This window comes from Salvelinus alpinus, unplaced genomic scaffold (genome assembly GCF_045679555.1).
Source record: "Salvelinus alpinus unplaced genomic scaffold, SLU_Salpinus.1 scaffold_40, whole genome shotgun sequence".
NCBI lineage: Eukaryota > Metazoa > Chordata > Actinopteri > Salmoniformes > Salmonidae > Salvelinus > Salvelinus alpinus.
This window is the reverse complement of record NW_027255981.1, coordinates 566,293-638,381: the sequence shown is the minus strand read 5'-3', so window position 1 is coordinate 638,381 and position 72,089 is coordinate 566,293. Positions and strand designations below refer to the sequence as shown.

Genomic DNA, 72,089 nt, shown 5'->3' with positions numbered 1-72,089 from the left:
CCTGTTTTTGCTTTGTCATTATGTGGTATTGTGTGTAGATTGATAAAGGGAACAAAAATGATTTAATCATTTTTAGAATAAGGCTGTAAAGTAACAAAATGTGGAAAAAGTAAAGGGGTCTGAATACTTTCGGAATCCACTGTATCTGTAAAGTCCCTCAGTCGAGCAAGGACTTTTGAGCACAGATTCAACCAGAAAGACCATGGAAGTTTTCCAATGGTTTGCAAAGAAGGGCACCTATTGGTAGATGGGTAAAAAAAAAGAAGCGGACATTGAATATCCCTTTGAGCATAGTGAAGTTATTAATTACACTTTGGATGGTGTGTCAATGCACAAAGTCACTATAAAGATACAGGCGCCCTTCCTAACTCTGTTGCCAGAGATAAAGGACACTGCTCAGGGATTTAACCAAATCAAATCAAATCAAATTTTATTAGTCACATACACATGGTTAGCAGATGTTAATGCGAGTGTAGCGAAATGCTTGTGCTTCTAGTTCCGACAATGCAGTAATAACCAACAGTAATCTAACCTAACAATTCCACACTACTACCTTACACACACACACAAGTGTAAGGGATAAAGAATATGTACATAAAGATATATGGATGAGTGGTGGTACAGAACGGCATGGCAGATGCAGTAGATGGTATAGAGTACGGTATATACATATGAGATGAGTACTGTAGGGTATGTAAACATAAAGTGGCATAGTTTAAAGTGGCTAGTGGTACATGTATTGCATAAAGATGGCAAGATGCAGTAGATGATATAGAGTACAGTATATATACATATGAGATGGGTAATGTAGGGTATGTAAACATTGTATTAAGTGGCATTGCTTAAAGTGGCTAGTGGTACATTTTTACATAATTTCCATCAATTCCCATTTTTAAAGTGGCTGGAGTTGAGTCAGTATGTTGGCAGCGGCCGCTAAATGTTAGTGGTGGCTGTTTAACAGTCTGATGGCCTTGAGAAGAAGCTGTTTTTCAGTCTCTCGGTCCCTGCTTTGATGCACCTGTACTGACCTCGCCTTCTGGATGATAGCGGGGTGAACAGGCAGTGGCTTGGGTGGTTGTTGTCCTTGATGATCTTTATGGCCTTCCTGTGACATCGGGTGGTGTAGGTGTCCTGGAGGGCAGGTAGTTTGCCCCTGGTGATGCGTTCTGCAGACCTCACTACCCTCTGGAGAGCCTTACGGTTGTGGGCGGAGCAGTTGCCGTACCAGGCGGTGATACAGCCCGACAGGATGCTCTCGATTGTGCATCTGTAGAAGTTTGTGAGTGCTTTTGGTGACAAGCCGAATTTCTTCAGCCTCCTGAGGTTGAAGAGGCGCTGCTGCGCCTTCTTCACAACGCTGTCTGTGTGGGTGGACCAGTTCAGTTTGTCCGTGATGTGTACACCGAGGAACTTAAAACTTTCCACCTTCTCCACTACTGACCCGTCGATGTGGATAGGGGGGTGCTCCCTCTGCTGTTTCCTGAAGTCCACAATCATCTCCTTTGTTTTGTTGACGTTGAGTATGAGGTTATTTTCCTGACACCACACTCCGAGGGCCCTCACCTCCTCCCTGTAGGCCGTCTCGTCGTTGTTGGTGATCAAGCCTACCACTGTAGTGTCATCCGCAAACTTGATGATTGAGTTGGAGGCGTGCATGGCCACGCAGTCGTGGGTGAACAGGGAGTACAGGAGAGGGCTCAGAACGCACCCTTGTGGGGCCCCAGTGTTGAGGATCAGCGGGGTGGAGATGTTGTTACCTACCCTCACCACCTGGGGGCGGCCCGTCAGGAAGTCCAGGACCCAGTTGCACAGGGCGGGGTCGAGACCCAGGGTCTCGAGCTTGATGACGAGTTTGGAGGGTACTATGGTGTTAAATGCTGAGCTGTAATCGATGAACAGCATTCTCACATGGGTATTCCTCTTGTCCAGATGGGTTAGGGCAGTGTGCAGTGTGGTTGCGATTGCGTCGTCTGTGGACCTATTGGGTCGGTAAGCAAATTGGAGTGGGTCTAGGGTGTCCGGTAGGGTGGAGGTGATATGGTCCTTGACTAGTCTCTCAAAGCACTTCATGATGACGGAAGTGAGTGCTACGGGGCGGTAGTCGTTTAGCTCAGTTACCTTAGCTTTCTTGGGAACAGGAACAATGGTGGCCCTCTTGAAGCATGTGGGAACAGCAGACTGGGATAAGGATTGATTGAATATGTCCGTAAACACACCAGCCAGCTGGTCTGCGCATGCTCTGAGGACGCGGCTGGGAATGCCGTCTGGGCCTGCAGCCTTGCGAGGGTTAACACGTTTAAATGTTTTACTCACCTCGGCTGCAGTGAAGGAGAGCCCGCAGGTTTTGGTAGGGGGCCGTGTCAGTGGCACTGTATTGTCCTCAAAGCGGGCAAAAAAGTTGTTTAGCCTGTCTGGGAGCAAGACATCCTGGTCCTCGACGGGGCTGGTTTTCTTTTTGTAATCCGTGATTGACTGTAGACCCTGCCACATACCTCTTGTGTCTGAGCTGTTGAATTTCGACTCGATTTTGTCTCTGTACTGAGACTTGGCCTGTTTGATTGCCTTGCGGAGAGAATAGCTACACTGTTTGTATTCGGTCATGCTTCCGGTCACCTTGCCCTGGTTAAAAGCAGTGGTTCGCGCTTTCAGTTTCACGCGAATGCTGCCGTCAATCCACGGTTTCTGGTTTGGGAATGTTTTTATCGTTGCTGTGGGTACGACATCGTCAATGCACTTCCTAATGAACTCGCTCACCGAATCAGCATATTCGTCAATATTGTTGTTGGACGCGATGCGGAACATATTCCAATCTGCGTGATCGAAGCAGTCTTGAAGCGTGGATTCAGATTGGTCGGACCAGCGTTGAACAGACCTGAGCGCGGGAGCTTGTTGTTTGAGTTTTTGTTTGTAGGCTGGAATCAACAAAATGGAGTCGTGGTCAGCTTTTCCGAAAGGGGGGCGGGGGAGGGCCTTATAAGCGTCGCGGAAATTAGTGTAACAATGGTCTAGTGTTTTTCCAGCCCTGGTAGCACAATCGATATGCTGATAGAATTTAGGGAGTTTTGTTTTTAGATTAGCCTTGTTAAAATCCCCAGCTACGATGAATGCAGCCTCAGGGTGTGTGGTTTCCAGTTTACAAAGAGTCAGATAAAGTTCGTTCAGGGCCATCGATGTGTCTGCTTGGGGGGGAATGTATACGGCTGTGATTATGATTGACGAGAATTCCCTTGGTAGATAATGCGGTCGACATTTGATTGTGAGGAGTTCTAGATCAGGTGAACAGAACGACTTGAGTTCTTGTGTGTTGTTATGATGATCACACCACTTCTCGTTAATCATAAGGCATACCCCCCCGCCCCTCTTCTTACCGGAAAGATGTTTGTTTCTGTCGGCGCGATGCATGGAGAAACCAGCTGGCTGCACCGACTCCGTTAGCGTCCCTTGAGTTAGCCATGTTTCCGTGAAGCAGAGCACGTTGCAATCCCTGATGTCTCTCTGGAATGCTACCCGTGCTCGGATTTCATCAACCTTATTGTCAAGAGACTGGACATTGGCGAGTAGTATGCTAGGGAGTGGAGCGCGATGTGCCCGTCTCCGAAGCCTGACCACGAGACCGCCACGTTTTCCCCTTTTTCGGCGTCGCACAGGGTCGCCGGCTGGGATCAGATCCATTGTATTGTGTGGAAGGCAAGACACTGGATCCGTTTCGGGAAAGTCATATTCCTGGTAGGAACGACGATGAGGTGACGTTAATCGTATATTCAGTAGTTCCTCCCGACTGTATGTAATGAAACCTAAGATTACCCGGGGTACCGATGTAAGAAATAACACGTAAAAAAACAAAATACTGCATATTTTCCAAGGAACGCGAAGCGAGGCAGCCATCTCTTTCCGGCGCCGGAGGCCAATGGTGACTTTAAAACACTTGCAAAGTTTAATGGCTGTGATAGAAGAAAACTGAGGATGGATCAACAACATTGTAGTTACTCCACAATACGAACATAAATGACAGACTCATACGAAGGAAGACTGTACATAATTCAAATATTCCAAAACATACATCCTGTTTGCAATAAGGCACCTAATGATTACTGCAAAAAATGTGGCAAAGAAATTTACTTTTTGTCCTGAATACAAAGCGTTATGATTGGGGCAAATCCAACACAACACATAACTAAGTATCACTCTTCATATTTTCAAGCATGGTGGTGGTTGAATCATTTTATGGGTTTGCTTGTCATCAGATAAAAGTAAACAGAATAATGCTGAGTATAGGCAAAATCTTAGAGGAACATTTGGTTCAGTTTGCTTTCAGCAGGACAATTGCCTAAAACACAAGGCCAAATATACACTGGAGTTGCTTACCAAGATGACATTGCATGTTCCTGAGTGGCCTAGCTACAGTTTCGACTTAAATTGGCTTGAAAATATATGGCAAGACTTGAAAATGGCTATCTAGCAATGATCAACAACCAACTTGAAGAATTGAAAATATAATAATGGGCAAATATTGTACAATCCAGGTGTGCAAAGCTCTTAGAGACTTACCCAGAAAGACTCACAGCTGTAAATGCTGCCAAAGGTGATTTTAACATGTATTAACTCAGGGGGTAGAATACTTATCTAGTCAAGTGTTTTATTTAGTTTGACATTTTTTATTTATGTTAGAATTTTTTATCCACTTTGACATTACAGTATTTTGTGTAGATCATTGACAAAAAATGACAATTAAATTAATTTGAATCCTACTTTGTAACACAACGAAATGTGGAAAAAGTCAAAGGGTATGAATACTTTCGGAAGGCACTGTACACCATGTCCATCCATGATGTCAACCAGCATGTCTGTGTCGATCTGTACGGGGAAGACCAGTATGAGTCTGTCGGGGGCCTGGGTGAGAAGGTCCAGTCCCAGGCCTGTCAACTGCTGCCCCAACATCTCCTACTTGCTCACCATCAGCAGGTCAGGGGTAGTCTGCCGTGCTCAAGTCTGAACTGCTGGGTGGCCAAGGTGCGAAGATAGTCTGCAGGGTAGGGGCTGCCCCGGGTCATCCTTCAGGCCTTCGGCCTTCATGTACTCTTTAGTTTACTGCTCCTTGAGGATCATCTTCTTATTCTGCAGCTGGGTCTTCTCTATGGCTGAGATTCTCTATGGCTGAGATCAGCTTGCACTCTGTCTCTTTCACAATGCACTCCAAGGGCTGGTACGGGTGGAAGGGGGGCAGCATGTCTGTCTGAACCGTCTGCCATGACAGGGTTATCCTGTAGGGGGCACGCTCTCTGCTTGGAGCCACCTGAGACAGCCACACAGGACAACACAACCAGTTAGTTACAAGGTTGTACCAACCAATATTACAGTAATCATTATAACGCTTTGATGCCTTGTGTAGTCAACTGGTGTCTAGTTGTCTTCTTGGTCAACTGATGTTAGACCTATATTTACTGTTGGACTGACCTTTTGTGATGACGGGTGGAGCTGTTGTAATGTTGGAGGGTACTCTGTCTGGCTCCACCATGGCCAGAGCTTGGAACTCATAAGATCTAAGGAGATATAACAAAAGTATATTTGGTATCAATATTTGGTATCAACTTGGTGTCAATACAACTCCCTCCAGACATGTTTGTAGAGGTACAGTAGTTGTTTGTCTGTTAGTAAACTAGCGGTCAATCAACCAACCAATCAAATGTATTTACAAAGCCCTTCTTACATCAGCTGCTGTCACAAAGTGCTGTACAGAAACCCAACCTAAAACCCCAAACAGCAAGCAATGCAGGTGTAGAAGCACGGTGGCTAGGAAAAACTCCCTAGAAAGGCCGGAACCTAGGAAGAAATTAGAGAGGAACCAGGCTATGAGGGGTGGCCAGTCCTCTTCTGGCTGTGCCGGGTGGAGATTAAAATAGAACATGGCCAAGATGTGCAAACGTTCATAGATGACCAGCAGGGTCAAATAATAATAATCACAGTGATTGTAGAGGGTGCAACAGGTCAGCACCTCAGGAGTAAATATCAGTTGGCTTTTCATAGCCGATCATTGAGAGTATCTCTACTGCTCCTGCTGTCTCTAGAGAGTTGAAAACAGCAGGTCTGGGACAAGGTAGCACGTTTGGTGAACAGGTCAGGGTTCCATAGCCGCAGGCAGAACAGTTGAAACTGGAGTAGCAGCACGACCAGGTGGACTGGGGACAGCAAGGAGTTATCAGGCCAGGTAGTCCTGAGGCATGGTCCTGGGGCTCAGGTCCTCAGAGAGAGAGAGAATTAGAGAGAGCATACTTAAATTCATACAGGACACCGGATAAGACAGGATAAATACTCCAGATATAACAGACTGACCCTAGCCCCCCGCCACAAACTATTGCAGCATAAATACTGCAGGCTGAGACAGGAGGGGTCGGGATACACTGTGTCCGACGATACCCCCGGACAGGGCCAAACAGGCAGGATATAACCACACCCACTTTGCCAAAGCACAGCCCCCACACCACTAGAGGGATACCTTCAACCACCAACTTACTATCCTGAGACAAGGCCGAGTATAGCCCACGAAAATCTCTCCCACGGCACGAACCCAAGGGGGGGGATCCCGGACAGGAAGATCACGTCAGTGACTCAACCCACTCAAGTGATGCACCCCTCCTAGGGATCCCCCCCTCCTCGAGCACCAGTACGTTAGTGACTTAGCCCATGTAATAGGGTTTGAGGCAGAGAATCCCAGTGGAGAGAGGGGAACCGGCCAGGCAGAGACAGCAAGGGCGGTTCGTTGCTCCAGTGCCTTTCCATTCACCTTCACACTCTTGGGCAAGACTACACTCAATCATAGGACCTACTGAAGAGATGAGTCTTCAGTAAAGACTTAAAGGTCGAGACCGAGTCTGCGTCTCTTTAATGAATAGGCAGACCATTCCATAAAAATGGAGCTCTATAGGAGAAAGTTCTGCCTCCAGCTGTTTGCTTAGAAATTCTAGGAACAGTAAGGAGGCCTGTGTCTTGTGACCGTAGCGTACATGTAGGTATGTACGGCAGGACCAAATCGGAAAGATAGGTAGGAGCAAGCCCATGTAATGCTTTGTAGGTTAGCAGTAAAACCTTGAAATCAGCCCTAGCCTTAACAGGAAGCCAGTGTAGAGAGGCTAGCACTGGAGTAATATGATCAAATTTTGGGGTTCTAGTCAAGATTCTAGCAGCCGTGTTTAGCACTAACTGAAGTTTATTTAGTACTTTATCCGTGTAGCCGGAAAGTAGAGCATTGCAGTAGTCTAACCTAGAAGTGACAAAAGCATGGATAAATTTTTCTGCATCATTTATGTTCGTCAAAAGAGAGATCAGGTCCCAGGGTAACGCCGAGGTCCTTCACAGTTTTATTTGAGAGGTGTCATAGGAGAGGGGTGTGAGCTGAGATAGGTCTTGTGCGGGGACCGACAGGATATTGTTGGGGTAGTTGAGGAGGTAGGACACCACAATGGTGTGACCACCCTTACCACCTCCTTCTCCTCTCCTTCCGTGTCCTCCTCGTCGCTGCTGGACGATTCTAAGATCTTGTTCATGTCCGTCTTCCAACTGTCAGGGACCACCTTGATTTTGAGGAAATGCACTGCTCTATTCAACAAGAGTTACAGATCAATTTAATCTCAATTCAGTTGAATAAGACATTTGATTTCTCCAGAAGAATGGCCATTCAGTCCCTGAACTAAAGGGAATTGTGAGTATGGAGCTCCATAGGTGAGCCCTCCTTGGCTTTACTCGACAGGAACTCAGGCTTAGCGATGCTGTCCATGTTAACTTCATGGACCTCCTTTCATGCCACAGTGCAACTGACAAAAAACAACACACAAAAACATCAATTGTAAGACTGTATTAGTAAAAAATACATGCATATTTACATTGGCTTTGGCTAGAACAGGGCAAAAATCAAACAAGACAATATTTGTTAACTGACCACAATTTCCTTATAACTATTTGGTTCTGTCGCCCTCCGACTCATGTTTCCGCAAGGCAAAGAGAAAAACAGGAGTGAAACGGACACATGGAAACACATGAGCGTATTCAAGCAGTCATGCATCTAAACAACACCCAGGCTGAGTCCTAAATGGCACCCTATTCCCTATAACAGGGGTGTCAAACTCAATCAGCGCATTGGCCATATTGAAAAAAGACAACAAATTTGCGGGCCAGACCATAGCCTATTATGTTTGTTTTTACAAAAAAACATGCGACCCAAACTGGCCAATGTTTATTAGAAAAAAATATAGCCCTTTGTAATGTCTACTTATGTACATAGGATGCTGAATATAGCAATTTAGCATATTAAAACAAAAGAAGAGATAAATAATGTGTCCAGCCTTTGCTGCTAGCTGTGCATAATATGCTCCGACCTGAATCAAAACTCCAAATAACAAAAACGTAGCCAGGTTGTTGAAACATTTAAACATAAGACATGTTTATTATTATTTTTTGCATTGCATGAATGTCAGAGCATCTCGTATTATTCTGGGTGTAAAATCTGGAATACTTATTCACAGATGCGAGCGCATCAGGCTGTAATTGAATTGAAGTAGAAGACTCAACTGGTGACGCCCTTTAGTAGTAATTTATACCCATGTGTGAATCCTCTATCTTATAATTTGTTGACGAGCAAGATTACATTTTCTGTAGGCTACAGCAATGACCCTTTAAGAGCGAAACCTGGCATGGACATTAAGAATTCAACACTTTAAACTTTCGATCCGGCAGAAGATTTAGTCAGTGCCATTAGTGATTATATGATACACCGCACTGGCTGGCTCTAGTGTGTGTGTGTGTGGGTCTGGGAGGAAGGGTGTGTGGCAATGCACTGCTGTTTGGCGTGCATCACGTTGGCAGTGCTTGCTGTGACTCGTAGTGCAGCGCATCGCGGGGCGGTATGGAACAGGGCCAAAATGGATTGACAAGCCAAATCATTGTGCGGGCCGGATAGAAATGTGTCACAGGCGGATTTGGCCCGCAGGCCTTGTGTTTGACACATGTGCCCTCTAAAGTGCACTACTTTTGACCAGAGCCCAGAGTGCCCTGGTAAAAATTAGTGCACTATGAAGGGAAGATGGTGCCATTCGGGAAGCACACCCAGACTTATGCAAACGTGTGAACAACTCATGCAAAAACACTGCGTATTGACATGAACTGTGTTTCCTAGGCCTCACCAGGTCAGCCCCCATCTGCAGCAGCAACTCAGTCACATCTGTTATCACAGGCGTACGTCAGAGCCGTATATCCTGTCGCCGTTGTGGCATGGACATTGGCTCTTGAGGACAAGAGCACATGTTATTAATTACACATAGAAGGTTGTGTGTGGGATCAGGATAACAAAGCAAAACTTTGGAGGAAATGTTGGTTTTGGTGACAGACAAGTGAATTTCGATAATGGCTGAATTGAGGATTAAAAAATATATATATATTTCACCTTTATTTAGCCAGGTAGGCAAGTTAAGAACAAGTTCTCATTTACAACTGTGACCTGGCCAAGATAAAGCAAAGCAGTGCGACAAAAACACAGAGTTACACATGGGATAAACAAACGTACAGTCAATAACACAATAGAAAAATCTGTATACAGTGTGTGCAAATGAAGTAAGGAGGTAAGGCAATAAATAGGCCAATAGTGGCGAAGTAATTACAATTTAGCAATTTACACTGGAGTGATAGATGTGCAGATGAGGATGTGCAAGTAGAAATACTGGTGTGCAAAAGAGCAGAAAAACAAATATGGGGATGAGGTAGGTAGGTGGTTGGATGGGCTATTTACAGATGGGCTGTGTACAGCTGCAGCGATCGGTAAGCTGTTCTGACAGCTGACGCTTAAAGTTAGTGATGAGAGAATCTCAAATAGAGATTGGTAGTTTGGTTTGAGAGAGCCAAACAGAGAGACAGTCCAGTTAGGAGAGGTTCTGCTCACCTGCAGCCAGCAGGTATTCAGCTCAAGGTGTTGAGCAGCCCAGCTCGATGCCGGCCCCAGCAGTTGATGTTGGCAGCTGCAGAAAACAGACACAACAGAGGGAGGATTCAAGATTGTTTTGCTGGGAACACCCTTTTAAGGAGTACTAATCTATTCCCACTGTTGGCTACAGAAAAATGATTTCAATTTGTGTTGGAAATGCCAGCTTGTCTCTTTTGCATCAACTCAATAAGATCATGAGCTTAAAACGGTATCTGAATATAACCATATCACTTGAGAATTTTGTTTCCGAACGAGGGGTTTTGTATTTTGCCTCAACACTGAGCTTGGACATGGTACAGTAGGTAAAATCTCTAAACAGAAGCACTCGCTTAATTCCCAGAGAGAAAGAGAGGGAGAGAGAGAGAGAAGCCCATACCTTGTGCCAAAAGCAGCGCCACCATCTCCTCGTGGCCCTCTCGTGCAGCCTCTATGAGTGGAGTGTATCCCTCATCGTTGACCTCCTCCAGTTTGGCGCCCCTCTTGATCAGCAGGGCAGCCAGCTCTGTGTCCTCCACAGGGCTCCAGCAGAGACTCAAACGAGTCAGCAGGCATGTTGACCTGCGCCCTGCTGTCCAATAGCAACTGTGCAACCTTCACATGCAGTCCTGAAAAGGAGCAGATGAACATGCATAACAGGGGTCACCATCATAGCCATACTGCAGCTTGTTCAATTTAAAGGGATACTTCAGGATTTTGGCAATGCAAATCACTACGGAATCTGTGCAGATCTGGTTACACTTCCACATCCCTTCTAGCCATGACCCTGCAAGATGGACCGTATAGCGCACCTGGACAGCCTCGCCAGGTGGAGCCCTTGAGTGTAATGTTGAACTGAATGCGGAAGTTGAACGAGAAAGTTATGTCCCAGGGCTCCAAGATGGACTGGATGGCCCCGCCAGGGGAAGCCCTCGAGTGGATGTTGAAAGAGTGAGACATCCGCATCTACCTCAGAGTTATAGCTGCCTCTCACATGTTGCTAGCAATGCCTAAATTATGATTTGGTCAAATAGAAAACTTGTTAGCTGTTATAGCAATTGGATTTGTGTTATTGCAATGTGCATAGGGAAGTTCTTTCAAGTGAACAAACTACTCACACTGACAAGTTTCTCACACTGATGAGACATACATTAATTGTGCGCTGAGAGTCGGGAAGCAAGTTAAGGGAGTGACGTGTTTTAATAAATAAACACAACATAATACAAACTAAGAAACACGAACAACGCACAGATATAACACAGGAACAGAAACAATTACGCCTGGGGAAGGAACCAAAGGGAGTGACATGTATAGGGAAGGTAATCAGGGAGGTGATGGAGTCCAGGTGAGTCTGATGACGAGCAGGTGAGCGTAACAATGGTGACAGGTGTGCGCCATAACGAGCAGTCTGGTGACCTAGAGGCGAGGAGGAGAGGGAGCACACGTTACATGTCTACATTTGTTTTTGACAAGTATATTTGATTACAGTCTACTTCATGCATACTTTTAAATTATATTAATTGAACTGAACATTATTACATTTTTATTTATTTATTTATTTATTTTCAGCAAACTTAACTTCTTATGGCTGCAGGGGCAGTATTGAGTAGCTTGGATGAAAGGTGCACAGAGGTGCCCATGGTAAACTGCCTGCTCCTCAGTCCCAGTTGCTAATATATGCATATTATTATTCGTATTGGATATAAAACACTCTGAAGTTTCTAAAACTGTTTGAATGATGTCTGTGAGTATAACAGAACTCATATGGCAGGCGAAAACCTGAGAAGAATCCAAACAGGGAGTGGGAATTCTGAGGTTGGTCGATTTTCAACACAGCCCCTACAGAACACACAGTGGGATATGGATGAGTTTGCACTTCCTACGGCTTCCACTAGATGTCAACAGTCTGTAGAACCTTGTCTGATGCCTCTACTGTGTAGTGGGGCCGAAGGAGACAGGAAATAGTCAGTTCTACCATGACCTGGCCATGCTCTGACCATGCGCGTTCACATGAGAGGGAGCTCTGTTCCATCGCACATCTGAAGTCAATGTAATTCTCCGGTTGGAACATTACTGAAGATTTATGTTAAAAACATTCTAAAGATTGATTCAATACACGGTTTGACATGTTTCTACTGACTGTTACGGAACTTTTTGACATTTCGTCAGCTTTTAGTGAACGCACTTTCTGACTTTGGATTTGTTTACCAAACACGCTAACAAAAAAGCTATTTGGACATAAACGATGGACATTACCGAACAAAACAAACATTTCTTGTGGAAGTGGGAGTCATGGGAGTGCATTCCGACAAAGATCAGCAAAGGTAAGTGAAGATTTAGAATGCTTTTTATGAGTTTTGTTGACTGCACAATTTGGCAGGTAACTGTATGGCTTCCTTTTGTGGCTGAACGCTGTTCTCAGATGATTAAATATTGTGCTTTTGCCGTAAAGCTTTTTGAAATCTTACACAGCGGTTGCATTAAGAACAAGTGTATCTTTAATTCTATGTAAAACATGTATCTTTCATCAAAGTTTATGATGAGTATTTATGTTATTTGATGTGGTTCTCTGCAATTTCTCTGGATATTTGGAGGCATTTCTGAACATGGCGCCAATGTAAACTGAGGTTTTTGGATATAAATATGAGCTTTATCGAACAAAACATATATGTATTGTGTAAAATTAAGTCCTATCATCAAAGGTTAGTGATTAATTTTATCTCTATTTCTACTTTTTGTGACTCCTGTCTTTGGCTGGGAAAATGACTGTGTTTTTCTGTGATTTTGCGGTGACCTAACATAATAGTTTGTGGTGCTTTCGCTGTAAAGCCTATTTGAAATCGGACACTTTGGTGGAATTAACAACAAGATTACCTTTAAAATGGTATAAGATACATGTATGTTTGAGGAATTTTAATTATGAGATTTCTGTTGTTTGAATTTGGCGCCCTGCACTTTCACTGACTTTTGTCATATCATCCCGTTAACGGGATTGCTGCCATAAGAAGTTTTAACATGTGTAAATATTTGTATGAACATAACAAGATTCAACAACTGAGCCATAAACTGAACAAGTTCCACAGACATGTGACTAACAGAAATTGAATAGTGTGTCCCTGAACAAAGGGGGGGTCAAAATCAAAAGTAACAGTCAGTATCTGGTGTGGCCACCAGCAGCATTAAGTACTGCAGTGCATCTCCTCCTCATGGACTGCACAAGATTTTCCAGTTCTTGCTGTGAGATGTTACCCCACTCTTCCACCAAGGCACCTGCAAGTTCCCGGACATTTCTGGGGGAATGGTCCTAGCCCTCACCCTCCGATCCAACAGCCCCAGACGTGCTCAATGGGATTGAGATCCGGGCTTTTCGCTGGCCATGGCAGAGCACTAACATTCCTGTCTTGCAGGAAATCACACACAGAACGAGTAGTATGGCTAGTGGCATTGTCATGCTGGAGGGTCATGTCTGGAGGAGCTTGCAGGAAGGGTACCACATGAGGGAGGAGGATTTCTTCCCTGTAACGCACAGCGTTGAGATTGCCTGCAATGACAACAAGCTTAGTCCAATGATGCTGTGACACACTGCCCCAGACCATGACGGACCCTCCACCTCCAAATCGATCCCGCTCCAGAGTGCAGGCCTTGGTGTAACGTTCATTCCTTCGACGATAAACCCGAATCTGACCATCACACCTGGTGAGACAAAATCGCAACTCGTCAGTGAAGAGCACTTTTTGCCAGTCCTGTCTGGTCCAGCAATGGTGGGTTTGTGCCCATAGGCAACGTTGTTGCCGGTGACGTCTAGTGAGGACCTGCCTTACAACAGGCCTACAAGCCCTCAGTCCAGCCGCTCTCAGCCTATTGCGGACAGTCTGAGCACTGATGGAGGGATTGTGCGTTCCTGGTGTAACTCGGGCAGTTGTTGTTGCCATCCTGTACCTGTCCCGCAGGTGGGATGTTCGGATGTACTGATGCTGTGCAGGTGTTGTTACACGTGGTCTGCCACTGTGAGGACGATCAGCTGTCTGTCCTGTCTCCCTGTAGTGCTGTCTTACAGTACAGACATTGTAATTTATTGCCCTGGCCACATCTGCAGTCCTCATGCCTCCTTGCAGCATGCCTAAGGCACGTTCACGCAGATAAGCAGGGACCCTGGGCATCTTTCTTTTTGTCTTTTTCAGAGTCAGTAGAAAGTCCTCTTTAGTGTCCTAAGTTGTCATAACTGTGACCTTAATTGCCTACCGTCTGTAAGCTGTTAGTGTCTTAACGACCTTTCCACAGGTGCATGTTCATTAATTGTTTATGATTCATTGAACAAGCATAGGAAACAGTGTTTTTTAAACCCTTTACAATGAAGATCTGTGAAGTTATTTGGATTTATATGGCAGGTAGCCTAGTGGTTAGAGTGTTGGACCAGTAACCGAAAGGTTGCTAGATCGAATCCCTGAGCTGACAATGGAAAAATCTGTCGTCCTGCCCCTGAACAAGGCAGTTCAGTGTTCCAAGGTCATCATTGTAAATAAGAATGTGTTCTTAAGTGACTTGCCTAGTTAAATAAAGGTTCAATAAAATAAAATAAATATCCTGAAAAAGGGATGTTTCTTTTTTGCTGAGTTTATATATTAAACATATTCCTTAAAATATATATTTTTGAATTAAGTAATATTACTGTCCCCACTACAACAAATAAATACATGTCATTTTGTCCTTTTATTGAAATTCAGTAGAATTCCATTCATTCCTATGGAGGACAGCACTTTCTTGGGATTGCCAATATGGTGGCCGGTGGCGTCAAAGCCTCTTATTTGTCATTACATAGCATCGGAAATCAAGGGTTTATGCACATCATTGGACGGACAGTGCATATAGAAAGTCTACACCACCTTGAACTTCTTTCAAAAATGTGTTGCGTTACAAAATGTATTTAATTGTAATTTTTTGTCAACGATCTACACAAAATACTATGTAATGTCAAAGTGGAAGACAAATTCTATATATTTTTAAAGATGAATAAAACATAAAACACTAATATAGCTTGAATAGAAAAGTATTCACCCCCTCAGTCAATACATGTTAGAAACACCTTTTGGCAGCGATTACAGCTGTGAGTCTTCTTGGCTAAGTCTCAGAAGTGCTTTACACACCTGTATTGTGCAATATTTGTCCATTATTATTTTCAATTTTTAAAAAACTCTGTCAAGGTGTTGGGGATTATGAATAGACAGCAATTTTTAAGTCTTGCCATAGATTTACAAGCAGATTTGTGTTGTAGGTTATTGCCCTGCTGAAAGGTGAATTCCTCTCCCAGTGTCTGGTGTAAAGCAGACTGAAGCAGGTTTTCCTCCAGGATTTTGCCTGTATTTGTATTTGTATTTATTATGGATCCCTGTACTCTTCCTGGGTCCAGCAAAATTAAGGCAGTTATACAATTTAAAAACATTACAAAACATTCACAGATTTCACAACACTGTGCTTAGATCCATCCTGAAAAACTCCCCAGTCTTTGCCTATGTCAAGCATACCCATACCATGATGCAGCCACCACCATGCTTGAAAATAAGGAGACAGTTACTCAGTGACGTGTTGTGTTGTATTTTCCCCAAACAGGCTTTGCATTTAGGCCAAAAAGTGTATTACTTTGACATGTTTTTTCTTGTTGTTGCAGTAGTACTTTAGTGCCTTGTTGCATACATGACTCTCTGAGGTCATTAAAGATCCCATGGCACTTATCGTAAGAGTAGGGGTGTTAACCCCGGTGTCCTGGCTAAATTCCCAAACCGGCCCTAAATCCATCACGGTCACCTAATAATCCCCAGTTTACAATTGGCTCATTCATCCCCCTCCTCTCCCCTGTAACTATTCCCCAGGTCGTTGCTGTAAATGAGAATGTGTTCTCAGTCAACTTACTTGGTAAAATAACGGATAAATAAATAAAATACAAGGGCTCCCGAGTGGCGCAGCGGTCTAACTCAGTGCTAGAGGTGTCACTACAGACCCTGGTTTGATTCCAGGCTGTATCACAACCGGCTGTGATTGGGAGTCCCATAGGGCGGCGCACAATTGGCCCAGCGTCGTCCCGGTTAGGGTTTGGCTGGGGAAGGCTGTCATTGTAAATAATAATTTGTTCTTAACTGACTTGCCTGGTTAAATAAAGGTACTTTTTTTTGTTTTTGTTTATCGAAGTATATGGAAATGAGGCTTGTGCCCTAGCTTATTAATGCTTCTCCAAAGCTAACATCAGGTGGAAGCCTATAGACAAAATGTTGTTTTTTCTGCCTCATTTATGTTGTTTTTAGTGTTGTTAACCATGGTAAATGTCATGCGGAGATAGGCACACTTATTGAAGCAGATTGTCTGAGAATTTCATTTATTTACTTCACCTTTATTTAACCAGGTAGGCCAGTTGAGAACAAGTTCTCATTTACAACTGCGACCTGGCCAAGATAAAGCAAAGCAGTGTGACAAAAACAACAACACAGAGTTACACATAAACAAACGGACAGTCAATAACACAATAGAAAAATCTATGTACAGTGTGTGCAAATGCAAAAGAGTAGGGATGTAGGCAATAAATAGGCCATAGAGGTGAAATAATTACAATTTAGCATTAACACTGGAGTGTTAGATGTGGAGATGATGATGTACAAGTAGAGATACTGGGGTACAAAAGAGCAAGAGGGTAAGTAATTATATGGGGATGAGGTAGTTGGGTGTGCTATTTACAGATTGGCTGTGTACAGGTACAGTGATCGGTAAGCTGCTCTGACAGCTGATGCTTAAAGTTAGAGAGGGAGATATAAGACTCCAGATTCAGTGATTTTTGCAATTTGTTCCAGTCATTGGCAGCAGAGAACTGGAAGGAAAGGCGGCCAAAGTAAGTGTTGGCTTTGGGGATGACCAATGAAATATACCTGCTGGAGCGCGTGCTACGGGTGGGGGTTGCTATGGTGACCAGTGAGCTGAGATAAGGCGGGGCTTTACCTAGAAAAGACTTGCAGTGGTGGGTAGTATATGGGGCTTTGGTGACAAAACGGATGGCACTGTGATAGACTACATCCAGTTTGCTGAGTAGAGTGTTGGAGGCTATTTTGTAAATGACATCGCCGAAGTCAAGGATCGGTAGGATAGTCAGTTTTACGAGGGTATGTTTGGCAGCATAAGTGAAGGAGGCTTTGTTGCGAAATAGGAATCCGATTCTAAATTTAATTTTGGATTGGAGATGCTTAATGTGAGTCTGGAAGGAGAGTTTACAGTCTAACCAGACACCTAGGTATTTGTAGTTGTCCACATATTCTAGGTCAGAGCCGTCCAGATTAGTGATGCTAGTCGGGCGGGAGGGTGCGGGCAGCAATCGGTTGGAGAACATGCACTTAGTTTTACTAGCATTTAAGAGCAGTTGGAGTCCATGGAAGGAGTGTTGTATGGCGTTGAAGCTCGTTTGGAGGTTTGTTAACACAGTGTCCAAAGAAAGGCCAGATGTATACAGAATGGTGTCGTCTGCGTAGAGGTGGATCAGAGAATCACCAGCAGCAAGAGCATTAATACATCAACCACAGAATAATTATTAACTTGACCATGCTTAAAAATATATTCAACATCTGATTTGTTATTGTTACCCATCTACCAATCACCGCCCTTCTTTATGAGGCTTTCGAAAAGCTCCCTATTCTTTGTAGTAGAATCTGTGCTTAAAATTCAATACTTGACTGAGGGACCTTACAGATGTTGTATGTGGGACAGAGGAATGGGTAGTCATTCAAAAATCATGTCAACCCCTGTTATTTTACACAAAGTGAGTGCATATAACTTCTGTGATTTGTTAAGGCCAAATTTTCTTCTGAACTAATTTAGGCTTGCCTAAACAATGGGGGTGAATACTTATGTAAAAACTAGATTTTAGTTGTAATGTTTTAATTAATTTGTTTAAAAAAAATTGAATTTTCTTTTCACTTTGACATTATAGAGTATTTTGTGTAGATCAATGACAAACAATTACAATTAAATCTATTTAAACAAAATTATTTAAACAAGAGGGTGTAGACTTTCTATAGGTACTGTAACTGGCTAACCACACACACTACAGTGCAGTAGTGATTTTTATTTTATTTTTTTAAAGCTTTGGGGTTTCTTTGATCCATTAGTTGGTTGAAAATTACCCTTGGTTTACTACAAACCATAAAAAGATACTGTGTGTCTTCCTTGTTTAGGCATATAATGAGTGGATCGTCGAGAAAAGGATCAGATGTTTCGGACTATGGGATAAACTTTGTATTTATACTGAATAAAAATATGAACGCAACATGTAAAGTGTTGATCCCATGTTACATGAGCTGAAATAAAATATTCCATAAATGTTCCATATGCACAAACAGTTTAGGTCTCTCAAAATTTGTGTCCAAATTTATTTACATCCCTGTTAGTGAGCATCAAGAAGTTCAAGAAGTTAATTAAACACTATGATCATTACACAGGTTCACCTTGTGCTGGGGACAATAAAAGGCCACTCTAAAATGTGCAGTTTTATCACACAATACAATGCCACAGATGTCACAAGTTTTGAAGGAGCGTGTAATTGGTATGCTGACTGCAGGACTGTCCACCAGAGCTGTTGCCAGATAATTGAATGTTAATGTCTCTACCATAAGCCACCTCCAATGTCATTTTAGAGAATTTGGCAGTACGTCCAACCGGACTCACAACCGAAGTCCATGTTTAACCACGCCAGGCCAGGACCTCCACATCCGGGTTCTTCACCTGCGGGATCATCAGAGACCAGCCACTCGGGCAGCTGATGAAACTGTGGGTTTGCACAAAAACTGTCAGAAATCGTCTCAGGGAAGCTCATCTGTGTGCTCCTCGTCCTCACCGGGGTGTTGACCTGACTGCAGTTCGACGTCGTAACCAACTTCAGTGTGCAAATGCTCACCTTCGATGGCCACTGGCACGCTGGAGGAGTGTGCTCTTCACGGAAGAATCCCGGTTTCAACTGTACCGGGTGGCAGGCATTGTGTTGGCGAGCAGTTTGCTGATGTAAACGTTGTGAACAGAGTGCCCCAGTAGGGTTATGGTATGGTCAGGCATAAGCTAAGGACAACAAACACATTAGCATTTTATCAATGGCAAGATCCTGAGGACCATCGTCTTGCCATTCATCCGCCGACATCACCTCATGTTTCATCATGATAATGCACGGCCCCATGTCGCAAGGATCTGTACACATTTCCTGTAATCTGAAAATGTCCCAGTTCTTCCATTGCCTGCACACTCACCAGACATGTCACCCATTGAGCATGTTTGGGATGCTCTAGATCGACGTGTACAACAGTGTGTTCCAATTCCCACCAATATCAGGCCACAATCAACAGCCTGATCAACTCTATGTCGAATGAGATGTGTTGCGCTGCATTAGGCAAATGGTGGTCACACCAGATACTAACTGGTTTTCTGATCGACACCCCTACCTTTTCTAAGGTATCTGTGACTATCTGTATTCCCAGTCATGTGAAATCTGTAGATTAGGACATAATTAATTAGTTTAAATTGACTGATTTCCTTATATGAACTGAAACTCAGTAAAATCTTTGAAATTGTTGCTTTTATATTTTTAGTGTAGATATTGGCCGGGTCGTTTTTGAATAGCGGTGGCATTTGCGTCCCTTTGCACCCATTAAAAACACTTAAAAAATACATAATTACATATCATACATGTTTTTGTTGATATTGAACTGTTTATCAATGCAAAAATGTATTGTTTATGCATTGTTTAAAGTACTTGGGGTAAGCAAATTGGCTGTCCCAGTAATGACGTGTATAGTTGTAGTGACATGTTTTGGGGATTTAAAGATATACGGTACCATTCAAAAGTTTGAATACAACTACTCACTCAAGGGTTTTTCTTTATTTGTACTATTCTCTACATTGTAGAATAATAATGAAGACATCAAAACTATGAAATAACACATATGGAATCATGTAGTAACCAAAAAAGTGTTAAACAAATATATTTATATTTGAGATTTTTCAAAGTAGCCACCCTTGCCTTGATGACAGCTTTGCACAATCTTGGCATTCTCTCAACCAACTTTACCTGGAATGCTTTACCAACAGTCTTGAAGGAGTTCCCACATATGCTGGGCACTGCTTTTCCTTCACTCTGCGGTCCAACTCATCCCAAACCATCTCAATTGGGTTGAGGTCGGGTGATTGTGGAGGCCAGGTCATCTGATGGATTTTTAATGGAATATCTACATAGGCGTACAGAGGCCCATAATCAGCAACCATCACTCCTGTGTTCCAATGGCACGTTGTGTTAGCTAATCCAAGTTTATAATTTTAAAAGGCTAATTGATCATTAAAAAACCCTTTTGCAATTATGTTAGCACAGCTGAAAACTGTTGTTCTGATTAAAGAAGCAAAAAAATTGCCTTCTTTAGACTAGTTGAGTATCTGGAGCATCAGCATTTGTGGGTTCGATTACAGGCTCAAAATGGCCATCAACAAAGACATTTCTTCCGAAACTCGTCAGTCTATTCTTGTTCTGAGAAATGAAGGCTATTCCATGCGAGAAATTGCCAAGAAACTGAAGATCTCGTACAACGCTGTGTGGCCCGGGCCGCCAACCACGTTGCTTCCGCCGACCCTATGACTGCGGGATTGACCTTCTCCCTAGCACCACGTCGCCCAGGGGATGTCTGTACTCTCTGTCGGGACCAGAGACCAAGGCTATGGATACCTGCATTGGGGACTCCCTAGCTGCTGGATTTATCCGTCCCTCTTCCTCTCCCGCCGGCGCAGGGTTCTTTGTGGAGAAAAAGAACAAGAACCTGCGCTCGTGCATTGACTACCGGGGACCCACTCATCTTCTCTGCCTTCGAGCCGTTCCAGGGGGCCACTGTGTTTTCCAAGCTGGATTTACGGAATGCCTACCACCTGGCGCGGATACGAGAGCGGGACGAGTGGAAGACCGCCTTCAACACAGCCAGTGGAATCTACGAGTATCTGGTCATGCCCTTTGGCCTCACCAACGCTCTGCTGTGTTTCAGGCTCTGGTGAATGATGTCATCCGCGACATGTTGAACCGGTTCACCTTCATCTACATTGATGACATCCTCATCTTCTCCCGCTCCCCTCAAGAACACATGCGCCACGTCCGGCAGGTCCTTCAACGCCTTCTGGAGAATCAGCTGTTTGTGAAGGCCGAGAAGTGCGAGTTCCATCACACCAGCATCCTTTTTCTTGGTTACATCATCTCTGCTGGGAGTGTCCAGATGGATCCTGGGAAGGTGAGAGCAGTGATGGATTGGCCTCAGCCTACATCCAGGGTGCAGCTGCAACGTTACCTGGGGTTCGCCAACTTCTATCACCACTTTATCCGGGGTTACAGCACCCTGGCTTCCCCCCTGTCAGCACTCACCTCGCCCAAGGTTCCGTTCACGTTGTCTCCAGCTGCTGACCGGGCGTTCCGGGACCTCAAACATCGCTTCACCACAGCTCCCATTCTGGTTCATCCTGACCCATCTCGTCAGTTCGTGGTGGAGGCTGATGCTTCAGATGTCGGAGTGGGGGCTGTCAGTTCTCGTCCCAGTTCTGGAAGGCGTTCTGCACCCTCATTGGGTCGTCGGCCAGCCTGTCCTCCAGGTTCCACCCCCAGTCCAACGGCCTGGTCTCCACCAACCCCACCACCTGGAGCCAGCAGCTTGTGTGGGTCAAATACGCCCGCAACACCCTTCTCTGCTCTGCCACGGGCCTATCTCCCTTTGAGTGTTCCCTGGGCTTTCAGCCCCCGCTCTTCCCTGAGCAGGAAAAGGAGGTTGGCATACTTTCTGCCCAGATGTTTGTCCGCCGCTGTCGTCGTACCTAGAGGAGAGCCCGGTCGGCCCTCAAGACCATCTCCAGGTATCGACGACAAGCGGTTCGCCATCGGACCCTGGCTCCCCGGTATTGTCTCGGGCAGAAGGTATGGCTGTCCACCCGGGATCTGCCCCTCTGGGTGGAGTCTTGCAAACTGTCCCCCCGGTTTATCGGCCCAAGATCATTAGCCCCTCTGCTGTCCGCCTTCTGTTGCCACGTACCATTCGTATTCATCCTACATTCCATGTGTCTATAATTCAGCCCATGTCTCACAGCCCTTTGTCTTCTATTTCCAGGCCCACCCCTCCTCCCCGTGTCGTCGATGGCAATCCGACGTACACGGTGAGACGCCTCCTGAGGGTTTGACCACGGGGCAGGTGTTTCCAGTACCTGGTTTACTGGGAGGGTTACGGCCTGGAGAAGAGGTGCTGGGTCCCTAGAGACATCCTGGACCTAGCCCTCATCGCCAACTTCCACCGCCGGTCAACCAGGTATGCGCCCAGGTAGGACGCCAGGTGGCGCCCCTAGAGGGGGAGGGGGGGTGTACTGTCACACCCTGATCTGTTTCACCTGTCTTTGTGATCGTCTCCACCCCCTTCCAGGTGTCGCCCATCTTCCCCATTATCCCCTGTGTATTTATACCTGTGTTCTCTGTTTGTCTGTTGCCAGTTCGTCTTGTTTGTCAAGCCAACCAACATTTTTGTGTCAGCTTCTGATTTTTCCCAGTCTCTCTTTTCCCGTCCTCCTGGTTTTTGACCCTTGTCTGTTCTGACCCTGTACCCACCCGCCTGACCACTCTGCCTGCCCCTGACCCTGCCTGCCATCCTGTACCTTTGCCCCACCTCTGGATTACCGACCTCTGCCGGACCTGACCATGAGCCTGCCTGCCATCCTGTAACATTGCCCCTGTTGCTGTAATAAACATTGTTACTTCGACACCGTCTGCATCTGGATCTTACCTTGAAACCTGATAGGATTAGCTAACACAACGTGCCATTGGAACACAGGAGTGATGGTTGCTGATTCTGAACGGTAGTGTATATTTAAAAATGTTAAGTCGCAAGAATGTTTTATATATTAGAGCTACAAATTGACTTCCTGCCTATAAAATAAGACATTTGTATGGGCAATTTTCAGTCTTTAATTACATTTTATTATCACCCCAAGAAATAATTTTCATATTGGAATGTAGCCACATTTGGTTCCACATAATATTGTTGCCAGAACTATGTATCTACATGGTAGTTATATAGGTATATTATATAGGCAGGTACATTGCAACCACTGTGTAGGTACACATTTTTATTTATAGTATGTATACAACTGTTACCTCCTTAACACTTTTTACAAACAGACATTTGCTCAAATTGACTGTTAAAACCATAGAGATATGCAATACTGTAATTACACTGTACCTACCTATATATAGTACATACACAGTTGAAATGGCATGTTATTGGAAGTGGGAAACTTTTGATTCAATTGAGCCTCCCTGTTGATTGTCAAGCATGACATTTATTTCCAAAAGTCTCATCGAGTCAAATCCTCTACTTAAAGACCCGAGATATCTCAAATTGTGATACTTTTCCCCCTTATGAAAGGCACGCTGTGTCGAAATGACCTAACTGTTTGTTGCTGATCGTTGACTGGAAATGCTGTGCAGGATCAAAAGGCACTCTGGCACACATACAGACATGTTAAGCAACAATTCCCCTGCCTATATGACCAAACAACACTGCCAATGATTTCCTGAAAGTATCATTTTTGCGTCCAAAAGCGTTATTGCTTTATTCCCAATGGACAGAGGTTGCCGAGCAACTCTCCGATGGGGGTTGACGTGATCATACATTTCCATTCGTTAAGGATGCCATTAGATTACAACACATTGCAAACTGTTCCATCACTGTCCTCGCACTACACTTGTAACCCAACAAATCACACTTCACCAATAAGCTCGACTGTTTTAGGTACCTTTGTCTCTCTTCGAATCTCGGTTAACCCAGAACTAAAATCTCACGTAATTTGGTCAGAAACTCAAAGTCCGTCCAAGAGATTATCTCTCTTCAAGAAAACTGAAACAGATATGTCTCTTTTCAAAGACAATTGGTATTTATAGTGACATCACATTGCATTACTGTACATTTCTTTTCAACTACACAAGTGAAAAGCTCTCCAAACAAACAAAATCAGTGATCTTAAAGGGGATACGATGTGATTGTGAACCTCACTTGGCAACTATGGTAGATAAAAAGATAAAAAAGGGCAAGTGTGATTTCAAACACTGGTATTTTCTCCTGCAGGAAAACACATCTTGACTAGCCTAAGGTTGAGATTTCACAAAGATTTCAATGTGACGAGAACTCATTCTCCCACTACAGTGCAATACGTACATTTAGCAAGGGATGAATAAGAAGGAGTTGTGTTCAATTTAAGTCACGTTATGCTCTTACAATGTTATCGTTAGCCAGTGATGCATAAAGTGACTATTTTGTGGCCTGGCTATTTCACCCTCCTGCTCCTACAGTATGTACTCTGTGTGTGTGTTGGTTTTCACTGCAATTATCCAATGGTTCCTTCTCTAAGAAAGGAATACACACTTTGAGCTAAAACAAAACAATTTCACCCAGTCCAGTGCTCAACCAGCAGATTAGACAATATACATTCAATCCCAATTTATACAGCCATCAATTTGAATGAAAAATAGCCAACACAGGACAAGGACCAGGAATGGGAAACCCTTGCAGGGAGTATGTGGATATCTCTATTAGATCCAAGCAGTACAGAGAGTGTTAGGCCTTGTGAGGCTCTGGCAGGGAGTAAGAGGGCTGAGTAGTTTTGCATTTGATCCACTAATGGATAATATGAGATATGGGGACAGGTAAACTGATCTAAGATCAGTGCCTGAGAGCAATTTAGAACTGGAATTTAGAAGGCATGGGGTCCCACGATGATGGTGAGCCGGAGCAGAGAGCTGGAGCGGTAGTTGAGGGCATTGTTGTGGGTGACCATCTCCAGGTCGACCACGTGCTCCCGCGGTCCGGTCAGCGGCTTGGTCATCACCAGCATGGCGCTGACGTTACTGGAGCGCTGGTAGGTTAGAGGGATTATTTAGGTTAGCATGTTCTGAGGATGCTAACAGGGGTCCTATCACTACCATTATTTTACACTTGTTGGATAAAAACAAGCAATTGTCAATAAACATTCCTAAAATGTTGATAGAACAAAATACGCTAGACTGGGGTGGATAATCTTTTGGTCTGTGAAATAGATAATGCAGCAAATGGCAGTGAAAACACTTTTTTGCGCATTTGTCACAGTAAACTTGCAGTAACACGATGCTATGTTGTATGGTCCTTCTACTACAACTTGGGGAAAAATGCAGTTTATTAGGCTACAGATTAAATAAGTAACGATACATTTTACAGAGTGGTGAAAGTTCACAGCGATGAGCTTGATGCTCCTTTCCAATAAATATTGAGGGTCTTAATTTGTATGCTGGTGACATGATTATCGGTGCTTGGCTGCCAATTGACAAATAAAAATGATCTTGCGCTTATCCATAATCTCATCATGTATCCTCTGCACTATGTACAGTGACTACGAGCTGTTGGCTGGAACAAGAAAAGCACATTTGCTGTTTATCGCAGACTTTTTGTGCCAAAACTATCGACAAAGTTAAAAGTGGGATGGAAACATATTGAACAGTTTTTTATTCTGTACATTAAGTACCTTTTAATGTGCACTACGTCATTACACACAGCTTTTTAGCCGCAAGAAGTCAGTTTGATGGAAACACACCACTGCCGGTAAAATTTGTATAATTTTTGGTGCGAAAATTTGAATATTTGCTTCAAACCTACCTATAAACTACTTTTTAGATATCCAATAATAAATTATGTAAGTGGGAAATGTGTGTGAGCTATCCATTTAAGGGTAAGGGATCGCAATGAGGGGAAGTCAAAAGATGATTTAATTAAAAGGGACTGTCTCGCACGATATTCCCTATATAGCAAAGGGCAACCAAAACATCTGAAACCACCCCCTACCTCAAATAAGAGTTTAAATAACACAGTAGATGAGAGATCATTCAATTACGCTACCACTTTAGGTCGAAAAGCAAGTGACACATGCTGACACCATCTGACATGATGGTAATGTTAACGCCTGGTGAGTGACTGAAACATCTCTGGGCTCACCCTGAGGAAGAACTCCCCTCCCTCGTTGCCAGACTTGATCCTGAAGGTGTTGTGCATGTTAGGGTAGACGCTCGTGGCCTGTATCTGGAAGATGTCGGCTGGGACGGAGCGCTCCGACGAGATGCTCATGTACTTGTAGACGATGGACGGCGGCAGGCCTCTGCACATTGTGGGCGACTGGCAGCTGCAACGCCTACAGACATGCAGAGACAGAGAGAACCATTGGATGTGGGCATGTTAGCAGATACTTTTATACATGTGGCATATATGTGGTTTTAGCTATGTGGTCATTTTAGCAGACACTTTATCAATCTGATCCTTGTGGCTTTGTCTACAGTATGTGGCTTTGTCTACAGCTCTTTTATTGATGTGGTTTTGTGTAAATGGTCATTTTAGCACTTTAATACATGTGGTTTTAGCTATGAGGTCATTTTAGCTGACACCTTTATCCATGTGGTCCGCGCTGTCTGTAACTCCCCACCAATGTGTGTAACTTATGTTGTAGCCTAGATACTGACTAAAAGCGGGGGAAAAAATAACACTTCTTACACTGCCTGGCTGCCTCCTGCTTATATTTGCAATGATGTAATCTTAACCTTAACCTAAATGAGTTTATACCTCATTGTCGATCATGTCCTCCTAATTTTTGAGAATGGTTTGATCCCTCGGAGGTATAAAAGTGAGAACAAAAGGCTGAGTGAGGGAGCCGGGGAGGAGCAGCAAGTGCGTAAAGTTTTTGTTTTTGTGTAAAGTAACACGTAAGGTCGTTTAGTGCACGGGGAAAGGAATCCTCAACGTCAAATCAAATGTTATTTGTCACATGCTTCATAAACAACAGGTGTAGAGTAACAGTGAAATGATTACTTCCCAACAATGCAGAGAGAAAGGAAATAGAGAAATAATAGACAAGTAAAAACACGTAATAATAAAAGTAATAATAAACACACAATGACTAAGGATAACGTGGCTATATACACAGGTACCAGTACCGAGTCAATGTGCTGGGGTACGAGGTAACTGAGGTAGATATGTACATATAACTAGGAATAATGTGACAAGGCAACAGGATAAATAATCAACATCAGCAGCAGTGTACAGTGCCTTCAGAAAGTATTCATACCCATTGACTTATTCCACAGTTTGTTCTTCTACAGCCTGAATTCAAAATTGATTCAATCTTTTTTTCTCTCACCCATCTACACCCAATACCCCATAATGACAAAGTGAAAACATGTTTTTAGAAATGTTTGCAAATTTATTAATAATGAAATACAGAAATATCTCATTTACACAAGTATTTACACCCTCGAGTCAATACTTTGTAAAAAGCACCCTTTGGCGGCAACTGAGTTAGGAAGGACGCCTGTGTCTTTGTAGTGACTGGGTGTACTGATACACCATCCAAAGTGTAATTAATAACTTCACCATGCTCAAAGGGATATTCAACGTCTGCATTTTTATTTTTATTTTATCCATCTACCAATAGGAAAACCTCCCTGGTCTTTGTGGTTGAATCTATGTTTGAAAATGCACTGCTCGACTGAGGGACATTACAGATAATTGTATGTGTGGGATACAGAGATGAGGTAGTCATTCAAAAATCATGTTAAACACTATTATTGCATACAGAGTGAGTCCATGCAACGTATTATGTGACTTGCACATTTTTACTCCTGAACATACAGTATTTAAGCTTGCCATAAAGGCATTGAAGAGTTTTATTTGTAATTCATTTGCAAAAATCTGGAAAAACATAATTCCACTTTGACATTATGGGGTATTGTGTGTAAGCCATTGATCCAAAAGTCTCAATTTAAATCAATTTTAAAATCAGGTTCTAACACAACAAAATGTGGAAAAAGTCAAGGGGTGTGAATACTTTTCTGTATATGATGAGTCAAAAAAGTTAGTGCAAAAAGGGTCAATGCAGATAGTCCAATTTTTAGGGCCTTCCTCTGACACCGCCTGGTATAGAGGTGCTGGATGGCATGGAGCTTGGCCCCAGTGATGTACTGAGCCGTACACATTACCCTCTGTAGCGCCATGCGGTCGGATGCCAAGAAGTTGCTATACCAAGCAGTGATGCAGCCAGTCAAGATGCTCTCAATGGTGCAGCTGTAGAACATTTTGAGGATCTGAGGGCCTATGCCAAAATCTTTTCAGCCTCCTGAGGAAGAAGAGGCATTGACGTGCCCTCTTCAAGACTGTGTTGGTGTGTGGCGATCCTTAGTGATGTGGACACCGAGGAACTTGAAGCTCTTGACACGCTCCACAACAGCCCCATCGATGTGAATGGAGGCATGCTCAGCCCTTCGTTTCCTGTAGTCCACGATCAGTTCCTTTGTTTTGCAGACGTTGAGGGAGAGGTTGTTGTCCTGACACCGCACTGCCAGGTCTCTGACCTCCTGCCTATAGGCTGTCTCATCGTCGGTGATCAGGCCTACCCATAGCCGCGGGAAGTAGGGGTGCTGAGGGTGCTGCAGCACCCCCTGATAAATCACAATTTAAAAAATAAATACTAATAAAAACTGAATAATAATAATAACCAAATTAGTGCACTAGGCCTTTATTTCTCCTATATGAGCGTAGAAAAATACCCCCCTCCGTTGACAGCATCACCAGCCCAAAACATCATCCCGTCAGCAAATAAAGGTCATGCAGCCACTCTATGTGGTCATTTAAGGGTCCATACTATGTATACTATGTAACCAACTGGATTTGAACCTGGGTCTCCTGCACCCCACAATACTGTGTTAGCCCGCAAAGACTTCAGGTCCCAGTCAAGGTTACTCATCATGTGATTATCATCATGCATTTCACCGGACCATACTCACCCCTCTCCTGTCTTCACATAGGGCTCATGGCAAGGGTTCCTGGGGTAGCAGCGGAAACCGCCAAAGTAGTTCCAACACATCTCGTCCTCGCGGCAGTTGTTTCCTGTTTCACACTCATCTATGTCTGTTAATGGAGAGAAAATGTAGCTACTGAGAGAAAATGTAGTCAATGGTAATTTCAATAAGAAAATAACTTCAAATAGATTATGAGCTTAGTGCAACTGTCTTGTAGTCTTTGTAAACAAGCAATGCGTAGCTTAAAACTAAATGTGAAACGATCATGTCTATCTCATGTACTGTTTGTTAATCAAGTGTCAATACTGACTTTATACCAAGACACAAGTAAAAATCTAGGCCTAAAGCCAATGAGTTATCATTGGGGATTCAGGTAAACAGGTATTGAGATTCATTATTATGACGTACGACTTGCTGCTGTGGTGTAAGAGAGGGCTAGATATTATACTCGTTGAAACAGGCCCATTTACCTTGGCACATTCGGTTGCCTTGGAGCTGGTATCCCTCGGGACAGGCACAGACATATCCTCCGGGCTGATTCACGCACTGCCACTGGCACATGTAACTCGAGAAGGCGCATTCGTCGATATCTACGAATAGATAAATATTACGAAGTCAACCCTTAAAGGGGAGGAGGCTGACAGAAACTTCTCAGGAAAGAAAATATTAGGTGTGAGTGGGGGGGGATTGTGAAATTGTATCAGTATACATTAAGGTACTGATAAATATACACTGAGAATACCAAAGATTAGGAACACCTTCCTAATATTGACTTGCAATACCTTGGCAGGAGGCTTGGTTAGAGCCTAGATCATAACCCTGCTCACACTGGCAGATGAAGGAGCCCATGATGTTGTAGCACTGGTGCTGACAGGGGTTGCTCCCCTCACACTCGTTCACATCTGCAAGACAAGGAGGGACTAATAAATAAAAATAAAAATTGCAGAAAGGCAGAGCGGAAGTGGAAAAAGTCCAAATTTCAGGTCCATTATGATATTCGGAGAGAACAACTTGGCACATACTGTATAACAAGGCAATTAGAAATGCTAGACGAGCTAATTTTTCTAACTTGATCGCTAATAATCAGAATAATTTCAGGTTGCTCTTCTCGACCATTGACGGCCTGATAAATCCTACCCCCGCAAACTTATTTGAACTTTCCTCCACATCTAAATGTGATGAGAGATAAGATAAAAAACATTAGGCTTGGTATCCGTCAAGCAAGACCCGATGAGAAGTTTGATGATATGTGCCTACCATGCAAAGGCACTATGGATTTATTTTCCTTGGTTGACACAGACATGCTCAGGAAAGTTGTCACGCCTACTCCCGCATCGGCGCTCGATGTCGCCGGTCTACTAACCACTGGTCCTGGCAACCCACATTACGCACACCTGGCAACCATCATTATGCACACCTGCTCCCGATCGTTATGCACACCTGGACTTCATCAGTACCTTGATTACTTCCCCTTTATTTATCCCTCAGAAACCTCAGTCTTCAGGCTGTATTGGTTTTGTCACGTCTGCTCCCGCTCTTCCCTCCCCCTGGCGCTTGAGGGCGCCAGATTGCCCTGCATCACGCACTCCTGCCATCCATCACGCACACCTGCCTTCCCTCGTCACGCGCATCAGCGTTATTGGACTCACCTGGACTCATTTATCACCTGTTTATTTCCTCCCCTATATTTGTCAGTTCCCCAGCTCTGTTCTCCGCGGCTGCATTGATTGTTTTTGTCTTTGTTTTCTGTATGCTGACGCTGTTCCTGTCTCGTTCTACAGTGGGGAGAACAAGTATTTGATACACTGACAATTTTGCAGGTTTTCCTACTTACAAAGCATGTAGAGGTCTGTAATTTTTATCATAGGTACACTTCAACTGTGAGAGACGGAATCTAAAACAAAAATCCAGAAAATCACATTGTATGATTTTTAAATAATTAATTTGCATTTTATTGCATGACATAAGTATTTGATACATCAGAAAAGCAGAACTGAATATTTGGTACAGAAACCTTAGTTTGCAATTACAGAGATCATACGTTTCCTGTAGTTCTTGACCAGGTTTGCACACACTGCAGCAGGGATTTTGGCCCACTCCTCCATACAGACCTTCTCCAGATCCTTCAGGTTTCGGGGCTGTCGCTGGGCAATACGGACTTTCGGCTCCCTCCAAAGATTTTCTATTGGGTTCAGGTCTGGAGACTGGCTAGGCCACTCCAGGACCTTGAGATGCTTCTTACGGAGCCACTCCTTAGTTGCCCTGGCTGTGTGTTTCGGGTCGTTGTCATGCTGGAAGACCCAGCCACGACCCATCTTCAATGCTCTTACTGAGGGAAGGAGGTTGTTGGTCAAGATCTCGCGATACATGGCCCCATCCATCCTCCCCTCAATACGGTGCAGTCGTCCTGTCCCCTTTGCAGAAAAGCATCCCCAAAGAATGATGTTTCCACCTCCATGCTTCACGGTTGGGATGGTGTTCTTGGGGTTGTACTCATCCTTCTATTCCTCCAAACACGGCGAGTGGAGTTTAGAGCAAAAAGCTCTATTTTTGTCTCATCAGACCACATGACCTTCTCCCATTCCTCCTCTGGATCATCCAGATGGTCATTGGCAAACTTCAGACGGGCCTGGACATGCGCTGGCTTGAGCAGGGGGACCTTGCGTGCGCTGCAGGATTTTAATCCATGACGGCGTAGTGTGTTACTAATGGTTTTCTTTGAGACTGTGGTCCCAGCTCTCTTCAGGTCATTGACCAGGTCCTGCCGTGTAGTTCTGGGCTGATCCCTCACATTCCTCATGATCATTGATGCCCCACGAGGTGAGATCTTGCATGGAGCCCCAGACCGAGGGTGATTGACCGTCATCTTGAACTTCTTCCATTTTCTAATAATTGTGCCAACAGTTGTTGCCTTCTCACCAAGCTGCTTGGCTATTGTCCTGTAGCCCATCCCAGCCTTGTACAGGTCTACAATTTATCCCTGATGTCCTTACACAGCTCTCTGGTCTTGGCCATTGTGGAGAGGTTGGAGTCTGTTTGATTGAGTGTGTGGACAGGTGTCTTTTATACAGGTAACGAGTTCAAACAGGTGCAGTTAATACAGGTAATGAGTGGAGAACAGGAGGGCTTCTTAAAGAAAAACTAACAGGTCTGTGAGAGCCGGAATTCTTACTGGTTGGTAGGTGATCAAATACTTATGTCATGCAATAAAATGCAAATTAATTACTTAAAAATCATACAATGTGATTTTCTGGATTTTTGTTTTAGATTCCGTCTCTCACAGTTGAAGTGTGCCTATGATAAAAATGACAGACCTCTACATGCTTTGTAAGTAGGAAAACCTGCAAAATCGGCAGTGTATCAAATACTTGTTCTCCCCACTGTATGTCCGTTATTTATTAAATGTTACAGAATAGTGCCTCAACAAATGGAAACAGCAGGAAATCCAGACATCCACCAACCCCATGACCAACTGGCGCAATTGGGTACGGCTATGGATGAGGTCCTCCGCATTCTCCACGCCTCAACATCATCCGAGGGGCATCACCTCCAACTAGTGAAGGACCCTCTACCACGAGCCGTCCCAGCGAGCCAGTCCCCAGCCCATCCAGCAGTCCACCCAGGTCAGCGATGCCCGATTGTCCCGCCTGTATAAATATGACGGAACTTCGTCTAAATGCCGTGGCTTCCTACTCCAGTGCTCCTTTATTTCGCCCATCAGACAGGAGCCCCTACCACTGAGAGGTCCAATGTTGCCACAGTCATTTCCCTGCTGACTGGATGGGCGTTGGAGTGGGCTACGGTCGTCTGGGAGAGAGGAGAGGAGGAGCTGGGTTCCTATTAAAGGTTCATGGCTCTGTTCAGGGCGGTCTTCGATCATCCAACGGAGGGCAAAGAGGGAGGTGAGTGCCTACTCCAACTCCGGCAGGGTGCCCAGACCGCTGCGGAGTACACCCTCACCTTCCGGACTGTGGCAGCCTCCAGTGGATGGAATGAGCCAGTGCTCTGCACCTTATTCAGAAGAGGACTGCACGAAGAGTTCCAGAAGGAGCTGGCGTGTCGAGACGACAACCTCTCCTTGGATATAGTCATCCTGATGGCCATCCGTCTGGATAACCTTCTTCGGGAGCGTCAAAACCGCCATCGCCTCCCACCTTCCTTATTTGGCCATCCTGAGACAGAGCCTGAACCCATGGATGTAGGGTCCACACACCTCCACGCAGAGTTTGGGCTCTGTCCCTATTGTGGTCAGGAGGGGCACCAGCTTCGGTGGATCCCAACCAGGGGTCCACGAGGGCAGAGGGACAGTCCCGTGATCATCCGTCTCCTGGGGTAGGCGTGAGTATTCCATCGTCATCACTTTCCACCAAATTTCAATTTCACTGGCTGGCTGTCCCTCATGTTGCCTTTACAGCGCTAGTGGACTCCGGTGCCATGGGGAATTTCATTGCAGACGACACTACAGTGGTAGGCTTGATATCCAACAACGACGAGACGGCCTACAGGGAGGAGGTGAGGGCCCTCGGAGTGTGGTGTCAGGAAAATAACCTCACACTCAATGTCAACAAAACAAAGGAGCTGATCGTGGACTTCAGGAAACAGCAGAGGGAGCAGCCCCCTATCCACATCGACGGGACAGTAGTGGAGAGAGTGGAAAGTTTTAAGTTCCTCAGCGTACACATCACGGACAAACTGAAATGGTCCACCCACACAGACAGCGGGGTGAAGAAGGCGCAGCAGCGCCTCTTCAACCTCAGGAGGCTGAAGAAATTCGGCTTGTCACCAAAAACACTCACAAACTTTTACAGATGCACAATCGAGAGCATCCTGTCGGGCTGTATCACCGCCTGGTACGGCAACTGCTCTGTCCATAACCGTGAGGCTCTCCAGAGGGTAGTGAGATCTGCACGACGCATCACCGGGGTTAAACTACCTGCCCTCCAGGACACCTACTCCACCCGATGTCACAGGAAGGCCAAAAAGATCATCAAGGACAACAACCACCCGAGCCACTGCCTGTTCACCCCACTATCATCCAGAAGGCGAGGTCAGTACAGGTGCATCAAAGCGGGGACCGAGAGACTGAAAAACAGCTTCTATCTCAAGGCCATCAGACTGTTAAACAGTCAACTAACATTGAGTGGCTGCTGTCAACATACTGACTCAACTCTAGCCACTTTAATAATAGAAAAATATATCACTAGCCACTTTAAACAATGCCACTTTATATAATGTTTACATACCCTACATTACTCATCTATACTGTACTCTATACCATCTACTGCATCTTGCCTATGCTGTTCGGCCATCACTCATTCATATATTTTTATGTACATATTCTTATTCATTCCTTTACACTTGTGTGTATAAGGTAGTTGTTGTGAAATTGTTAGGTTAGATTACTTGTTAGATATTACTGTATGGTCGGAACTAGAAGCACAAGCATTTCGCTACACTCGTATTAACATCTGCTAACCATGTGTATGTGACAAATAACATTTGATTTGATTTGATTTGACAAGGCCCTCGCCTCCTCCCTGAACATCACCTCTCCTCTCCTTTTCCGGTTCAAGCACTGCATAGTCAACCACTGGGAACTAGGACAATCAGACACATCACATCACAGCACCACTCACCACCACCGTGGGACCCCTGCACCAAGAAATCCTTCCCTTCCTCATCATCGAGGCACCAGTACACAAAGTCATCCTCGACCTCTTGTGGCTCCAACGTCACGACCCCACCATCTCCTGGTCGAGGATGGAGATCAACTCCTGGGCACCCAGATGTTGGAAGACCTGCTTTCCCTTACCCTGTGATTCCACGTCGGTTGAGAGTCCTGTGGTTGCCCACCAGGACAACATCCCGGAGGTAACCAGGATCTCTGGGAGGTTTTCTCCAAGACCTGTGCTACCTCTCTCCCTATTCGTAGCCCCTGGGACTGTGCCATTGACCTGCTAGCAGACTCTGCGCACTGTCTACCCACTGTCGGTGGTTGAAACCAAGGCTATGGAGGAGTACATCCAGGAGGCTCTCTACAGGGTTTCATCCACCCATCCACTTCCCCTGCGTCGGCAGGCTTCTTCTTCGTGGCCAAGAAAGGAGGGAGGTCTACGTCCGTGCATCGACTACAGAGGTCTCAATTCCATCACCACCAAGTACCGCTACCCTCTCCTGTTGGTGCCGGCTGCCATCGAACAGCTCCACGGGGCCCTGTTTTTTACTAATCTGGACATGCGGCGTGCCTACAATCTGATCCACATCCGGGAGGGGGATGAATGGAAAATGGTCTTCAGCACAATGTCTGGGCACTATGAGTACTTGGTGATGCTTTATGGATTAGCCAATGCTCCGTCGGTGTTCCAGGCATTCGTGAACAAGGTGTTCTGGGACATGCTTGGGTGTCAGGTGGTCGTGTATATTGACGACATCCTGATCTACTCGGCCAACTTGGAAGATCACACCGCCCACGTCCGGGTAGTACATATGGACAGGCTGTTGACCTGGGCGTACACATCCCTTGCCGCTGGACACCCCGGTATCACCCGCACCATTCAATCCATCTCCGCTAAGTACTGGTGGCCAACATTTGCGCACAACATCGTCCGCTACGTCAACACCTCCGTATGTAGCCACCGTGCTTCTACATCTGCATTGCTTGCTGTTTTAGGCTGGATTTCTGTACAGCACTTTGTGACATCGGCTGATGTAAAAAGGGCTTTATAAATAGTTGGAGGTGTTAGACGTGTGGGAGAGAACACCAAGTCTGTTCAGAAAGCTCAAAGTCTCAACGCACCGATCCCCTCATACCCTAGTCTGCTTCCAGATATGTTTATTTATTTATTGCCAAATACTATGGTCATTGACAGCACAAACAGATCTGAGACCAGGCTACTCGTACCCTGCTGATGTAACTAATTTTGTGACGACAGTGATGGACCCAATGTGAGAATTATGTCATCCTGGAGGCTGGAAGTCTGTGGAAACAAGTTCCCCTTTCAACTACACACACACACACACACACACACACACACACACACACACACACACACACACACACACACACACACACACACACTTCAAGTTAACAAAGCCCGGCTGACCCTGCTTTTGGCTGGTGGGATTGGGAGGTGAATAGCCCTAATGATCAAAGCTGGCCTCCACTCAGCATGTATGAGGGGAAAAAGTGACGATACTGTCACCCTACAACCTTTTTTTCCTAGAAATTAAGACCAGTGACAAGTTCACATGCTGACAGAGGTGAACCAATCCTGAAAATCAAACTTGAGTTTTAGGTAGCATAATAGTGTAATTAACACATTGTGACAGAAATACGAGTGCAAAGAACATGACACCTGACACAATATAGTACTTCTTGCCAGAATTTGATAAGACTACAACGTTGAAATACAACCGCACTACAGAGTGCGTGCACATATTGTCCCCCACCCGCCCCCAGAACATTTCATACAAAAAGCTTGGTTTACAAAGATCCCTGTGTCTTTGCAGGAATGCTGTGCCAAGCACCCCTATATATTCTCATTCCATCAAGGTGTCAGGTTCAAAATGTTTCATCGCAAGGGGACTACTGAGGGAATCCCCCCTCCCCCTTCAAATATGTAAACATCCAGGATGAGAAACTACTGGTTTTGAGAAGGGCAACAGCTCTTCCGTTGAATTTACGAAAGAGAGTAAACAAGGGAACTAAGCTTCTGAAAGAATATGCCGCAGACCAAATTAAATGCTAAAGACTAAAGCCCAGAAGTAAGCACATGCAGTGATGTTGTCACCACTGTTTTGGTGGACCTATCTGTCCATGTCTGAGGTGGATGAGATGTGCGATGGCTCTAGTCAGTGTCTGCTGGTTGTCTCCTCTTTGTGGTGCTGTCACGTTCCTGACCTTATTTCCCTTGTTTTGTCTTTATTTAGTATGGTCAGGGCGTGAGTTGGGGTGGGCAGTCTATGTTATTTGTTTCTATGTTTAGGTTTGTTCGTTTGGCCTAATATGGTTCTCAATCAGAGGCAGGTGTTTGTCATTGTCTCTGATTGGGAACCATATTAAGGTAGGCTGTTTTCACTGTTTGTTTGTTGGTGATTGTTGCCGTGTCTGTGTTTGTTCGCCACACGGTACTGTTTTCGTTCGTTTGTTCACTTAGTTTATTGTTTTGTATTTTGTCAAGTGTCTTTCGTCTTCGTTGCTATAATTAAAATATGTATTCAAACCACGCTGCGCTTTGGTCCGATCTTTGCTCCTCCTCAGACGAGGAGGAAGACGAGCGTTACAGGTGCTTCAGTAACGAGTTGCCATTGAACCTTACAGTCAATGTATTGATTGAACAGTAGAATACTCAGGCTCTGTTCCAATTCTTTAGAAATATGTCCTTCCTTGGGGAGAAATTACAAATCACTAATCTGACCAGGTTGGATTGGTGAAAGCAATAGGGTGGAAACCTTGCCTTCGCGTGATATTTTCAGTTACAAATCAGTGATTACAGTTCCTAAGGGTTTACCTAGTCCACTTCTAACACAAATGGGGCACAAACCTCTCCAGGCTTTTGAGCTGTGCAGGACGAAAATTAAGACGAAGACGAGCTAACTTGTCAAAAATAAACTTGCATCTAACATTGTCACAATTGAGTTCGGGATATTGTTACCTAAAGCAATCTTACTGGAAGCAGGCACTCATTTTTAGGTGACTCATTTTAAGTTTGTCTCCACAGATCATATTCTGAGATCAATTCAAAAGTGTTTATTTACGCCCACATTTCCTGGAAAAGGAATCCCTAGGCTGTGTTCAGTAGGCACATAGTGGAAAAAAACTTTCGGAAACAGAGTGAAATGGAGAGGTACTATCTGAACTTATCCAATAAGAAATACTTGTTTTTGTTTTCTATTGCAAAACGTTTTTGCTACTGTATGTCCGAATGCACACAGCCCTGCTTTGTTCAGCAGTGCAACATAATAATAGCACGGCCTCTAATCCTAATTCCCTCCCTATCCCTTCCTCTTGGCCCTAACCCTTCAATGTTTGCCTATCTGGAAGGTGGAAGCATTACGATGAAGCTATATCACTACACTGCTCAAACCTTTCCAGATCTGTAAACATTGGAGAATTAAGGCTGGAGTTAAATCCCGTCCTGTGAACTTTTATTAATGGTCAAGTGCCACGATCTTATTAGCATTTGTTACCAGACTCGCAGGCAGCATGTGGCAAATGTTTACCAGCTTTAAGAACAAGACACTGCAATAACCTTCCATGGTAACAGTGTATGTTTCGACTGTGATGACAAACTGGGAAAGTATCAATGCAAATTACTAAAGCCATTTTTCGATTTTGTATCTGACACTGTGTAATACCCGACAGTACATATCATAATACCACTAATCCGTCTGCCTTTAGTTTGTGAATCACTTCAACTTAAGGACAGTCCCTCTGATGAAAGAAACAATATGATTAAATGAGAAAAAAATATGTTTCAGGAATGTGTTGTTGGCGGCCATCTCCTTCCTTCCCTGAGCTCGGCTTGGCTGTCGCCCCATGTTGATTCAATGGTTTATGTAACAGCAATTGTTTCCCTCTACTGCCAGGATTTGGCATGTTGCAACTTGACTCAAATCTTGCACTGTTTGCCAACAGGAGATTGGAGGACGCACCCACACGCATGTACACACACACACACACGCACACACACGCATACACACGCATGCACACAAACACACACAGAGACAAATGAGGACATTCTTTAATGACGGCTGCAAATCCATCATCCAAACAAAGAGAGCAAAGGGGTAAATGGAAGTTAAGTGGTTCCCCACTTTACAGATCAAATACAATGCATCTTCATAACCTGCAGATGGCACATAAACTGTTCATATACTGTGTTATTGGCGTAACAAAATAGGACTACATGTAGTGTAAGATCTTCGGTGCCAGTAAGGAATTTCACTAGAACTGTTTTCATACAAATTGCTCTGAACTTGAAAAGGGACTGCAATCAATTTGAATGAATTCCAATTGGAATGAATCCTGAATTGACTGAATGACAATCTGTGATGGCTATCTTTTGCCTCAATATCTGTTCATAAACTAGCATCGGTAGTACTCCAGAGGGAAATCTGCCTGCTGGGATTGCTCATTCAAACTGGGGCCCCTGCAATGCTGAGTACTGTAGCCTTAGTACTGAGTTTGTATAACTGCACTGCAGTTCGCTTATAAGAATCAACCTCTGGTCAAAAACTGTTTGGCAGATCCATTCCTATATACTTCAACTTACATTAGTCAGGGAGTGATGGAATCTTTGTATGTAGGATTAAAATGATGCTGGACACTTCCATAACGAATCAGGGTATTTGTGGTTTACTATAGCGTGCCCTAATCCTAATAAACACGCCCCAGTTAAGTTGCGTGGGCTTACTCTTACCACGGCAGTAGTTGAGCTCGTCCAACACGAACCCCGCGGCACACTGCATGGTGCCCTGGCTTTGGAAGGAGCTCTGGATGACCCGTCGGACAGGTAGAGCAGGGGCGGGTGCCAGAGGACGCTGTTCCTCCACCAGAGGGGCCACGGTGGGCTCGTCGTCACCATTACTGACGATGATCTTGGCATTCTGGGGCAGGCAGAAGTAGCCTCCGAAATGGTTGATGCACCTCATGCCGCCCTTGCAGGCGTCGGGCACCGTGGTACACTCGTTGATGTCTGAAAAAGGGAGGACCGCATTCAGAGACAGACCTGGGTTCATATAGTAAGCCACGGTTTGTTTTCTTTCAACTACTTAAGCTGCGCTTGATTGAGCTTGTCTGGCACAATGAAATCAGTGGAATAGCCCCAAAAGTGCAAATCCCACCCACCTGTCACTCCAGGTTCGAAAAAAACAAATAGTATTTGAACACAGGTCTGGTCGGAGTGTAACACCACCAAGTCAGCATGAGTATACCAGGAAAACCACCACCTCCACCATCAAAATGCTTGGTATACACATACTGTATCGGTGTCTGCTAGAACTGATCGTTTCTCTTCTATAGTGCTATTCAATTAATCTACTAATCAATCTATTCATTAAGTCAGAAACGTACAAGGACATTTCACAAAGTGTTGATGAGCACCTCTTACCTTTGCATTCTTGTCGTTCCATGTCAAATGTATAGCCATCGGTGCACTGTGAATAGAAAATAAGGGAGGATAAGTATCTGGTACTCAATTGATTGGTTTGTTGATTGATTGAGGGATTGATTGATTAATTGATCTACAAAATACGGATCACATATCTCTGAAGCTTTACAGTCTACATCTCATTAAAGATGTAGTCTTATTCTCCTTTGTTATGCCACTTTGAGCCTATATATGAGGAAATCAGACAGACAGCAATTAAGGAGTCAGCCTGAAGAACACCCGTGTCTCCCTAATTCACCCAAAAACAATGTGTTTAGTCTGTCGCCATCCAGGGAGGAATGTCTGCTCTCCTCGCTTGCTCTCGTCTGAGTCATGGGACTTGCCACTGTGTGTGCACAGGCATGTGTCGTCTCCAGTCTCCATGAGTCCAGACTCATGTTATTACCTCCATAATTCATCAGCTCCAACAACAACAAATTCAACTCAGTCATTTGTTGAGAAGGAGACATCCTCCACTGGAGACATGCCAATGCTATCCCACCCCATCAGTGTCCATTCCAAGCCCTCTGTTAATTTTCATTAACGTTCACTTGGTACATGAGTCAGGGTTGGGGTCAACTCACATTTCAATCCAGGAAGTGAATTAACATTTTACTTCATGAAATGCAAATTGTCCATTTGTTTACAATGACGATTTTCATTTCCTGAACTAAAACATGTAATTGACCCCATCCTTGACTTGAATGAAATCCCACTTTGAAAAGCGTATATCGTCCTTCAGTATTGGCTCTTGCTTGTGCTGCCCCTTACAAAAATAAGTTTGTGGCTAATTTGCTGCAAACTAAATATTGTGCGCCAAAATTTTGCAAATGTTGGCCACTAGTGGTGAATCTGCAGCAAACCTTAGGCAACAATAATATTTATTGCCACTAGTGGCAAACAGTTCGCCAGAGTTTTTTCCTGACAAACAATTCTCTCAAGATTCTATTTTAATCTGTTGCAAACTTGTGGCAACAATATTTATTAGTGGCACTAGTGTCAAACCAAAAGTAGTTCCAAGACCAGTAAGCATTGATGACCAGTCAGTGGGAGACGACAAATCTATTGGAAATGCAAACCAAGTGATCTACCTACCGAAGTTGTACAGTGAGTGTCTAACTTATCAATTAAACATCCTAAGAAACTTAATTAAATCATGCTAGCTAATTGATGCCTGTTTAGCAGTTTTATGGGATAGACTGAAACACATGTTGTTGCAAACTGTCAGTGCCACTGACTGGCTAGACCTCAGCTAGTGGCTAGCGCTTAGCTAGATAGCTATCATATTTTTGCACAATTAATGTGGTAGCTAGCTAGCTAACTAATGATTTGCCTAAACACATTTTTAGGTAAAGACTTGCTGTCTTGTAATAACAACAGTCAATATGCTAGCCAGCTAGCGTCACTGTTCAGTACCATGTTAGCTGGCACAAAAGCTAAGTTAAAGTAGCAACAAGCAATATGAGCTGACTTGACCAGCTCATATGACCAGCTCAATATGAGCTGACTTGATAAGAGCAAAACTGAACTTTTGCAGATGGATCCCCTGCCCCTACCCGCCGTGTCGGAAGAGGCTACATTGGGAAGAGGATGCATCAACACCCTGGAAATATGTTTGTGGTGTCACATGTGCTCCCTGTCCGGCCTCTAGGTCACCAGGCTGCTCGTTATGGCACACACCTGTCACTCACCTGGATTATGACACTCACCTGGACTCCATCACCTCCTTGATTACCTGCCCTATATATGTCACTCCCTTTGATTCCTTCCCCAGGTGTCATTGTTTCTGTTTCATGACTGTGCGTTGTTCGTGTTTTGTATTATGGTTCGTTTATTGATTAAATTACTCACTCCCTGAACTTGCTTCCCGACTCTCAGCGTACAGAATGACGCCTCACCAAAGGGAAGCATCAGGGATTGCAACATTTTTTTTGGAGGTGATGTCGGGTCCGGGTATTAGAACCGGAGCTACCTGGGAGGCCTCAACCGGTTTGTCAGATTCCCATGCCTCGGCGGGTTCGACGGTTTCCCCTGCCTCGGCGGGTTCGACGGCTTCCCCTGCCTAGGCGGGATCGACAGGCTCCCGTGCCTCGACCGAGGCAACCGGGGAGAGGTCTCAGCCGGCTCATCAGGCTCTCCCGCCTCAGCCGGTTCATCAGGTTTCTGCGCCTCAGTGGAGGCGACCGGTCCGCTCCTCATCCCCGGAATCATCCCTGTAGTTGGCGTCCTGCGGCTGGAGCTGAACGCGCCGGGGAGGGAGTACTGTCACGTATGCTCTCTCTCTGGGCCTCTAGGTTGCCATGCTCCTGCGCCTCAGCTGGATCGACAGGTTCCAGCGCCTTAGCATTGGTGACCGGTTTGCTCCTGATCCCCGTGATCATCATCTTGGTCTGCGTCCTGCAGTTTGAGCCGTGCGTCGGGGAGTACTGTCACATGTGCTCCCTCTCCGGCCTCTAGGTTACCAGGCTGCTCGTTATGGCGCACACCTGTCACCATCGTTACGCTCATTATGACACTCACCTGGACTCCATCACCTCCTTGATTACCTGCCCTATACATGTCACACCCTTTGGTTCCTTCCCCAGGCGTCATTGTGTCTGTTTCAGTATCATGTCTGTGCGTTGTTCATGTTTCTTGTTTTGTTTATTGATTAAATTACTCAGTCCCTGAACTCGCTTCCCGACTCTCAGCGCACATAATTACATGTGGTGCATTCACTCATAACACTTGTTTGTGATAAATGAGTGTAATGTAATCTTCAAGCTTGATAAGGTAAGCAAATGCATACATGTAGTATTCTCAGAAATGTAGCCTGCTATACATTTTAGCTTTGCAAACATTTGCTCTTTAAACCGCTAGCTCATCTTGATCATGTGTTGTTCCTTCTCTTTCTAGAAGCAAACAGTTGCCAAGCAGAAACACAGATTGATTAGTTTGAATCAATTGTGTTGCCGCTTGGCTGGAGAAATATCTCATATACTGTGGCTCTCTAGGAACAGTTGGTCACACATTTAGATTTAATAGTCCTGAGTCGCAGTTTATGCTAGCAATCTTTTGTTTGTTTGTATAGCATTTCCACAAGGTAGAATCATTGTTTTCTTGTTGAAAATATATAGCATGCCAGTTTCAGTAAGAAGCATAGCAACATCAAGGCAACTTTGTAACAGCTGAACTCAGTAATTGTTTTCAGTATCTTAATGTTTTGTGTTTTCTGATTGTGTCAGTGCATGCAGTCATTAAGCATTGTAGAATAACAAAGTTCACTCAAAGGTAATAGTTCTGAACTATTTTTTAAAAATTAAAATGTTGTTTCTTTTAACTTCCATTGGTTGAAAGCTAATTTCTTATCACTTATCACTTAGCTCATGAACATTTGGTAGTTAAACATCCTAAGGTTAAAATCCCCATAGTGTTCACATTTCTCTCATGTTGTCACGGACGTCGTAAGAAGTAGACCAAAGCGCAGCGTGGTGAGCGTACATATTCCTTTTATTAGGTGATAACGCTGACAAAACAATAAACAATCCAAAACAACTGTGAAGCTTAAGGCTATGTGCCACAAACAAAGTTAACTTCCCACACTGAAAGGAGGGAAAAGGGCTACCTAAGTATGGTTCCCAATCAGAGACAACGATAGACAGCTGTCCCTGATTGAGAACCATACCCGGCCAAAACATAGAAATACAAAATCATCGAAAACAAAAACATACAATGTCCACCCCAAATCACACCCTGACCAAACCAAATAGAGACATAAAAAGGCTCTCTAAGGTCAGGGCGTGACACGTGGGAAATATTCAGTCTTTGCTCTTTTTTTCCTTAGCATGCTGATAATCATTTCAAGTTGTACTGGATGAATTTTTTATCTGTTATTAAGACATTTAATATATGTAGTTTAGTATATTTAGTACATTAAGTATGTTTAAATGAATTTGCTTCTTACAGAGAAGCTAAACTAAAAGCTATGTGTGATTTGGTTTATGTAGATAAGACATTTAATCAGTGTTAAGGAAGCTACTCTGAAAATATAGTTTTCCAAGCTACCAATTACTTCACGCTGGAAGAAGTTAAACTACCTTTAACAAAAATGTGTTTACTTAACTATATCTGAGAATTAGACGTTCATCCAAGTTGTTGCAAACGTCACATTTTGATGTTTTTAATGTTAAGTTTAGGCATTAACTCCGAAATCTTAAGTTTAGGCATTAACTCTCAATGTTTAAAGGAAAAAGGTAAAGTTTGGGTTAGGCTTAAAACAAACATCTCAAAAACAACTTTCTATCATTGGATTTGACCTTGCAACCTTCGGGTATCTGTCACGGCCGTCAAAAGGAAGAGACCAAGGCGCAGCGTGGTATGCGTACATTCTTCTTATTTCTAAGAATGAACACTGAACAAAACTAACAAAATAACAAAACGAACCGTGAAGCTATTTAATTTTACCTTTATTTAACTAGGCAAGTCAGTTAAGAACAAATTCTTATTTTCAATGACGGCCTAGGAACAGTGGGTTAACTGCCTGTTCAGGGGCAGAACGACAGATTTGTACCTTGTCAGCTCGGGGATTTGAACTTGCAACCTTTTCGGTTACTAGTCTAACGCTCTAACCACTAGGCTACCCTGCCGCCCCAAATGAGTGCTGAACAGGCAACTACACATAGACAAGAACCCACAAATACCCAAGGGAAAATGGCTACCTAAATATGGTCCCCAATCAGAGACAACGATAAACAGCTGCCTCTGATTGGGAACCATATCAGCATAGACATATATATACCAAGACCTACAAAACCCCTAGACAAGGCAAAACTAGCATACCCACCCTAGTCACACCCTGACCTAACCAAAAATAATAAAGATAACATAGACAACTAAGGTCAGGGCGTGACTGTACCCCCCCCCCCCCCCCCCCAAAGGTGCGGACTCTCGACCGCAAACCTGAACTTATAGGGGAGGGTCCGGGTGGGCATCTACCCTCGGTGGCGGCTCGGGTTCTGGACGCCGCCCCCCCTCTTTACACTGATCCCTCCGCCTTTGTAGATCCAGACCGTGGATCATCGCTAGAGGCTCTGGACTGCGGTTCATCGCCGGAGGCCCCGGATCGGGGACCCTCGCTGGAGACCGCGAGCTGGGGACCGTCGCTGGAGACCCCGGGCTGGGGACCTTCGCTGCAGACCCCGGGCTGGGGACCGTCGCTGGAGACCCCGGGCTGGGGACCATCGCTGGAGACCCCTGGCTGGGGACCTTCGCTGGAGACTCCGAGCTGGGGACCTTTGTTGGAGACCCCGGGCTGGGGACCTTTGTTGGAGACCCCGGACTGGGGATCGCCGCTGGAGGCTCCGGACTGTGGCCCGTCGTAGGAGGTTTCAAACTGTGGCCCGTCGTTGGAGGTTCCGGACTGTGGCTCGTCGTTGGAGGTTCCAGACTGTTGCTCTGGACTGGGTACTGTCGCCGGAAGCTCTGGACTGGGTACTGTCGCCGGAAGCTCTGGACTGGGTACTGTCGCCGGAAGCTCTGGACTGGGTACTGTCGCCGGAAGCTCTGGACTGGGTACTGTCGCCGGAAGCTCTGGACTATGGAAGCGCACTGGAGGCCTGATGCGTGGTGCCGGAACTAGTTGTACCGGGCTGAGGACACGCACCTCAGGGCGAGTGCGAGGAAGAGGCACAGGCCGTACTGGACTGTGGAAGCGCACTGGAGGCCTGATGCGTGGTGCCGGCACTGGTGGTACCGGGCTGGGGACACGCACCTCAGGGCGAGTGCGGGGAGGAGGCACAGGATACACTGGCCGTGGAGACGCATTGGAGATCTGGAATGTAGAGCTGGCTCAATACGTCCTGGCTGGATGCCCATTCTAGCCCGGCAAATGCGAGGAGCTGGAATAGAGCGCACCGGGCTATGAATGCGAACTGGAGACACCGTGCGCATTTCTGCATAACACGGTGCCTGACCAGTCACACACTCCCCACGGTAAGCACGAGGAGTTGGCTCATGTTTCCAACCTGACTCAGCCAATCTCCTCGTGTTCCCCCCCAAAAAAAATGTATTGGGGCTGCCTCTCGTGCTTGCCTTGTTTGTATTTCTCCTCATAATATCGCCCTTCCGCTTTTACTGCCTCTATTTCTTCTTTCCGACGGCGATACTCCCCCGCGTGCGTCCAGGGTCCTGCTCCATCCAGTATCTCCTCCCAGGTCCATTTCTCCATAAAACACTGCTCCTCCTTTTCACGCTGCTTGGTCCTTTTGTGGTGGGTTCTTCTGTCACGGCCGTCAAAAGGAGGAGACCAAGGCGCAGCGTGGTATGCGTACATTCTTCTTATTTCTAAGAATGAACACTGAACAAAACTAACAAAATAACAAAACGAACCGTGAAGCTATACAAATGAGTGCTGAACAGGCAACTACACATAGACAAGAACCCACAAATACCCAAGGGAAAATGGCTACCTAAATATGGTCCCCAATTAATGACAACGATAAACAGCTGCCTCTGATTGGGAACCATATCAGGCCACCATAGACATATAGATACATTGACCTACAAAACCCCTAGATATACAAAAACCCTAGACAAGACAAAACTAGCATACCCACCCTAGTCACACCCTGACCTAACCAAAAATAATAAAGAACACATAGATAACTAAGGTCAGGGCACCCACATCTGCCATCCCTGTCCACAATGCCCTTGCACAGCATTTCCCAAACTCGGTCCCCGGGTGAACGTTTTGGCTCTTGCCCTAACACTACACAGCTGATTTAAATGATCAAAGCTTGTTCATTAGATCATTATTTGACTCGGCTGTGTAGTGCTAGGGCAATAAACAAAACGTGCACCCCTTGGAGTCCCGAGGACCAAATTTGGGAACTTCTTGTCGCACGTGGTGGGGGTGAGCAGGTCAGCTGTTCGTTCACCCACCCACACACGCTCGCAATTACCAATAACCCATCTGCAACCGCCCGACTAAGTGATAAAGTGAAAATCTGGAGGCCCGCAACCGACCCTAACCCTAGGAAATAGAAAGCTGTGAAAACGACCCAACATATTTCTGATAAGATTTCAGTTCGGCTTGGATGCATATTTTATGTGGTTGAAATACTATCAGCTTTAATGATGCTGATAAAGATAGCACCTCTACAGACAGTATCTTTTTTTCAAAAAAAATAAAATTTTAATTTTACCTTTATTTATTTATTTTTATATATATTTTTGTATTAACACCCCATTTTTGTCCCAAATTTCGTGGTATCCAATTGGTAGTAGTTACAGTCTTGTCTCATCGCTGCAACACCCGTACGGACTCAGGAGAGGCGAAGGTCGAGAGCCATGCGTCCTCCAAAACACAACCCAACCAAGCTGCACTGCTTCTTGACACAATGACCATCCAACCCGGAAGCAAGCCGCAAAAATGTGTTGGAGGAAACACCGTACACCTGGCGACCTGGTCAGCGTGCACTGCGCCCGGCCCGCCACAGGAGTCGCTAGTGCGCGATGAGACAAGGATATCCCTGCCGGCCAAACTATGCCCTAACCCGGACGACACTGGGCCAATTGTGCGCCGCCCCATGGGCCTCCCGGTCGCAGCCGGCTGGACTTGAACCCAGAATCTCTAGTGGCACAGCCTTAGACCACTGTGCCACTCGGGAGGCCCCTTACCTTAATTTAACTAGGCAAGTCAGTTAAGAACAAATTCTTATTTACAATGGCGGCCTACACCGGCCAAACCTGGATGACGCTGGGCCAATTGTTAGCTGCCCTATGGAACTCCCAATCATGGCTGGTTGTGATACAGCCTGAATCTAACTGCGCATTCACATTCTCTCAAGATGCTGAAAGAAAGAAATAATATTTCTCCACTCCGGTTCCTGAGTAAAAAATTTGCCTACAGTTGGTGTATCATTTCACTGGAAAAAATCCTTAATTCTGCAGGAATTAATATTAAGGTTATAGACCTACAGTCAGATTTAATTTATTCCATCCAGTAGGCTACAGTAGGCTATTGTTTTCTCTTTATTCAACCAGGACCCGCCCTTCATCCACACAATATTGCATGACCCTAAACCTGCCTTCACCGCAATATCTGCGGGGACTGCGTGTTATGAGTTAGCCCACGCATCACTGGCGCATGGTGCTCATGTTCGGAATGGCTGTTAGTCAAAACCCATACAGAGCTGTGAAGTGGAGACCCTGAGATCTGATGTCATGTATAGCATGTTCAAATAAAATTTTATTGTTCACGTACACATGGTTAGCAGATGTTATTGCGAGTGAAGTGAAATGCTTATGCTTCTAAATCCAACAGTACAGCAGTATCTAACAGGTAATATCTAGCAATTCCACAACAACCCTAATATCTAACAAATTCCACAACAAAACCTAATAACACAATCTAGTAAAGGAATGGGATAAGAATATATAAGTACAAAATATATGGATGAGCAGTGACAGAGCGGGAAGATTCAATAAATAGTAAAGAATAGATAGTGAAGAATACAGTATACATTATATACATATGAGATGAGCAATGCGAGATATGTAAACATTCTTAAAGTGGCATTATTAAAGTGACTAGTGTTCCATTTATTAAAGTGGCCAATGATATCAAGTCTGTAAGTAGGCAACCGCCTCTCTGTGCTAGTGGTGGCTGTTTGACAATCTAATGGCCTTGAGATTGAAAAACAGCTTCTATCTCTCTGTCCCAGAATTGCGACTCCACTTTGTCTCTATATTGACAGTTTGCTTGTTTGATTGCCTTACGGAGGGAATAACTATTCGGCCATATTTCCAGTCGCCTTGCCATGATTAAATGCGGTGGTACATGCTCTCAATTTTGCGCAAATGCTGCCATCAATTCACAGTTTCTGGTTAGGGAAGGTTTTAATAGACACAGTGGGTACAACATCTCCTATACACTTCCTTATAAACTCGCTCACCGAGTCAGCATATACGTCAATGTTATTATCTGAGGCTACCGGGAACATATCCCAGTCCACGTGATCAAAGCACGTGATCAAAGCATCTTGAAGCTTGGAATCCGATTGGGCAGACCAGGGTCGGATAGACCTAAGCACGGGCACGTCCTGTTTTAGTTTCTGCCTATAGGAGGGGAGCAACAAGATGGAGTCATGGTTAGATTTGCCAAAAAGAGGGCGGGGGAGGGCCTTCTATGCATCGCAGAAGTTAGAGTAGCAATATTCGAGCGTGTTACTCTCTAGTGTACAGCAATCGATATGCTGATAGAATTTAGGTAGCCTTTTTCTCAAATTAGCTTTGTTAAAATCCACAGCTACAATAAATGCACCCTCAGGATATATTGTTTCCAGTTTGCATAAAGTCCAGTGAACTTGATGGCCTTCTTGGTATCCGCTTGCGGGGGGATGTACACGGCTGTGACGGATAACCAAGGAGAGTTCTCTTGGGAGATAATACGGTCGACATTTGATTGTGAGGAATTCTAGGTCAAGTGAATAAAAGGACTTGAGTTCCTGTATGTTGTTACAATTACACCATAAGTCGTTAATCATGAAACATACGAAACAAATTAGAAGGACATTCAATTGAAGACTAACTAGACAACCTATAACAAAAAAAACAAATAAGTTATATTGGTATAGTCAAATAGATATGGAGTGTTTGGAAATGTGTGCGGTAACACTGGAAGAAGTGCATGATCCTATTGCCAGCATACGCAACTACTGTAATATAGAAAACAATAGCCACTATTTACCCCAAATCGCCCTTCTTCTTACCAGAGAGATGTTTATTCCTGTCAGCGTGATGCACTGAAAATCCCGTTGGCTGTATGGACTGCGACGGCATGTTCCCAGCTAGCCATGTTTCCGTAAAACAGAGTATGTTACAATCCCTGATATCTCTTTGGAAAGCAACTCTTGCCCTGATTTCGTCAACTTTGTTAACTAGGGACTGGACATTAGCGAGTAATATACTCGGAAGCGGTGGGTGGTGTGCGCGCATCCGAAGCCTCACTAGAAGACCGCTCCGGCGCCCTCTCCTCTGGCAGCAATGTTTTGGGTCGGGCTCTGGAATCAGTTCAAATGCCCTGGGAGGTGCAGACAAAGGATCCGCTTTGGGAAAGTTGTATTCCTGGTCGTAGTGCTGGTTGTGCTGGTAAGTTGACGTGTCTCTGATATCCAATAGTTCTTCCCGGTTGTATGTAATAACACTTAAGGTTTTCTGGGCTAACAATGTAAGAAATAATACATTTAAAAAAAATACTGCACAGTTTCCTAAGGACTAGAAGCGAAGCTGCCATCTCTATCGGCGCCATCTGTGGCTGTACAGTAATGTTGAAAAGTTACTGTACAGCCACTGTTCAAATTTACACTCTTGTCAGTGTCCAAATATGCCATTTCCAACCCGTATACAAGTACGAGTGTAAAGGGCTACCTAAAGTTACTTTGAAAAAGTAGTTCACTACATTTATACTACCTCGTGAAAAAAATTATCATAATGTAAATCTGAAATGTCATAGACTACAAATTGCAAGAACAGATCACGTTGGAGTCATATCTTAACAGAATGTTTAATTTAGTCTATAAAACACAAAAACTATGTTTCAAGTGAGAATTGGGCAGGTTTGATGCCCAAAAAATAAAATAAATGATTGCCTACTTCACCCATAATTTATAACATTTTTGCAAACAAAGTATTATGTAGTTCCAGTAGTTAGCTGCACCACTACCTGGCAAAAAGTTATTAACTACCTAGATTTGAATTTATCTCAACTACCACCAAGCTACTGGAAAATGTAGTTGAATTACAAGTTGAACTATGCTGAACAAAAAGATAAATGTAACATGTAAAGTGTTGGTCCCATGTTTCATGAGCTGAAATAAAAGATCCCAGAAATGTTCCATGTGCACAAAAACGTATTTCTCTCAAATTGTTCACAAATTTCTTTACATCCCTGTTAGTGAGCATTTCTCCTTTGCAAGATAATTAATCCACCTGACAGGCGTGGCATATCAAGAAGCTGATTAAGCACAATCATTACACAGGTGCACCTTGTGCTGAGGAGAATAAAAGGCCACTAAAATGTGCAGTTTTTCCACACAACACAATGCCACAGATTTTGTTTTGAGGAAGCATGCAATTGGCATGCTGACTGCAGGAATGTCCACCAGAGCTATTGCCAGAAAATGTTATGGTAATTTCTCTACCATAAGCCGTTTTAGAGAATTTGGCAGTTCATCCAATCGGCATCACAATCGCAGACCACGTGTAACCACACCAGCCCAGGACCTCCACACCAGCCCAGGACCGACTTCTTAACCTGCGGGATCGTCTGAGACCAGCCACCTAGACAGCTGATGAAACTGTCGGTTTGCACAACAGAAGAATTTCTGCACAAACTGTCAGAATCCGTCTCAGGGAAGCTCATCTTCCTGCTCCTCGTCCTCACCAGGATCTTGACCTGACTGCAGTTCGGTGTCATAACCAACTTCAGTGGGCAAATGCTCACCTTCGATGGCCACCGGCATGCTGGAGAAGTGTGCTCTTCACGGCTGAAGCCCGGTATCAACTGTACCAGGCAGATGGCGTCATATGGGCGAGCGGTTTGCTGATGTCAACATTGTGAACAGAATGCCCCATGGTGGCAGTGGGGTTATGGTATGGGCAGGAATAAGCTACGGACAACAAACACAATTGCATTTTATCGATGGCAATTTGAATGCACAGAGATACTGTGATGAGATCCCGAGGCCCATTGTTGTGCCATTCATACGCTGCCATCACGTCATGTTTCAGAATGATATTGCAAGGATCTGTACACAATTCTTGAAAGTTGAAAATGGCCCAGTTCTTCCATGGCCTGCAAACTCACCAGACATGTCACCCACCCATTGAGCATGTTTGGGATGCTCTCAAATAAAATCAAATCTATTGGTCACATACACATATTTAGCAGATGTTATTGAGGGTGTTTGTGCTTCTGTTCCTAGCTCCAACAGTGCAGTAGTATCTAACACTTCACAACAATACACAAATCTAAAAGTAAAAGAATGGAATGAAGAAATACATTAATATTAGGACGATCAATGTCGGAGTGGCTCTGGATCGATGTGTATGACAGCGTGTCCCAGTTCCCGCCAATATCCAGCAACTTTGCACAGCCATTGAAGTGGAGTGGGAGAACATTCAACAGGCCACAATCAACATGAAGATGTGTCGCACTGCATGAGGCAAATGGTGGTCACACCAGATACTGACTGGTTTTCTGATCCATGTCCCTACCTTTTTTTAAGGTGTCTGTGACCAACATAATCATATCTGTAGTCCCAGTCATGTGAAATCCATAGATTAGGGCCTAATGAATTTATTTAAACTGACTGATTTCCTTACATGAACTGTAGCTCAGTAAAATCGTTGAAATTGTTACATGTTGCGTTTATATTTTTGTTCAGTGTACATATAGTTCACTACTCCCTAACACTGCATTAAATGTTGTTAATACAGAAAGTAACCAAAAATCGGAACTAATTTGTATAGTCATATGTTGCAGGAAACAATAGATGTTCGCTACAAGCTTTCTAGAATTGTTTTCCAGAAGTTCACAAGTCACTGCAAATTTGACGCCAGTTTGCCACAAAACTGAAAATTTGAGCTTGGCACAAACTTGCGGAAAATTTACCAAAGAGTTGCCACAACTGTTGAACAGAAGCCTGTTTTCTTCGGTAAGAAGCTGCGTCTTTTAGTGCCATTTTTTTTTGCAGCATGCACTGCAGTGTATGCATGTGGAGGTTGCGAGAGTGGCACTTGCCGTGTATAAGATGGGTTCCTCAGCCTCCTGCGAGACGGCCATGTTGACGACAACACTCAAGCACAAGTAAATCCGTAGCATTGTGACGTCCCTGCGACATTGAGAAAAAGATTGAGTGAGAAAATGAGTTTTTCAAGTAAGTGTCCTTGTGAACATGTTGAGTCTCAGAATGTTCCAAAAAATGTCTGTATACATTGGCAAAATGGTTGCAGAATACATCTAATTTGGTCCAGTTTTCTTTATGTTTCCCAAATGGTAGTCAACAACCTTCCTGTGACATTCCCATGGCCAGTACTCACTCACTCCAGTTTTCTAACACGTGCTGAGGAAGGCACTAAGTTGAGATCTGTGTCAGCATGATTCTCAAATTCATAGCTCTGTCCGTTTTATGTTATATTATCATGAAATGATATAAGATATGATTATATGCTGATTATAACATTATATGGTGCATACATTATAATTGGCATTACTATTTGAAAATTGGCATTATGACCTGTATAGCAAAAAACGTCCTTAATGAAGAATTCAGCACATTCTATTACTATTTAACTATTTCCCTAAGCTGGATAGAGCAACATCCCCTTTGCACGATGTTCCTTCATTGAAAACAGTAAATGCTTGAAAAATCATGTTCAATTTCCAGGGCATGACCTGTGGCAAACTTACAGTACTACCACAATGCCTAACGCTCAAGGAGCTGATGCTGGCATATCGATATTGCGTATCCAGTGTCTGAAAAAGTAGGTACTGTATCTTTTAAGGTTGTCCCAAATAGTGGGTCAGCTGGGACGCAGACACTAGTAAATCATACAACTATGACTCTGCCATTCTCCTCCGTAATTACAACAGTGAACTTGACTACAGAATAATTGGCTACATTTACATTTACATTTAAGTCATTTAGCAGACGCTCTTATCCAGAGCGACTTACAAATTGGTGCATTCACCTTATGATATCCAGTGGAACAACCACTTTACAATAGTGCATCTAACTCTTTTAAGGGGGGGGGGGGGGGTTAGAAGGATTACTTTATCCTATCCTAGGTATTCCTTAAAGAGGTGGGGTTTCAGGTGTCTCCGGAAGGTGGTGATTGACTCCGCTGACCTGGCGTCGTGAGGGAGTTTGTTCCACCATTGGGGTGCCAGAGCAGCGAACAGTTTTGACTGGGCTGAGCGGGAACTGTACTTCCTCAGAGGTAGGGAGGCGAGCAGGCCAGAGGTGGATGGCTACCAGTGTGTGTGTGTGTGTGTGTGTGTGTGTGCGTGCGTGTGTGTGCTTGCATGCGTGCAGAGTGAAAACCAATTGTAAAGCGTCTTTATTGCACCATCAGTTGGTGTATGTTGTTAAGAAAAATAATTACATCAGGAGAGTAATTGTTAGGCAAGTACAAACATCTCCATTGGGAGCACAGCCTGGTCTCATAGACTAGATGTAACATAGTAAAAGTAAATCCTGGACACCCAATTTAGTATGATATGTTCCATTTGGTATGGTTACATAAGACAGAAGGTTACTTAAGGGAAAATCAAAAGGAGGGAGGGTGGTTGCTTGGGTGTATAACAATGTGAACATCTAGCAACCAAAAAGGTTGCATGTTTGAATCTCATCGAAGACAACTTTAGCATTTTTGCTAATTACTTACTACTTTTTTACCTAATTGGCAACAACTTGGCATGTTAGCTAATCCTTCCTCTAACCCTGGACATCCACAAATTAAGACATACCATAAGATATATAAATGGAGTACCACAAATGTACGTACAGAATTATACGAAATGCTCTGAGACTAGGTTGCAGCATTCACTTTTTTATTGGCAAAGGTTCAAATCCCCCTCCAGCTACCTTCTGAATCACCCTATCAGTTTCATGTTTTCTCTGAAAGTACATCCCCATTCCGCGTTTAGCTCTTGTAAATAATGTAAGTACTTTAAAGTTCAATAAATCATGATATCCTATTGGTGTCGTATTTAGCGTTATCAACATAGCATATGTTAACACTAATCGCCCCACGTAGTAACGTTTGAGTTACAAGATAAACCACAGTTGGCTATCTAGTATCTAGCCTATCTGCCCAGGGACTACAGATGCAAACTTCCATACTGGCTAAATCTGGCACATTAAATGTTAGTTAATGTGCATTGTCCCTGACAAATAAATAAATTGGCTTAGAATAGCACTGTCAATTTCGAGATGGTGCGAATGTCTGATGCAGCGATTATAAACAAAACACATTTCCGATTATAACAATGATGCAATATATACAAAAATCATATATTGGATTTATAATAAATTATTTAACGTCGCTTGAACAATGCGCATTCAATTCAACAGATCAAATGTAGATTAGTATCATAATGGCATGCAACCTAATTTGGAGTAGTGCAAAATGTAACGTTAGACTATGCAATGTACGGTTTCATTTGCATTCGATAGGGTTGCATTTTACCTGTGAAATTACTTTTTAGTTGGGTGTGTATCAATATTCAATTGATTATTTTCCTCCGGAGGGTCCCGTCAGAAGTGATGGTGAATCTGAAGAAGCAACTTCTCCCTGAAATCAGTAAACGTATGTACAAATTACCAGGGTATCACAGGGTAACAAAAGGATCGGGAGGTGGTGCTATCTTTACAGGTTACATCCGCGTCAAAGGTTTTTGTCTCTTTAACATTGCAAAGTAATTTCTACTGTATCTAATAAAAAGCATTGCGCCCCCTCTACCGGAGATGTGAAAATATTGAGGCAGGTAAATGTAATAGGACAACTTGGCACTGCCAGTGTGCCAGAATGTTTTTGTTCCAATGTAATTGTTAATGTAAACCCAGTTTGGAGGGTTCAGAGAGTGTAGCGTCAACTATATGACGAACTATATGACGTCTAAGACCAGACAGAGGCAGCATACAGGAGCTCTATAAATCGTAACTTTAATCTTGACAGGCAACTACCATCTCAATTAGTTCAGATGACAGACAGGATTTTATAGTCACCGGTCAGGCATTACTAATCAATGATGAACATCCAATTTTCAACCTAACATTGACAACACAGGGAAAATCTCAGTTGGATACTCCTGATGTCCGCTCTCCTCATTTCCTTCTCAAAACCCCATTGGAGAAGGTCAGAGGGGACAATTGAGTATCTTCCGTTTTCACGCTTCCTCTGACAGCCTCTGCCTGTAAGATTTACATTGATTTAAATGAATGAAGTAACCCTTGATTTATAGGCCTAAGACTAGTGTTAGGTTTGAAGGAGACATGACCACAGATGTCATAGCAAACTGTATTCTTTTAATTATAACTTCAACTGAACAATACAGAACGTTGGGGGGCTTAACGTATCCCCAGGGTCAGAGACACCAACTAGAGATGTGACAACTATGGAATTTTGGGTCACAATTAATTGTCATGCAAATGAACACAGTTGTAAGTTTTGGTTAAAAAAAAAAGAGCTTATGTATGAAATATATATTTTTTATTTGCTACAAAATACCTAATGATTGCAGCTTTTGGTGACTCCCCGTCTCAAAAACCATTGTAAAGTACTTCAGTAAAAATACTTTAAAGTACTAAAGTCGTTTTTTGTGGTATCTGTACTTTACTTTTTAGATTTGACAACTTTTACTTTACATTCCTAAAGAAAAGAATGTACTTTATACTGCGTACATTTTCCCTGACATCCAAAAGTACCGGTTACATTTCGAATGGTTAGCAGAACAGGAAAATGGTCCAAATCACGCACGTATCAAGACAACATCCCTGGCCATCCTTGCTGACTCTGACCTGGCAGATGCACTAAACACACATGCTTCATTTGTAAATGATCTCCGAGTGTTGGAGTGTGGCCCTGGCTATCTGTAAATGTACCAAAAAAATAACAATAAAATGGTGCTGTATGGTTTGCTTAATATAAGGAATTTTAAATAGTTTATACTTTTTATACTTATGTATATTTGAGAAATTACATTTACTTTTGATACTTAAGTATATTTAAAACCAAATTACTCAAGTAGTATTTTACTGGGTGACTTTCACTTGAGTCATTTTCTATGAAGGTACAGTATCTTTACAGTCACTGACAATGACCAAAACGAAAAAGGTGGGAGTTCTAGGAGGGGTTCTGAAAGACACTCATGGGGGAGTCCACTGAAAGTTGACTAGCAACAACAACTGGGCCCTTAAAGACACCCACCATGAGTGCCCACTGAATATGCCCAAGAAGAGGCAAACAAAATAAAACCCACGGCAAACTTAAAGACAGGAGGCAAACCAAAAAGCAGAGCAAAATGAAAACAGGGAAGATCAGATAAAGGATTGGTTTTTAGAAATCAAAATAGGGAGCGCCAACTAAAGGTGTTAACCCTCCACATCTTTCAAGCCAACTGGAGCACTGGGCCAGCCGCTCTTAAAGATCACCTGTGCCAACATAGGTGAAACACCTTCTGACTAACGAGATGACAAGCAGGCAAAGGTGTAACACATACTGACTAACGAGGTGACACCACACGGTGCGCCCAACATGCTAATGTCCAACCTCGAAATATAAATGATAAAACCAAAGCCTGTAAGCTTGTAACAAACCACTGTCAAAAACAAATATTTATACATTACACAAGTATATGATAGTTGTGCTCGCTCTAACTGTAAAAAAAACTGTGTTAAAAGAGCAACAGCATCTGAGTACTTTTCATCATAGTCAAGTGTCCCGAACATCCAGCACGGTTGTGTGAGCTTCAAAAGACTAAATCCATCGAGTCCATGGAAGCGGGGACTCACCAGACAGAGCGAGAAAGAGAGAGGGTGGTGTTAGGGGACAATACAGCCATAGTCGCCAATTGTTTGGTTTGAAAGATAGATGCAACCACAGATGTCAGAGCTAACTGCACAATTTTAATCAGAACGTCAACTGAACATTAGAGAACATGGGGGTATTTGGTATTTTATTAGGATCACCATTAGTTGTTGCAAAAGTAGCAGCTTCTCTTCCTGGGGTCCACACAAAACATGAAACATTACATAGTATAGAACATTAATAAACAAGAACAGCTCCAGTGCGGAACTACATGAAACATTTTTAAAGGCACACGTAGCCTACATATTAATACATACACACAAACTATCTAGGTCAAATAGGGGAGAGGCGTTGTGCCGTGAGGTGTTGCTTTATCTGTTTTTTGAAACCAGGTTTGCTCTTTATTTGAGCAATATGAGATTCCATGCAATAATGGCTCTATATAATACTGTACGCTTTCTTGAATTTGTTCTAGATTTGGGGACTGTGAAGAGAACCCTGGTGGCGTGTGGTGTACGTGTCTGTGTTAAAGCTGTGTGTAAGTTGACTATGCAAACTATTTGGGATTTTCAAAACATTGTTTCTTATAAAAAGAAGTGATGCGGTCAGTCTCTCCTCAATTCTTAGCCAGGAGAGACTGGCATGCATGGCAACCCCAGTACCAGACACTGTAACAACATCTTGCATGACTGTCCTACTGTATGTGCTGTACAGACATAGCCACTAGGCCTATAACCACAGACCTAAGGCCTAAGACTGACGGTCGAGATCCACTGATCCGCACTGAACAGGATAGGGGTGAGGAAGCCATTAATTTTTAATGGAAGGAAGTGAAATGGGAGGGTAGGACCATTGGGCGATGTGAGCATGGGCGAGGGAGCGTGAACAAGGTGGGACCTAAGTTGGGGAAAGGAGTTGTTGTTGCCAATCTTCACATTGAGTTTATATAGGGCATAACATTATTATTATTATTATCCCTTTTTTCTCCCCAATTTCGTGGTAGGCGAAGGTCGAGAGCCATGCGTCCTCCAAAACACAACCCAACCAAGCCGCATTGCTTCTTGACACAATGCCCATCCAACCCGGAAGCCAGCTGCACCAATGTGTCAGAGGAAACACCATACTGGTCAGCGTGCACTGCGCCCGGCCCACCACAGGAGTCGCTAGTGCACGATGAGACAAGGATATCCCTGCCGGCCAAACCCTCCCTAACCCGGATAACGCTGGGCCAATTGTGCACCGCCCCATGGGCCTCCCGGTCGAGGCCGTCTGTGACAGAGCCTGGGCTCGAACCCAGAATCTTTGGTGACACAGCTAGCACTGCGATGCAGTGCCTTAGACCACTGCGCCACCCGGGAGGCCCCTAGGGCATAACATATTTCAAACTTAAACACTAGAATATAAGGCATTTCACATTCAGGATTAATTTATATGCAAAGAGTTGGGGGAGAAACATCCGAAATCCCAACAGACAATCCAGGAGAGAGAGAGGGAGATGCAGGATGTGAGACAGGCTGTGGACTCACTGAAGCTAAGTGTTGGTGTCATCTATGTAAATTATTTACATATTCACATTTCCAAGCTGTCTGGGATCCAGGTAAGAGCTGAGTGAATGGGCTGGTTGAAACGGACCCCCTCCTCTGTGTGTGTGTGTGTCCTTACAGCACTCTGCACTTGCAGCAGTGGAAGACAGTGAGAGGATCTTCACTGAGCTCATGCACTCCATTGAGATAAGGCGCTCTGATGTGAAGGAGCTGATCAGAGCCCAGGAAAGGTCTGAAGTGAGTTGAGTTGAAAGAGCAACTGGAGCAGGAGTTTGCTGACGTGAGGAGGAGAGATGCTGACATGGAGAAGCTCTCAAACGCAGAAGATCAAATCCATTTCCTCCAGGTGACATCCATAAATTAGGTGCCCCCCAAAAATAATGTCTATCTTTGACTAGACTTATTTCTCAGTGGAATGAGCTTGATCTAAAGTAAAGTTTGTCTTTCACAATATATTCTACCCATTTGCCTCTCTGTAGAGTTTCCAGTCTCTTGGTGTCTCTACTGGATCTGAGGCCTGTCTATCCATAGATCTCATTACATTTTTGGGGAAGAAACGGAAAGATCGGCTACAGGACAAACATTTTTACATTTTAGTCATTTAGCAGACACTCTTTTCCAAAACGGCTATGGTTAAGTGCCTTGCTCAAGTGCATATCAACAGATTTTTCACCTAGTTGGCTCGGGGATTCGAACCAATTACTGGCCCAACTCTCTTAACCACTAGGCTACCTGTCGCTCTACAGTGCCTAGTGAAGGTCTATACACCCAGTGAAAGTCTACACATCCCTTGCAGTCTTCTGATTTTGCTGCCTTAACATTACATTTAAAAAGGGATTAAACTGGATTCTGCCCCACAGATCTAAAAAACCCACTCCACATTTTCAAAGTGAAAGAAAATGTCTAAATTAAAAATGTTAAAAAATAAATAAATTAAGATAAATTAAGATGTCTTGTAAGCCTTCACACCCCAGAGTTAATACTTGGCGGAAGCACCTTTGGCAGCCATTACAGCTGTGAATCATTTCGAATATGATTCTACCAACTTTGCACAACTTACATGCTGACCACACTGCTCGCGTCGCGTGCGCGAGCATTGCAAGATAAATGTACACATACATGTTATTCAATCATTGCACCCATACTGCACCCATACTGCTCGCGCGCATCAATAAAGTCTGGGACTTATTTCCATTGTGGTCCTCTTGAGACAAGATGGCTAGACAAGATCAAACACAGTATGGCAGTGAAATAATAAAACAAAAACATAAAAGAAGAACATCTATCTCATCATTCCAGTTACATCATAGGGGTTATTCATATGGGCACAGAGGACATCAAACATATTTTTACTTTATTTTTAAGCTGTCCAGAGAGGACATTGTTTTTATAGGCAGAGGCAACTCATTCCATTCTGAGGCTCCAGTATACAAAGTACCTTTCCCAGCATTACTCCTGAACCTGTATAAGCACACATCAGCAACACCTGATCTGGTGCTGTGATTGTGTGCATCCCTAACACGAGGAAAGTAATCACTTAAATAGCTGGGCGCAGGACCATAATACTCCTGTAAACCAAACCTAGTCTAATCTGGGACATCCTAGCCTCAACAGGCAGCCAGTTTAGTTCCTGAAAGCAGCTCCTGCCTATGTTAGTACGTGGACTCACCTTCAAAACTACCCCGATCAACTTATTCTGGGCTATCTGGAGCTTCCCCTTCATAAATTTAGATAAGCCCCCAAACCAGGAAGTACTAACACAGTCCAAATGGAATTGAATGAGGGCAGTAGTTAGCACTTTCATGGTCCTTATCAAGCAGCGTGGACTTTCTAGCCAAAAACGTAATCCTGGCATTAACCTTCCCTAGCACTTTATTGGCCATGCTCACACCTCCCAAGCTTCCATCAAGGATACATCCCAAGTAGCTAACAGAGGTTTTAGTAGTCAGAACCTCACCCCCTAATTCCACTCTGATTTCAGACAACCTACACAATTTAGATGTGGATCCAAAAAGAATTGCTTCAGTTTTCCCTAAGTGCAGAGATAACGTATTATCTCCAAGCCATTTGCTAATGTTAGTAAGCTCTGTGCTAAGTATGCTCTCCAACATAGTTTTACTTTTGTGAGACACCAGAAGTGTAGAGTCCGCATAAAGAAAAAGATGGCAAGAACAAGCATCTTTCATATCATTAATATACAATAAAAACAACAGAGGCTCAAGCACGCTCCCCTGCGGAACGCCACAACTCATTGGTTTTGCCTGAGACAGTGAACCATTAACCGCTACGACTTGCTCCCTTCCTGATAAATTGGACTTTACCCAGCCTAGAGGGATACTGCTTAACCCCAGTGCCTCCAGTTTGGAGATTAGGAGACAGTGGTTAACTGTATCAAAGGCCTTTTGTAGGTCAAGCAGTACCATTCCACACAGATTTCCCTCATCAATCTTTCCTGATGAAGTCAGTCAAGTAAAGTAGACATGAATCAGTGGAGTATGTTTTTCTAAAACCCGACTGAAAATCATACATTAGACCCTGTTTGTTAACATATTCATACATTTGCTCATGTACAATTCTCTCCAGGATCTTTGATGTTACACAGAGGATAGATACAGGCTATAATTCCCAGGGTCAGACTTTATTCCCTTCTTATACAAAGGTATAACTTTAGCTTGTTTCATGTCCCTGGGAAAGGTGCCTTGTTCAAGAGAGAGATTAACAATATGGTAATACAAGGGCCAATTTGCTCAGCAGAATCTATTAGAAACCTTGCAGGAATATTATCCAGGCCTGTGGCTTTGGAGCATTTAAGCTCTGCCAGCATACTGACTATTTTGGCTGTTGCTACCTTTGCAAATGAAAAAGAGTTTGGCTGAACCCCTAACTCTACATAATACTTATTGACTTGGTTGTTTCCATACAAACCAGAACTGGTGGGCAGCTTGCTAACCAGCTTGCTGGCGACAGAAGTAAAAAAAATAGTTTGAATTCATTGGCAACCTCTGCCTTTTCATATACCATCTCCCCTTTGATGTTCAGTCCAATACTGTTTAGTTTGTTTTTGGTAGTACTACTACAGCCTAGTTCCTTAAATTATTTCCAAAGCTTTTTAGGGTCATTTTTGTTTTCAATTATTTTCTTAGCAATGTAACCCCTCTTAGCTTCATCCGTCCTGCTCTGTGCTTCATTTCTGTGATGTTTATATAGGACAAAATCATGCTGCTCTTGAGAGTTCTTAAATTTAGTTAAAGCCTTATTCCTTGCTTGGATAGATTCTAGAATCTCATGATTAAACCAAGGGCTAGATCTCTGCTTTACCCTGACCCGTCTAATGGGAGCCATCACATTCACCACATCAAGGAATCTACATTTAAAGGCTTCCCAGGCACTGTCTACCCTTACACTATCTAGCACAGGTGACCAGTCAATTTTACCCACTTCCTCCCTAAACTTTTCTACACAGTATTTTTTGAGTCCTCTGATTCTAACGGTTTTGTGACACTTAAATATATCTTTAAAAATCCTCCTTGTGCAAAATGTAATAAAATGATCACTGATTCCATAGACTATTACTCCACTCTGCGATATTCTAGATTTATCAGACACCAATATTAAGTCAATTGTACTTTGCACTGTTTCACATATCCTGGTGGGATCTTTTATAATTTGGGTCAAAGCAAGTGATCTACAAAAGTGCATAAATACATTGTGGGTTGGGCTATTCTTTTTGCAGACATCAGTATTGAAATCCCCTAACAAAATTATTTCCTTCAACAGCGAATCATTACAGTTTGACAACACAATTTCAAGATCTTCATAGAATGCATTCTGCTTGGGCGGTCTATAACACTCCCCCAACAAAATCGGCTTGGTTTTGGCAAGGCAGATATCAAATCAAATCAAATGTATTTATATAGCCCTTCGTACATCAGCTGATATCTCAAAGTGCTGTACAGAAACCCAGCCTAAAACCCCAAACAGCAAGCAATGCAGGTGTAGAAGATATCCAGCCAGACAATCTCCAGATCAGCGTTTAAATCTGATCTGACGTTAAAAGCAATGTCTGATCTTACAAACGCACATATTCCCCCACCGTTCCGATTGCGATCCTTCCTGACAACAGAGTAATTACTTATCTCAATTTCTGAGTCACAAACAGATGAATCCAACCATGTCTCAGTAAAACATAAAAAACCCACCTCTGATTTGCAAACCAACAGGCGTATCTCATCTATCTTCGGTAGTAGGCTTAGGAAAGACCTCAGACCGCATTTTGTTACTTTACAACCTTATTCTAAAATTGATTGAATTGTTTTTCCCACTCATCAATCTACACACAATACCCCATAATGACAAAGCAAAAACAGGTTTTTAGAATCTTTTGTAAATGTATAAAAAAAAAAAAAAAAAAACATTTACATAACTATTCATACCCTTTACTCAGTACTTTGTTGAAGCATCTTTTGCAGCAATTACAGCCTTGAGTCTTCTTGGGTATGACACTACAAGCTTGGCACACCTGTATTTGAAGAGTTTCTCCCATATTTCTCTGCAGATCCTCTCAAGCTCTGTCAGGTTGGATGGGGAGCGTCGCTGCACAGCTATTTTCAGGTCTCTCCAGAGATGTTCGATCTGGTTCAAGTCCGGGCTCTGGCTGGGACACACAGGTTTTCATCAAGGGTCTCCCTGTACTTTGCTCCGTTCATCTTCCCCTCGATCTCGACTAGTCTTCCAGTCCCTACAGCTGAACAACTTCCCCACAGCATGATGCTGCCACCATCATACTTCACCGTAGGGATGGTGCCAGGTTTCCTCCAGACGTGACGCTTGGCATTCAGGCCAAAGAGTTCAATCTTGGTTTCATCAGTGTCACGCTCGTCGAAAGGTATGGACCAAGGCGCAGCGTGGTGAGCGTACCTTTTAGTTTATTTATAATGTCGCCAACAAAACAAGAAATAACAAATCAACGTAAAGCTATGTAGTGCTAGCAGGCCACTACACATAGACAACTACCCACAATCACAGGTGGGAAAAAGGGCTGCCTAAGTATGATTCCCAATCAGAGACAGCGATAGACAGCTGTCCCTGATTGAGAACCATACCCGGCCAAAACATAGAAATACAAAACATAGAAATAAAGAAACTAGAATGCCCACCCTAGTCACACCCTGGCCTAACCACGGCGGCGGCTCCGGTGCGGGACGTAGACCCCGCTCCACCTCTGGCTCCCCCCACTTTGGTGGCGCCTCTGGTGTGGGGACCCTCGTCGCCAACCCCCGACTGGGGACCCTCGCCGCAGGCCCCGGACTGGGGACCCTCGCCGCTGGCCCCGGACTGGGGATCCTCGCTGCAGGCCCCGGACTGGGGACCCTTGCCGCAGGCCCCGGACTGGGGACCCTCGCCTCGGGCCCCGGACTGGGGACCGTCGCCGGAGGCTCCGGACCGGGGACCGTCGCTGGAGGCTCCGTACTGGAGACCGTCTTTGGAGGCTCCGGACTGGCCCGTGGAGCAGGCACAGGATGAACCGGGTTGTGGGGGAGCACTGGAGATCTGGTGCTTCTCCTTGGCACCACTCCTCTTGGCTGAATGCCCACTTTAGCCCGGCACGTACGGAGCGCAGGCATAGGACGAACCGGGCTGTCACAACACACCGGAGACACAGGGCTGTTGAGGCGCCCTGGAGGTCTGGAGTGTAGAGCTGGCACAAGACGTGCAGGGCTGGGGAGGCGCACAGGAGGCCTGGTGCGTGGGGCTGGCACAGTCTTCGCCAGACGGCTAGCACGCACCTCAGGACGAGTATGGAGAGCTGACTCAGGTGACATTAACCTGAGGACACGCTCCGTAGGGCGAATGTCGTGACTCATGCAACAACACAGCAGCTCTCTCCTAACTCTCTCCTCCAATCTCCCCATCAACTCCTTAAATGTCTCTGCTTCACTCCCCTCCAAGTTCACCTTCTTCTCCCCGACTGGCTCTGGTTCCAAACTCGGCTCCGCCAACCGTCCCGTGTGCCCCTGGCCACGCTGCTTGGTCCTTTGGTGGTGGGTAGTTCTTTTTTTTTTTTTTTTTTTTTTTAAATTTTTATCCCCTTTTCTCCCCAATTTTCGTGGTATCCAATCGCTAGTAATTACTATCTTGTCTCATCGCTACAACTCCCGTACGGGCTCGGGAGAGACGAAGGTCGAGCCATGCGTCCTCCGAAGCACAACCCAACCTAGCCGCACTGCTTCTTAACACAGCGCGCCTCCAACCCGGAAGCCAGCCTCACCAATGTGTCGGAGGAAACACCGTGCACCCGCCCCCCTCGGTTAGCGCGCACTGCGCCCGGTCCGCCACAGGAGTCGCTGGAGCGCGATGAGACAAGGATATCCCTACCGGCCAAACCCTCCCTAACCCGGACGACGCTAAGCCAATTGTGCGTCGCCCCACGGACCTCCCGGTCGCGGCCGGCTGCGACAGAGCCTGGGCGCGAACCCAGAGACTCTGGTGGCACAGCTAGCACTGCGATGCAGTGCCTTAGACCACTGCGCCACCCGGGAGGCCCACTGGTGGGTAGTTCTGTCAGGAACGTCTTCAGGGAAATGACCGGACCAGGGCGCAGCGTGGTGAGCTTACATTTTAGTTTATTTAATAATGTCGCCAACAAAACAGAAATAACAAACGAACGTAAAGCTACGTAGTGCTCGCAGGGCACTATACATAGACAACTACCCACAATCACAGGTGGGAAAAAGGGCTGCCTGAGTATGATTCCCAATCAGAGACAACGATAGACAGCTGTCCCTGATTGAGAACCATACCCGGCCAAAACATAGAAATACAAAACATAGAAATAAAGAAACTAGAATGCCCACCCTAGTCACACCCTGACCTAACCAAAATAGAGAATAAAAGCCTCTCTATGGCCAGGGTGTGACAATCAGACCAAAGAATCTTGTTTTGCATAAATCTGAGAGTCCTTAAGGTGCCTTTTGGCAAACTCCAAGAGGGCTGTCATGTGCCTTTTACTGAGGAGTGGCTTCTGTCTGGCCACTCTACCATAAAGGCCTGATTGGTGGAGTGCGGCAGAGATGGTTGTCCTTCTGGAAGGTTCTCCCATCTCCACAGAGGAACTCTGGAGCTCTGTCAGAGTAACCATCGGGTTCTTGGTCTCCTCCTTGTCCAAGGCCCTTCTCCCCCGAATGCTCAGTTTGGCCGGGCGGCCAGCTCTAGGAAGTCTTGGTGGTTCCAAACTTCTTCCATTTAAGATTAATGGAGGCCACTGTGTTCTTGGGGATCTTCAATGCTGCTGACATTTTTTGGTACCCTTCCCCAGATCTGTGCCTCGACACAATCCTGTCCCGGAGCTCTACGGACAAATTCCTTCGACCTCATGGCTTGGTTTTTGCTCTGACATGCACTATCAACTGTGGGACCTTATATAAACAGGTGTGCCTTTCCAAATCATGTCCAATCAACTGAATTTACAACAGGTGGACTCCAATCATGTTGTAGAAACATCTCAATGATGATCAATGGAAACAGGATGCACCTGAGATCAATTTTGAGTCTCATAGCAAAGGGTCTGAATACTTATGTGAATATGTATTTCTGTTTTAAATATTTTTTCTACATTTGCAAAATAAAAAATAAAAAACTGTTTTCACTTTGTCATTTATGGGGTTTTGTGTGTAGATTTTCATAGGACAAAAATAATTGTGCAAAGTGCAAAAATGACCATACACGCAATCATATTCTGGCCAGGTTTATTTAATTTGAGACAATTCTTTAACCATGTACATTATAAGATGAGTCGGTCTGTCACCATAGTGACTGAAGTTCAGATGGAAACACCCTGTTGAGAGGAGTTTTTTGAATGTGAGTAAATTGAGGCCCGCATTCATTTTCAATCTCTTTATTTCTCCTCCTCTTAGACTCTTGCCAGCTGACATTGTATCCCAATACACTAAATTCATTTGTGTCTGTCTGCAGGGTACAAAAAAGTGGCCACGAATTTTCCTATTCGTACCATCCAGTCAGACTTATCAAACACTTTCAGGTACTGTGTTAGAGAGGGTCTGTCTGGTGCATGCGTCTACTGGGAGGTAGAGTGGAGTGGGCAATCCGCTAATATAGCAGTGTCAAATGAAGAGATCGGGAAAGGAGGTGATCAGCATTGTTCTGGGATGAATGATCAGTGCTGGATGATATACGGCTCCCCTCCTCTCTACACTTGTTTCTTCCACAATAATAGAGAATGCACTCATATCAATGTTCCTCGCTCCTCTGGAGCAGGAGTTTACCTGAGCCACAGTGCAGGAACTCTGTCCTTCTACAGCATCTCGGACACAATGACCCTCCTCCACAAATTCCAGACCACATTCACTCAGCCCCTATATCCTGGGTTATGGTTTGATTCAGCATCATTTGTGAGGATAGTAATACCTATTCAGTGATAAAGCTAGTGTCTGGTATCAATCAATCAATCAATCAAGTTTATTTTATATAGCCCTTCGTACATCAGCTAATATCTCGAAGTGCTGTACAGAAACCCAGCCTAAAACCCCAAACAGCAAGCAATGCAGGTGTAGAAGCACCAATGCATTGTCAGACTTATCAAACACTTTCAGGTACTGTGTAGAGAGGGTCTGTCTGGTGCCTGCGTCTACTGGGAGGTAGAGAAGTATCAATGCATTGTGAGCTTTACTTAGAGGCCTTGTAGCTATAAGAGATCAACTGTTTTACCTTAGTTAGGCTACATGTTTGCACATGCCACACACATACACCATAATCCAAAATGAAGGACCTATTATTGTAAAGAATTTATGGATAGCTTCACATAATGTTTTAAAAAGTAGTTGCTCTCATGGAATGTTCGATATACAGAAATCAGACAGGATTTGCCTGTGAAAATGTAATGCACTTACTCCATAGATGGTATTGATTGAGTGTGTCGATTCCTGTCTTTGTTTAAAAAAATTCATAATATGAAAATATAGATACTTTCATATTGTGACTGGCAGGTGGCGCCCTTGTCATTGATTATGGTATTACAGTTGTCAATTCTGTCTTGAAGTCGATTGTCATGTTTGCAGCAATTTTCATCTGAACTAACACATCTGAATCACAGGAGATTGGTGGCACCTTAATTGGGGAGGACAGCTCGTGGTAATGCCTGGAGCAGAATTAGTGGAATGGTATGAAATACAACTTGGGTTCCTGAGTGGCGCAGCGGTCTAAGGCACAGCACCTCAATGCTAGAGGCGTCACTACAGACACCCTGGTTTGAATCCAAGCCGTATCACATCCAGCAGTGATTGGGAGTCCCATAGGGTGGCACACAATTGGTCAAGCATTGTGCAAATAAACATTTGTTTCTAACTGACTTGCCTAGTTAAATAAAGGTTACACACACACACATGATTTCCATGTGTTTGATGCCATTCCATTTGCTCTGTTCCGGCCATTATTATGAGCCTTCCTCCCCTCAGCAGCCTCCTGTGGTCTGAATAGCCATGAGGAAATTTACTTGAGGTACAGCATGCTACACTTCTAAAACATCCTTTAATAGCGTCATCATTCTGCATTGCACACCACACATTTAACCCAAATCAATGATGGACTTATAAAAAAAATACAATCACTTATATATGTCAAACCATTCATAACAAGCATTCTCTTCCACACAAATTCTAACCAAAGGAACAACGACACAGCTTTATTCTATCCCTTAAATATCTCAAAGTACCTGCTGTCCTAATCTTTGCCTTCACAAAACATTGGTAACACTTTATAATAATTATCACGAATAAGCACTAATAAACTATTTATAAACAATTACACATTTATTTGTAAACATTTGTAAATGTGAATAAGCCTTAATAAAGGCTCGTGATGCTCAATTACAGTATTTTAAATGATTGAATTAAAAAATAATAATTACTGTGCAACATACATGGAAAAAACGAGAAAATCATAGTTTAAAAGAGCGACACACTGTGTGGTGTTTCTTTCAATGCTGAAGGCAATGCATCAAGAACTGGTGGCCCATCGACATCATCCAATCAGTTCCTGATGCAGTATCATCAACATCAAGAAGCTCTGCATTCAGTCATGGACACCGGGGTTCCATTCGGGCACAAAAAGAACCAACTGCAAGTGGGGCAAATGAGGGAGTTAGTACATGTTTTAAAACAAGATTAGGAGAGGAAATGGACGAGTTATGGAGAAAAAGAGACACGCCACTTCATTGGATAGCCCCCATAGTTGCTCTATAGTGGCTCAAACTATCAACTGCAGCTTTGTTGATATGCCACGACCTGCCAGTTTTGGGGTTAGATTTAGCGTTACGGTTAGGTATAGAATTGGAATTATGAGACCTTATATTGATAGTATTTTATATATATATATATATTTATTTATTTACCTGGGATGGAAAGGGAGGTTGGGACTGGGTAGGTGGGGGCGAGGGACTGAGCTGTTCTTTGTAAAAAAATATATATAGGTATCAATGTTGCAATTGCAAATTTGAAACCTGTAAATAAAAAAATAAACAAAAAATTTGAGTTATGGATGTGGTTAGTGGATAGTTAAACAATTTGTTGATAGTTTGTTCAGCATCTGTAAACCATCGGTAGTGGACTTTCCCACGTTAAGTGCTAACACCAGTGACAATTTTGAAGGCAGGACCCTGGTGCGGCAGGTCATCTCTATTGACGCCTTGGAGACTGGGCGCCTCTCCAAAAGCTTGTTCCAGCCAGGGACCTACTGTACTGGACCTTTACAGTGGTGCAGGAGAGGCAAACAGGTGCGTTTAGCAGAACCCCAGTAGCCACTGTGAGAGGAAACACTGAACTGCTCACAGTTGCCAGCTGAGATTAGGCCAAATCACAGCAACTCATCGGACGTCTGATCAAGTTGGACTTTGATCTATTCCGTGGAGGTGTAGGAGACTTGTCTGACTGTTTATATTCACCGGGAGATTCTCATTTGGGCAAAAGACTGTCCTCTCTCCTCCGTGAGCCGGAAACCGATAAGTGGTTGAGTTGTCGAGGAGAGTATCAGTTAGTTAGTAGGCAAACGGAGGAGTGTCCTTGCCTCCTCGATAGCCTCCTCCCTCAGACGAAGCACAAGAGTTTCCTACCTGAGTGCTTCGTGGAAGAGTTATGGGATCTGCCACGCCCCCTTTGAATCTGCTGTTTACTTGGGAGGAGAAAAGGAGGCACATATTTAAAAACGATATGCAACTTATCCCTTTATCTATAAAATGTCTAGGACAACTAGCTAAATGTCTTTTTACTACTTTACACATTTGATTTGGGATTCCACCCCTGTAAACATAATTTGCATGATGACCTGCAAGTAAAGAAGGATGGTCTCATTACATACAAGTGCATTTGTTTCCACATTTCCTCTCCTCCCCTTCTCTCATCGGTTACTTTTAACTTTTTTCAAAAGGAGGCGAGGAGAGGTCTGAGGAGTTGAGAAAACCAAAAAGAATCTCCCATAGGCTCCAACATGGGCTCCTGAGACGGAAACAGCGGTTGCACTTACCAGCCATTTCTGCCTGGCTCGAGTTACAATGATATTTGTGTGAGGTACACATGATGTGTAAGTGGTGTTCATCCATCCCATGATTGACATGTCTATTTTTCACCAAAATTATTGCAGATGTATACTGTACATAAATCTTAGTTAGGATAAGACAGATACAGTTGAAGTCGGAAGTTTACATACACTTAGGTTGGAGTCATTAAGACTCGTTTTTCAACCACTCCACAAATTTCTGGTTAACAAACTAAAGTTTTGGCAAGTCGGTTAGGACATCTACTTTGTGCATGACACAAGTAATTTTTTCCAACAATTGTTTATAGACAGATTATTTCACTTATAATTCACTGTATCACAATTCCAGTGGGTTAGAAGTTTACATACACTAAGTTGACTGTGCCTTTAAACAGCTTGGAAAATTCCAGAAAATGATGTCATGGCTTTAGAAGCTTCTGCTAGGCTAATTTAAATAATTTAAGTCAATTGGAGGTGTACCTGTGGATGTATTTCAAGGCCTTCTGTCACGTTCCTGACCTGTTTTCCCTTGTTTTTGTATTTGTTTAGTATGGTCAGGGCGTGAGTTGGGGTGGGCATTCTATGTTGTGTGTCTAGTTTGTCTGTTTCTGTGTTCAGCCTAATATGGTTCTCAATCAGAGGCAGCTGTCAATCGTTGTCCCTGATTGAGAATCATATATAGGTGGCTTGTTTTGTGTTGGGGATTGTGGGTGGTTGTTTCCTGTCTCTGTGTTTGTGTTCCGCACCAGATAGGACTGTCTCGGTTTTCACGTTTGTTGTTTTGTATTGTTGTAAGTGTTCACAGTTCGTTAAAATAAACATGTTGAACACTAACTGCGCTGCATTTTGGTCCTCTCCTTCATCCCAGGAAGAAAGCCGTTACAGAACCACCCACCTAACCCGGACCAAGCAGCAGCAGCAGGAGAGGCTGCACTATTTAGAGGAATGGACATGGGAGGACGAATTAGACGGCAAAGGACCCTGGGCAGAGCCAGGGGAATATCGCCGCCCCAAAGAAGAGCTGGAGGCAGCGAAGGCGGAGAGGCGCTATTATTAGGCGCTAGCACGGCAGAGCGGCTGGAGGCCCGAGAGGCAGCCCCAAAAATTTATTGGGGGGGGGGGACACGGGGAGTGTGGCAGAGTCAGGAGTCAGACCTGAGCCAACTCCCCCTGCTTACCGTAAGGAGCCGGTCAGGGCGGAATTGGAGGTGAGCGACGCAGAGACAGTGAAGGAGTTAATGGGGAAATTGGAGGAGAGAGTTATGAGGGAGGTGCTGGTTTGGTGCATGAGGCACGACATCCGCCCGACTGAACGTGTCGGGGAGTTGATGTCACCGGGAACAGCTCTCCATACTCGTCCTGAGGTGCGTGCTAGCCGTCTGGTTAAGACTGTGCCAGCCTCACGCACCAGGCCTCCTGTGCGCCTCCCTAGCCCTGCACGT

At 44.2% G+C, this 72,089-nt stretch overlaps 1 protein-coding gene across 1 annotated transcript; it reads right to left on the bottom strand.

Moving 5' to 3' along the window:
- Nucleotides 1-23,879: 23,879 nt before the first annotated feature.
- Nucleotides 23,880-55,373, bottom strand: LOC139567035 (EGF-containing fibulin-like extracellular matrix protein 1). Its single transcript, XM_071388451.1, has 9 exons — nt 55,220-55,373; nt 52,770-52,860; nt 39,950-39,995; nt 39,260-39,535; nt 29,621-29,740; nt 29,309-29,428; nt 28,824-28,947; nt 25,990-26,182; nt 23,880-24,880 (listed from the first exon to the last, which is right to left on the bottom strand). The coding sequence occupies exons 2-9, from the start codon at nt 52,848-52,850 to the stop codon at nt 24,719-24,721; spliced, it is 1,122 nt and encodes a 373-aa protein (XP_071244552.1). The 5' UTR covers nt 52,851-52,860; nt 55,220-55,373; the 3' UTR covers nt 23,880-24,718.
- Nucleotides 55,374-72,089: the final 16,716 nt, after the last annotated feature.

What these genes read in the sequence shown, in the direction of transcription:
- LOC139567035 (XM_071388451.1), bottom strand. Translation starts at nt 52,850, where the DNA reads ATGCTACGGATTTACTTGTGCTTGAGTGTTGTCGTCAACATGGCCGTC. An exon ending in GGAACGACAAGAATGCAAAG is followed by an intron (nt 39,536 to 39,949) that starts GTAAGAGGTGCT and finishes TCCCTTTTTCAG; the next exon opens with ACATCAACGAGTGTACCACG. An exon ending in TAACCAAGCCTCCTGCCAAG is followed by an intron (nt 29,429 to 29,620) that starts GTATTGCAAGTC and finishes ATCTATTCGTAG; the next exon opens with ATATCGACGAATGCGCCTTC.